Below are 72,089 nucleotides of genomic sequence, written 5' to 3' on the forward strand. Positions count from 1 at the left end.
CAACAGTAATATTTTGTAGTTTTGAAAACAAAATATCTTTGACTATATTATTCTGTTTGTTTAAAATGTGTTTCATGTCGTAAGTATCATGTCCTATAACATAATAATGTAAAACACCAAGGTCAATAAACCAGATCAAATAAATATAGAAATATTTTTTAAAAATTATGTATGTAGATAATATTTTTGTTTTGACAGTGTAATAAAGAGTTAATCAAAAATTGGAGAAAATTTCTTTCCAAATTGGTATAAATGTTGAATTATAGTTTTTTTTAAATATATAGTTTTAGTCTAATGCCATCAAATTTATATTGTATATCTTGGGAAGAATCCTTACTTAGTGGAATCCCTTGGGGCAAGTGTTTTATTGCTTAGCTAAGAACTACTTAAGATTAACGTTTCAATAATTTGACAGCAAATGTGATCTTAAAAAGTGCTTTAAGAGCTCTAAAACACTTATTACCTTAAGTAGTTTGAAATGGTCTTTCGCTTTATGTACACTATTAATTTGATTAACAAATCATTTTCTTATAGAGCTTATAGAGATAAATGTCAGCTTAAAACCAGGCTGAAGTGCTAAAAATTTTGAATTAAACAAATGCAACTTAATGAGACCTTACTGCAGATCTTCACAAAACCCACATAGAAATGCTCAATGTCTTGGCACTTTGAGTTACTATTAGAATGATATGGAGTCAATACAAGATTATTCTTAAATTATACATTTTCAGCTTATTGTTTTAATATTCTGAAGTGTTTGCATAATAAAATAAATGACTTATATATGTTGTAGAGTAGTATCCTACACTTATAAAGTTAGAAAAAAAGGAAAAGTGTTCATTTCTGATAAAATCGACACAGTAGAAAACTCACCCTCTCTTTGGAATACAATTAAAAGAAAAGATTCACATATTTCAAATCAAGCTATCTAATTTTAAGTACTTATCAGAGTTTGAAATTGCAATTAGTATTTTAAATAAAATAAAGTAGAATAGTGACATTACGAGAAAGGATTAATATTCTCCTAGAAATAAGACATATTTATTGACTCTTATGTGTTGTCTGGCATACCCAATTCCCCATGACAATAAAGGTGAAGATGTAACTTTCTACTTGGATTGTTCTGATCTCAGGTGAATTCATGCACCATGTTGGGAGAGGCTTTCTAAAACAATGTTAGACCAAGTAGATGAGAATATTTATACATACTGTGGAAGTTTTTCATGATATCTAAAATAAAATTGAAGACATATCATAAAGTTGTATTGTATTTGACATATTTGAAACAATGCCATGATATTCATAAGTATCAGTGGTATATTCGTGGTGTATCTATTTGATCAATAGATACCAATTTGCATAAAATATACCCTTATGCTTGCAGCATTCTAATTAGAAGAAAAGTGTTAGTACCATCTTAAATAACTTGTTTCAAAAGTTTAAAACAAATAAATTTTAAGAGAAAAAAAATCTCAGCTTTGTTAAATCAGTTTGTCAGCATTTTCTTAAATGAAAGCTTTCAATGATAATAGTTCAAATGAGAGAAACAAATCAAAGCAACAACAACAAAAATTAATTATTCCAGAGTTTTCTCAAACAGCCCTACCAACTAATTTGAACAATGGGCACGGCAATGAGAATAGATCTAAAAGATGTATTAACTACCCAGCAATAACAGAGTCAATGGGAGAAGTATAGCACATCAGTGGAAGTAACAGGCTTTCAGATCTCCAGAAATTCTTTAATCAGTATGTGTAGCTATCCCCAATTTTATATAATCAAACACATTTTCTTTTGTTTTCTCTTTTAACTCCAGTTCCAAAATCTGGAAGAATTACATACCACCCAGCATTGCCACCATAGTGTTGCTTGCTTCAGCACCCAACTAACACCTCAACGCCCACTTCCTTTTATTACCAAAGTCCTTCTTTGGTAAGAAAACCTAACAACATATTTACTAAAGAGCATTTGAACCTGTACATGATAATATATTTTATGGTCAATTTTATTTCTTTTTATTTTTACACTTCACTGGTGTCCATGATTATTGAGTTGTGGGAGGTATCACTGTACTAGCATTTTTTTCTGAATCAGCACATTAATGTTCTCAGTTATAAGCAGATGACACTGTAATTTTTCTCACTCAGAAGAGGATGCTGTTATGTTTAACCTAGACACCAGACAATGTTCCATAGGGCATGGTGTTCTTCTTATGAAATTACTGAAGTCTTTAAACTGTGTGTGGAAAAAATTGAGTGGATTACTTCTGAACTTATAATTAAGGATGTGACAGTTGATTTGTGCTTCTTCTTAGGAGAAGGACTCACAGGTGATACTCCGTGACTTATTCATTTAAGTAGGTATGTTATGGACTAAATGTGATTACACAATTTTTAAAACCATAAATTCCTTTATTAAGTAAAAAGAGCTTTTTTAAAAGATGCTCTTGAGATGCACATAGTAAGATGCTCATGGTGGTAGAACTAATTAGTTTGATAATTATGTAGGAACTTGTAATATGACCCTTTCCAAATCACTACAATTTGTATTTAAAACAATATTAGACCAAGTAGATGAGAATATTTATACAGGCTGTGGAAGTTTTCCATGATATCTAAAATGCAATTGAAGACGTGTCATAAAGTTACATTATATTTGACATATTTGAAACAATGCCATGATGTTATAAATATCAGTGGTATATTTGTGGTATATCTATTTCACCAATAGGTACCAATTTGCATAAAATATACCCTTATGCTTGCAGCATTCCAATTAGAAGGAAAGTATTAGTGCCATCTTAAATAACTTGTTTCAAAAGTTTAAAACAAATAGATTTTAAGACAAAAAAAAAAATCTCAGCCTTGTTAAATCCGTTTGTTAGCATTTTCTTAAATGGAAGTTTTCAATGATAATAGTTCAAATGAGAGAAACAAACCAAAACAACAACAGCAAAAGTCACTTTCAGGCAATATTATGTTCTATCTCCAACAAATGAAGTAATACTTAACATTTTAGTTAAAATGTTGAACGGGACTTATGGCTTAAAATTTTTTAGTTTAATGTCAGATTCAATATCTTTTTTCTTTCCAATTTAGTGTAGTTCTATAAAGAAGCATTCAAAATTTGGATAAAGTGAGCATGGTGGTAAGAAAATCTAGAGTTTAACAATTTACTGCAACAATCTCAAGACATCCATTCTTAGTAGAGCTTAGTAAGAGAAACTGGAGTAGTGCTAGTGTTAGAAACAGCATTCTGAGTGCCTAAAGTGAGCCCCACCCTGTCTCAGGAAGAAATAAGTTAACTTAGCCAGCTTTTTATATGTCTAAATCAGGCATCCGTGAAACTCCAGCTATAGAGGAAGAAACCTAAGGTGAGAGCTAGAAGTTTTTGCTTGAAGTCATATAATCAGTAGGAAAACCAACGCTCACGTGACTTATATTAGCCATTTTCCTTCCTAACTCTATTGAGATTAACTACGATATTATCTCGACAAACCAAAATTGGTTTGGAGAAATATGTATCCCAATATAATACAGGAAATTCAATCAACTGTTATATTTGATGCAGAGAACATAGTGCCCCATGGTATTAGAGATTATCTTAAGAAATATGTCTTTGAACATGCGCAGAAAGGTTGAACTAGAAAAAAGAACAGAAAGAAGTAGCTTCATGTAAGGGGATTTTCAAGTTAATGTTAGTTAATAATTACAGTTGGCCTGTATTCTTAGTCTTTTAAACATCTTGCCCAATCCACAAAAACTATTATTACTTTGTTCATAAATCATATCTAGTTTAACCAAGGGTCAGAGACACTTCCAGAGAAAATGTGCACCTTTTCCAAATGATATTCTGAACCAGAAACCTTTCTCCAATGAAACTGTAAGCACATCTTTCAACCCTCTTGTCTGTGATTTAGAACTCTGCAACAGCTGTTTTTATTCTCCATCACCATCTCAACATTGCCATGGTTCTCTTTGCCTAGACTTGCACACCTATAATTTAGCTTTAGGGGAAACTTAACGGAAATTTATGTTACTCCACACTGGCATAGGTGATATCTGCGCTATATGTGGGTAGATCATATTTTTGTTATTATTAACAAAATTTTACTGTTTATTTTTTAATTTTGTAATTATTTGTAACTATTAATTTTAATTTTGTCATTAGTAACATTTTGTTAAAATTTACATGCAGAGAAATACACACTTTTTAAGTGTAACTTTTTTTTTTTCTTTTTGTTGAGAAGGAGTCTCGCTCTGTCACCCAGGCTGGAGTGAGTGGCGCCATCTTGGCTCACTGCAAGCTCCGCCTCCGGCGAAGCCTCCAAGTAGCTGGGACTACATTCTCTGCCTCAGCCTCCAAGTAGCTGGGACTACAGGCGCCGCCACCACGCCCGGCTAATTTTTGTATTTTTAGTAGAGAGGGAGTTTCACCGTGTTAGCCAGGATGGTCTCGATCTCCTGACCTCATGATCCGCCAACCTCAGCCTCCCAAAGTGCTGGGATTACCAGTGTGAGCCACCGCACCCGGCCTTAAGTGTAACATTTGATGATTTTTTGCCAAGATGACACGAACAAAATCCAAACCCTAATTAAGATGGGTGACTATAGCTAACAAAAATTTATAGAATATTTCAAAACATCTAGAAGATTTAGAATGCTTCTAACACAAAGACATAAAAAATGTTTGAGGTCGGATCAAGAGGTCTGGAGATTGAGACCATCCTGGCTAATACAGTGAAACCCCATCTCTACTAAAAATACAAAAAATTAGCTGGGCGTGGTGGCGGGAGCCTGTAGTCCCAGCTACTGAGGCAGGAGAATGGCGTGAACGTGGGAGGTGGAGGTTGCCGTGAGCCGAGATTGCAACACTGAGCTACAGCCTGGGCGACGGAGCGAGAGTCCGTCTGAAAAAAAAAAAAAAAAAGAAGAAGAAAAAAGAAAAAAAGAAAAATGTTTTAGGTGATGGATATCCCACTTACCCTAATTTCATTATTACACATTGTATCAAAATATCACATGTACCTTAGAAATATGTACAATTACTATGAATCAATGAAAAATAAAAATAAATTATCAGTTAAAAATATTTTCCTTATCTCAGGAAGTTTTTCTCTGCTTCCATTTTAGATACACTCTACCACTTCTGAAGTAAATACTGTTTTGATTTCTGTCATCATAAATTTGTTTATTCATGTAGTATCAGCAATATTTGGTAAAATAAGTATTCTTAAATTTAGCAATTTTAGGGGTACAAAATGTTACTTGATTGTGGGCTAAATATTCAATTTCCTAATAACTAATAATAATGAGCATCTTTTTCTGTGATTATTTTCCATATGTATGTGTCCTTTGTAGCCATTTTTTCTAAATGTTTGCCATTTAAAATATATGTATATTCTTATTAATGAGCTTTTAGTGTTTTTATATATTCAAGTTCTTTCTCAGACATGTGTATTGTGAATATTTTCTCTCATATTGATGTTTACATATGCATTTTCTTATTACTATGTTTGTATATGGTTTAAAACATTCAATGAGATCTAATGTATGAAATTGTTTCATTTCTACTGCAGTTAGTGCTTGCTGTGTCCTCTGATAATATTTTATTAACTTAAGGTGGGCAAAATATTATCTTAGTTTTTTTCCCAGATAATTTGTACTTTCAATTATTATGTTTAGAATTATGATCACGGCTCAAAGTCATTTTTGTGTAGGATAAGCTTATTGTTTCTGTGTGGTTTCCAACGTCTCAACATCTTAACAAAAAGTTTTATTTTTCAAAAATTTTCTCAGGGAATTTGTAGAAATTCAGATAACCATGGACATATGGATACATTTCTAGTCTCTATTCTTGTTCATTGATCTATAAGCCTTAACCAATACAAAAAGGCAAGAAAAGAAAATGAGAGGCACATACATTGGAAAGAAAGAAGTAAAATTATCCTTATTTGAAGAGATTATGATTGCATATCTAAGGATCAACAGAAACTCTATGAGCTAATAAATACGTTCTCAGGTTTGCAGTATATTTCTCAAACTATTAGGAATGATCTGTAGTTTTACTAGTTTAACAAAATGTGAATATAAGCCCAGGGTATGACCAAAGGGAGAATCTAGTAAGTGATCCCAAGGGGCTACACTCGCAGTGTAAATGTAAATAAGAATTAAACCCACCACAACTACTCACCACTTTTTTTTTTTTTTTTTTTTATGTTTTATTTTTTGAGACGGAGTCTCGCTCTGTCGCCCAGGCTGGAATGCAGTGGCCGGATCTCAGCTCACTGCAAGCTCTGCCTCCGGGGTTCACGTCATTCTCCTGCCTCAGCCTCCCGAGTAGCTGGGACTACAGGCGCCTGCCAACTCGCCCGGCTAGTTTTTTGTATTTTTTAGTAGAGACGGGGTTTCACCGTGTTAGCCAGGATGGTCTTGATCTCCTGACCTCGTGATCCGCCCATCTCGGCCTCCCAAAGTGTTGGGATTACAGGCTTGAGCCACCGCGCCCGGCCTTACTCACCACTTTTAAACCCCTGCAAGAAAACCTGTCTTGGTACAGAGCACAGCAAGAAAAACAAGTGTGCCTGAGAAGTTAAATGACTAGCCAGCTCTCAACTGAATTCACAGCCTGGAGTCGTTTTAAATATGTCACCAAACTATTTCATATGTTTCCCTTTAAGAGGTGGATGCTAATTTCCTTTTTCTTGACTGTGGACTGAACTTAGTGCCTTGTAATCAATAGAAAACACGAGTGGAAATGACAGTTTGTGACTTTAAATTCTGTGTTATCAAAGATTCTTCCTCTGTCTCTTTCTTAGATTGCTCATTCTGGGGGACATTGGATCCTATCTTGAGATCTGGTCAATGCAGAGTTACATTTATCAAAGAAATGCAGTTTCCAGACAACAGTCAAGTGAGTGAGCTATCTTGTAAGGCTATTCCCTAGCCCCAGTCAAGCCTTCAGATCATCGTTGCCCAGACAACATCTTGACTGCAACATCATGAGAGAGTGTAAACTGGTACCACTCAGATAAACTGTCCCTAGATTCTTGACTTTCAAAAACACTGTGACGTGCTACACTTTATAGGTATATGTCACACAACAAAAATGTCTATTTCACAACCCAAATTGCTGTTACACAAGTGTTGAGAAAACTCATAAATCTAATATGTCTCTTCCCAATAGACATCTAATTTCCTAGTGGAAATAAGAGAAAGAAATTCTGTCTGGAAAAATATACCTCATGTTCACAGGATTCTCAAAGATTTTTTCATAAGTATTATTTTCAAAAGAAAATAATGAATGTAATACAAACTATTTCTAAGCCACAAGGAAACAATACACTGAATTAAAATACATATAAAAATTATACAAATAAACCTATAATAATCTTACATACTGGAATTAACAGAAGCAGAATATAGAGGTAAGGAAAGAGGCTATTCTTGCTATTAAAAAAAAAAAAACTTAAAAGGAGGAAAAGTTTCATTAGTAAATAACATGAAACCAAAATTGGATGTGCATAACAGGCAAACTTCTGGACATTGCGAAGTCAGAAAGAGGTTTTACCCTTGTATATAGCCAAGCAGGTGCAACCCATCTCATACAGGCTCTGAAGACAAACAACAAACAGTCTTTAATTAAGAGGACTTGACAGCACCATTTGTCATACATAGATCACCTTAAACGTACGTAGTAGTTGTAGTAGCCACCTGTATTTGTTAATTGTCTTAATTCAAATAAAAAATGAAGTACTCATGTCTTTGCAACTTGGAGCTGTGTGCCAGGTGAAGTTAGACTCATAGTCCCATGAAAACTGGGAGATACAGATGCTACCTTTCTTGATTATTACATCTCAAAAGGAATGCTCCCAGTTTCCTTAAGCTGACTTCTAAATAGAACATTAAAGGCCACAAACAGATGGTCACCATGAATATAAAGAAAAGTAAATCCTCACTTAGAATTTTATACGAGTTTTTTAAATAAGGGGGTGAGGGTTGAATTGTATCCCCCAGAAAAATATTTGTTGGAGTCCCAATCCCCAGTAAGTCAGAATGTGTTCTTATTTGGAGATACGGTCTTTACAGAGAGAGAGAGAAACAAATTAAAATGAGGTCATTAGGATTGATCCTAATCCAATTTAAAAAAGAAGAAATTTGAAAACAGAATCAGACACACATAGAAGGAATACAATATGAAGAGACTCAAAAATAAGACAGTCGTCTACAAACTAAGGAGAGAGGCCTGGAACAGATCCTTCCCTCAGGGCCCTCAGAAGCAAACCACACTACAGACACTTTGATTTCAGACTTCTAGCTCCCAGATCTGTAAGACAATGCATTTCTCTTGTTTAAACTGCCCAGCTTGTGGTACTTTGTTACAGAAGATCTAAAAATCCAGCAAAGAGTAAAATAAAGATATTAACAGACAAATCTGCGGGAGTTTCCTACCAGCAATTTTCATTAAAGAAAATATGAACCATGTGGAAGGTAATTCAAGAGAGAAGACATGATATGGAAAAAGGAAAAAGGTCAAAGAAGCAACCAGCAGAAAGCAACATTAGCTTTCTAAACCAATAATGTAGACTTACAAAGAAATAATTAAATTAAATGTCATATAATACAATACAAAATGGGCTAAATATAGTTAATGTGTTCAAAATTTCTTATTACAGAGAAGAAAAAAACAATAATTAACTTTATACTTTAAAAAATTGAGAATGCAAATTTTAATTGCTAAATTAACCATGAAAAGAATAATAAAAGTTTTGGATATACCAAAAAGAGGGTTGGCTACAACAAATAGATTGAAAGATGGAATGATAAACTTAATCAACAAACACAAAAGAGTACAAGAAACGAAACAGGAGTATTAGAAGTAAATCAAATGCACAGAAATGGATGATAGATACACATTCAAACACAGATTGAGCTTCCAAAGTTCAAAAATTCAAAATCCAACATACACTACAATCTGAAACTTTTGTGTCAACATGACACAGTTCAGATTTTGGTTTTTCTTTCTTCTTCTTCTTCTTCTTCTTCTTCTTCTTTTTTTTTTTTCTTGTAAGATGGAGTCATGCTCTGTCACCCAGGTTGGAGTGCAGTGGCGCGATCTCGGCTTATTGCAACCTCGGCCTCCTGGGTTCAAGCAATTCTCCTGCCTCAGCCTCCCAAGTAGCTGAAATTACAGGCATGCACCACCACACCTGGCTCATTTTTGGTTATTTTTAGTAGAGACAGGGTTTCAGATTTAGGATGCTTAACTAATAAGTATAATGTAAATATTCTAAAATTCTAAAGAATCCCAAACCTGAAATACTTCTGGTCCCAAGCATTTCAGATAAGGGGTACCTAACTTGTATATCACTAATTATAGTAAATATAAATAGATAAAATGATCCAATCAAAAGACAATTGTTTTATGATTAGGTTTTTTTTTAAATCCAACAACGTGTTTTGTACATGAGCTATATCTAAAACATGTAGTTACAGAAATGTTGAAAATAAATTTGAAAAGATGAATTTTTTAGAAAAGATGAGTGTCAAAAAGAAACATATATATATTAATATAAGTCTGTTTGGTCTTTTAGCCCATTTTCAGATAAAAAGAAGGCAATTGAATAGTGATTTCACTTTCCTAGATTGAAGTATTTATTTTATGTGTGTAGGCAGTTAATATTATAATAAACTCTCAAAATATATAAAAACAAGTTTACAAAAAACAATTAAAAATATTGATGACAATGACTTTAATTGATGCAAATTATTTTTCCTGTGAATATTATGTAATTGGAACATCCTCTATAATTATATTTTGTAATTATTGCATAGGAACTCTTTTAGTGCGTGGGAACTACATATTTTATTGATAGTTAAATATATCAGTCTTTAATATATTTGACTCAAGCACATTATTTTACAAATGAAGAAATTCAAGTTGACAGATACTAAAGGAGAACTGCTTGGATAACATTAGTGAAAGAGCTAGAGATTAGTCTTGACTTCTGATTAAAAGCTCTTGGCATTATTTTACGATGTCTGCAGTTATAGTCATTTTTGCACTGAAAAGAAAGAGGAACCATAAACATTCTATTCTCTCAGTTATAATTTTATAGCAACTATTTAATTTAGATCCCAACTTTTATGCACTGAAGACCTGGTCTCATGAGGCAGTTCACATTGCCTTCTCCATACACCCCTGCCTTTGCAATTGTGTGCATGTGTGTGACCCAGTAAACATGATGAGAAAGGCTCATAAGGTGCTAATTGCAGGAAAGATAATCTATGACAGAAGAATAGAACTTTGGGCAACAGCAAATGATCACCACCAGAACCATTTTTGCAATGAAGACCTTACTAATGAATCCTAGGTTTTATTAAGGGTGATAATACAAAAAAAAGTTTATTTTTATTCTCAAGATAAACAATAATGCTTCAATTCTAAATATAGAATTAAAAGCTAAAAATTGAGAATTTCTTTTCCAGACAAATATGTTCATTCTCTTCTTCTCTGCTGTCTGCAATCATTTTTTCTTACGTTTAGAGAAATTTCAAATTGTTCACCCCTACATGATAAGCACTCTGATTACTTCTATAGCATCATCTACCAGGAGTCCCCATTACCCTTCCTCATTCCTTTCACAGACCAGTCACCCTGGATTATCTTCAGTACTTCGGAGAAAATTTACCACTAGAATTATCTTTTGCAATGAAGTCCTTACTAATGGATCCTAGATTTAATTAAGGTTGATGATATTTAAAAAATAAGTTTATTTTTCTTCTCAGGATTGATGTCAGGATAGATATCAATCCTTTCCAGTGTAAGGGTTTTGCCCATGCTATTCCTTCTGCCTGAAAGGTTCTATTCCCTAGTCATTAGCTGGTTAACTCCTATTCATCCTTCAGTTATCAACGTGAGCTATTTCTTGAGAAATGTTTTTCCTAATAAAAAGCAATGTATATTAGTACTTTTAATCAATTAGACCTCAGTTACAAAGAGTAGGCACTCAGGTAGACAACGAGTAATGGCTCCACGAACAGGCACAGGTGGCTGCCAACCCAGAGAGCCATTGTCATCATGAGGAAGAGGGAGAATCAGGAGGTCATTACTGGAATGGCAAACTTCAAGAACTTACAATTACAGCAGCATTAGCCTGAACTTCCTGACTGCCACAGCCCCTGAACTTCCACAAAGCAAGTGACTAGGCTGAAATTATAATTAAGAAAAAAAAAAAAATCAACCCTACCACCATGTTTAAAAGCAGCAATAAGCTCAAAAAGTCTCACTTCTGCCTTTAATATCTAATTTTGGATCTTCTTACTTAATTCAATTTGCATCTAAGTCCCTGACTGTAAGTTTTCTAGCCTCTGTAGAACAAAAAGTACACCAGAGGAAGGCTGAAATAGATGCCAAATGACAAACACAATACCCACAATAGCCTCTTTTTACATTATAAGACGGTGCTTGTCCTTTTTTTTTTTCTTCTTTTTTTTTTTTAGAAGCACACTACAATAGTTAATTTTATTTGTTCAAGAGCTCATATTGCAAGCATTAAACCAAGCATAGGCTTTGATTCTGTGAGCCCAAATTCACGTATTGAAGAAGATCAAAGCAAACTGCGATCCATGTACACGGATGAAAACTAAAGGTTCAGAGTTAATAACATTGTAGTTTTAAAATTTCTATAGCCTAGAGCCCACTAGTCACAGGTCTTTTAGGTCCTTCTGGATGTCCCACAGGGTATCTGGACTTTTCTTGAGCTGAACAACTTCATCATCTTTTAGCTTCTGGTTGATAACGCTGGTTAATCCTCGGGCATTGAGGATACACGGAAGGCTCAGGAAGACTTCATTCTCGATGCCATACATCCCCTTTACCATTGTTGACACGGGATGAATCCTGGATAGATTTTTCAACATGGATTCAATAAGATCAGCCACACTTAATCCAATAGCCCAGTTGGTATATCCTTTTAGCTTGATGACTTCATAGGCACTTTCAACCACCATCTTATGCACTTCCTTCCAATTTTCACTATCATTGTCAGTTCCCATTTCTGGATTCAATTCCTGGAGAGAAACACCTGCCACATTCACGCCACTCCACACAGCCACACTTGAGTCGCCATGTTCCCCCCAAATCCATCCATGGCAGCTGCTGGGATGAATGCCAAGTTTTTCAGCCATGAGGTAGCGAAATCTAGCAGAATCCAGATTACATCCACTTCCAATCACGCGGTGTTTGGGTAATCCACTTAGTTTCCAGGTGACATATGTAAGAATGTCCACTGGGTTGGAAACCACAATTTTGATGCCATCAGGACTGTACTTGACGATCTGAGGAATAATGAATTTGAAGACATTAACATTTCTCTGCACCAGACTGAGCCGACTCTCCCCTTCTTGCTGACGGACTCCTGCAGTTACCACTACAATCTTAGAATTGGCAGTCACAGAATAATCTTTATCTGCCACAATTTTAGGCGTCTGAAGAAATAAGCTCCCATGCTGCAGATCCATCATTTCTCCTTTAAGCTTATCTTCCAAAACATCCACAAGAGCAAGTTCATCAGCCAGAGACTTTCCCAGAATGCTGATAGCACACGCCATACCAACTTGTCCAACACCCACTACAGTGATCTTATTGTTTGGGACTGTTGCCTCTTCTTCTGCAACTGGTGCAATGAGTTTTTCCTTAAGAGTTGCCATTTTGCACAGGAGACAGAAGACGCTGGAGACCCCGACGGTGCTTTTCTTACCATGATTTTACTTGCCTCTATATACAATAGGCCTCTTGCTGGTTTATTTTCTTTTGTATTATCTGTCTGCTCCATTAGATTATAAACTTCTGAAAATATAAGCCTGTTTTGTTTACTATTATTTTAGTGCCTGACCTGCAGAGATCCACAGTATGTTTTTGTTGAGAAAATTAACCAGATGTATCAGACCTAATTTCTAAATAGGTTCAAATCTCAGCTCATTTACTAGTTTGTTAAACAAATGTAAAAACTTCTCAATCTATGTTGCTTCAATGACTTATCTGAAAATCAGGCTAATAACTAGACACGAATAGCACCCATCCCTCTGTTTTTCTCCCACATCAGGCAGCTTGTATTATGTGGAAGTCCTAACATTCTTGGCATGGGGCAAGCAGGATATTCCTGAGTGTATAATGCCCACTAGCCTATGATGCCAAGGGTTCCTGTCCAAAATGAGGTTTGGCAAAACATATGTCAATTATGTCTTCTTTGTCACACTCAGGTTGTCACTGCTCGAGTACTCCTGATCCTGAGACACCACAGAGGCTTACGGCTTCAGCCTCATTTCAAGCATAACTTTTCCCGGGACACAACTTCCATAGTACTAGGGATAGATGTGAGTGGGGGAAATTCTGAGTCATGGATTTCCCCTGCCATTCCTAAGCCAATGACAAGTCAAACTCAGTATAGTAGAAGTCATTTCCACCATAACCCGCTATCTAAGCTTTCCTTCTGCTTAAGAAACTCCCTCCTCCCTCGAGTTCTGGTGTGTCCCTCAAGCCCTCGAAAGAATTGCCCACAGTGGAGTGTTTGTGTGGAGTGTTTGTGTGAGTAGTGGGCAGTAGGGGAATAGTTAGCAATTGGTAGCAACAGGTAGATGCATCTCCTTCCTCCTGTAGAAATGGGAACCCAATACAGCATTAGTTACTTTCTGGGCCAAATGTTCTCAGGCTCAGCTCATACTGCTGTCTTAAAACTCCATTAAGGCAAGATTCCCAACTTCCAGGCTTCTGTCTTCTGCTTACCATAGATTTCTAGCTTCTTGATAGCTTCTTATGTGTCTGCAAATGTCTCTGTAAGTAACAGGAAAAACTTAGTCACTACCAAAATGAAGGATGTTGAAGGGAAGGGAGGCGACAGAGCAGTTTCTATGCCCAGAACAAACTGAAGTTTGGAATAAGGATGGAAAGCAGGTCTTTCCTCCTTTGTGAAGAAAATCCTGAAAGAGCTACTTTCTGCTTATAGGGGAGATAGGACCAGGTTTAGCTTAATTTCCCCTCCTCCTAGTAGGAAGCCTGATACTGTCGCCTGTAAAAGTCTCTCTCTCTTTTTTTAAAAATTGTTATCTTCTCCTAATTCAACGCCTGCTCCCTTTCATACCCCAGATGTACTACTGCAGTTCCCTCTGTTAACTCTGGGATACTGGTGGGAATGACCACTTCTGGCAACTTTCCTTTAAGATTTATCCAGCCCGGGTTTGAGAAGGAATAGCCTACTGCCCTGTCCAGAAAAGCACTCTTCAGGCCCATTCGTTCAGGACCCATATCTTATGTGGGCAGAGGGAGGATGCAGGCAAGATAACTCTTGAGCCTGTGAAATAAATGTCTGCCCAAGAAAGATGTCACTACTGGAAGGCTAACTAGATGCAGCAGGGAGAGAACTATTTTCCCATTAGAGAGTGTACTCTGTCCTCTCTCAAATAGGAGCAACTGTCTCTTCAGAATATCTGGGCTACTGTCTTACAGCAAATTGTCTTGCACCTTGCAACTTTAGAGGAAAAAGAAAACAAACTAGAGAGTCATGTATGTTCCATTCTTGGGAGTTATTTGCATTTATATTAAACTTAAAGTTGGTTTATAAATCTTGACATTATCATTTATTATATTTTATTTATTTTCCAATTTGTCTGGCGTTATCATATTTACACACATTGTTTAAACAGTATCGACTTTTTTTTCTCAATTGTACTCTGGACTATAGAACCCCATAGGTAGACTTGATTTATATGAAATTTATAGTCTAGCTTTATTCTGTCCTTTATTATTTTCTTAGTGGACTCCCCAGATAACCCTCTTAAACCTACTTCTATTTCATTGGATTCCAATTACTATAGCTTTCCACCCCGCTACAGTCCACAGACTGCAGAGTAGAACGTCTCTCATTTCTGAGAAGTCCTCTATCATATAAGACACATTTTCCCTCTTTCTAGCTCCATGCAGCTTTTATTTATACCAATGGTCTCATCTTCTTTATAGTCTTATATGAAAACCTTTATTAATATCTATCTTCTAGAGTTAAATGCTCACTAAAATGAATCCCTATGCTTATAGACTTCATCCCTCCCTAAAAGACCTTGCTCTTGTATTTATGCCTTCCTTTCCAGCATCATTAATCTTAATATTTCTTTAGTCCAGCTCCTCTACTGTCTTATATATTACTGCCCATGTTATGCTTTAAACATTATTTTTATCATATCACTCCCTTTTCCAAATCCTTTAAAGATGATTTCTTTCAATAGCTTCCACTTTTTAAAGGCTTCCACTATTTTAATTCCCTTTTTTAATTCAATAGTCTACTCAATATTTTCCCCAAACATAATCTTCACTGTATTCAAGCCAGTATCTACAGTGATTCAAATCTATCATTTTCTTGCTACTTGGCCTATGGTGGGCATTCAGGACATAGTGGAAAATCAGATGTACACAAATTCATTCTTAATGTCATAAATTCAGGTTGTCTCTCACTTCTGAATTCTCATTTTCTTATCTCTTGGGCTATCAGAATCTTAGATGCTTTTAAATCTAACTTTAGCTCCATTTCCTTTATGAAACCTTTCAATATTCAAGTCTTAGTTCATACTCCCTTTGTTTGAATATTCAGTACATATAGCTTATACCAAAGAAGTGTACATTAGTCATGGTTCATTATAGGTTTTAAAAAACACATCATTTCAAGTAGAAAGAGAAAAATCGATTTAGTAAAGGAAAAGTGCTTACTACATTGAAAGAAGGTAAGAAGAACAGACTTTTCATTGACTGGACTTCTGGAAATGACATATAAAAATATACCACTAAACTGTAAGGCTGGAGAAGCTGCTAATTTTGCTACAATCAAGGGGAATCGAGAGGCCACGGCACTTGTTTTTAACCACAGGAACACTTTAGTTGTAAACTGGGCATGATAAAGAACCTACCACATCTATTGACTGCAAATTGTACTATACCTATTAGATTCACACAAAATTGAAGCCTACATCCCAGTACCCAGGGATGGATTCAAAGACATTGCCAGTGGGATCGAAGAAAAATTGAATACTTCCATAATACTGCTTGCAAAAGTGCAGTATTTTCTTTACTTTCAACTTCCAAAACACAGGAGTTCATTTCATGGGCTGAGCTTTAGCAACATATGAAACAAGAGATGCTAAAGATCTGAGGAATTGAATTTTTAGTCTTTAGTTTATGTAGTACAGCTGAAGGCGGGATGAATATCGGGTATGGACTCAATGTATTCTCCACAAGTGGATTATTATATTTTATTACTTCGTTTTTTGATGCATAACGATTATGTCTTCCCAAATATATAATTACTTGATAAATAGCTAACTGAGATGCCATCATATTGTAGAAGGAAAAGAAAACACCAAATTGCACCACAAAATTTAGTACAAGTTTATACCCTAGTCCTCCAACAGGCTTTTGTTTATTTAATCATGGAAATAGACACGTAGTTTCTTTAGGTCACATTTAATTTGAGAAGATTTTACTAGGTAATGTCTTGGTCCCCTCCTGATAGTCTATTATTTCATGGTTGATTGAACTATATCCTGTTCAAGTAGACAACCCATATGCTTGCTGGGAGAAAATTGTGTTTCAGTATTAAATGCTCACTTGCGTGTTTCACCTCAAAAGATACTAGAGGAGAGATTTGGGAGTCACACAACATTGACATTTTACTTTTTTCCTGAGGGTGGTTAAATGGATATACTTTTATTCTTTTTAATGATACGTACTGACTTGAAGTACCTTGTCTAACTGCTGTTTGAATGACTTTAACATGTTGCATGGAGCACTCACAGTAAGAACTGTGTCTCTAAATTCAATTCTATATGACTTAGAGAGAGTCAATATCATTCTGACTTTTCCCCAATACAAAATAACACTCTCTTGACTTTCATTCTCACAGTATGCTCTCAGCCATTGATCCTCCATTTAGAATGATGGATCTTCCCTATCTTTTGCTATCACTGGCAGCAAGTCCTTAAACAGATGGGACTCCAATCACTCCCTGTGGATGGTCTCCCTAAATAACTACCTGTCGACTGAGTTGTAACTAGATTTGGAGACTCATGACTATATTACTGCACAATAAGATAGTTTGGCTTGAGCTCCACAGTGATTCTAAGAATAAACTTGGCCTTGATAAGAATCCACATTTAAAGTGGCAGTCTAATATGCATCATTTCTAATTTCATTTGGAATAGTGTAACTGGCAACATTTTTCCCTTGTATCAGACCTTGATTAATTTCATTGCCAGATCCTCTAAAGAAGGAAGACAAAATTCTCTACTAAAGTTGATAATTTCTTCCTTAAACCCATAGAAAATAGCAAAACTTGTCAGCAAATGATGCTTAAAATAAAATCTTCAAATGAAAAGTTACAAAATTACCCCAAAATTTGTAGATTCTCGTTAACATTCTCATTATGTATATGTGCCAACTTCCTTTTGTGAAACCCTTAATAGGTAAAGATATTTAACAAGGCTCGTATAGAGTCCAAATTAGTTCAGGTATGTTGGTTCATCAAATAATATTACAGGAGAAAAGAGAAATTCATAAATTAGGTAGCTAAATACAGAAAACTTTGAAGACTCTTTGGGACAGGATTTCACCCAAAGTAGTTAACATTCCAGTTTCCAAAGGAGAATATTGAATCTCTGATTCATTGGAACCCCTTTGCAAGGTTTTAATACAAAGGATTAAAAACATAAAAATTTATCGTGAAAAACAGGGGTCAGCAATAACTTATTAAAATAAAGCAATGGCAGACTAACATTAATTTATTTTTGGATAATATGTCAGACTGGTATTTCAGATAAATGAATTCAAAAGACATATTTATTCCAGTAATGTATTTGGCAGTTTGTTAGTTGGATTTATTTTAGTGACCATGTGCAACACATTGAAGTCAAAATGTAGTAAGAACACACAATTATCCTTCATAAAAAGAAACTCATCAGTACAGTTGGTTCATATTTTTTGTTTCTCCATCCTCAGTTTTCATATTTTTAGATACTTATATAGATAGGACCATATTCCGCTAAAGAAGACTGATGTTTCTCTTGTCCATCTCTTCTTTTTAAGAAAGATGTAGTCTTTCCAGGGTTTGTTATTCTAATTTCATATCTCAAGGCTCATTGATCAGAAATGTGCTAAAATCAAAGTATCTACCAGGCTACATTTCTTTCTGGAGGCACTAGGGATAAATATACTTTCTTGACTTTCAAGTTTCTATAGGATGCCCACATGGCTTGGATTGTAAAGGCTTTGCATCGTCAAAGTCATCAATAGCTGATAAATATTTTTCATATCGTGTCACTGTCACTGACTCATTTTTCCTATCTCTTTTATTACAATGGCCCTTCTAATTATATCGGGGATCCCTAGATAATAAAAAAAATCTCCTATCTCAAGGTTAGTTAATTCCATCTGCAACCTCAATCCTCCTTTGCCTAGCATAACATATGCACAAGTTCTGGTAATTAGGATGAGAATGTGTTTGGAAGGCCATTATGCCACCTAACACAGTAAGTCACCAATATTTTATATTAGAGTTTCATAGTATTATAAGAGGCACAATGGTGGTAAAATTGGGGAATATATTTATTGAGCCTTTACTATGTGCCACTTCATGACTTCTGGTTATCTCACTGATCTTTTTTTTTTTTTCAGATTTACTTATTAACTCACATACGGATATATTAGTCCATTTTCTCACTGCTGATAAAGACATACCCAAGACTGGGCAATTTACAAAAGAAAGAGGTTTAACAGACTTATAGCTCCACATGGCTGGAGAGGCTTCACAATCATGGTGGAAGGTAAGGAAGACCAAGTCACATCTTACATGGATGACAGAAGGCAAAAAAAGAGAGAGCTTGGAAGGGAAATTCCCATCTTTAAAACCATCAGATCTCATGAGACTTATTCACCATCATGAGAACAGCATGGGAAAGACTCTCCTGCATGATTCAATTATCCTCCTCTGGGTCCCTCCCATAACAAATAGGAAATATGGGGGCTACAAGATGAGAATTGGATGTGGACACAGAGCCAAACCATATCATTCCACCTCTGGCCCCTCCCAAATCCCATGGGATTCACATTTTGAAACCAATCATTCCTTCCCAACAGTCCCCCAAAGTCTTAACTCATTTCAGTATTACCTAAAAAGTCTACAATCCAAACTCCCATCTAAGACAAGGCAAATTCCTTCCAACTATGAGCCTGTAAAATCAAAAGCAATTTATTTACCTCCTAGATAAAATGGCAGGTACAGGCAATGGGTAAATACAGCCATTCCAAATGAGAGAAAATGGCTAAAAGAAAGGGACCACAGGCCCCATGCAAGTCCAAAATCCAGTGAACCTGTCAAATCTTAAGGTTCCAAAAGGATCTCTTTTGAATCCATGTCTCATATCCAGGTAATGCTGATGCCAGGGATGGGTGAACATGGTCTTGGGCAGCTCCACCGCTGTGGCTTTGCAACGTACAGCCTCCCTCCTGGCTGACGTCATGGGCTGGCATTCAGTGTCTGTGGCTTCTCCAGATGCACAGGTTAAGCTGTCAGTGGATCTACTATCTGGAGGATGGTGGCTGTCTTCTCACAGTTCCACAAGGCAGTGCCCCAGTAGGAACTCTGTGTGGGGGCTCCAACTCCACATTTCCTTTCCACACTGTCCTGGCAGAGGTTCTTCATGAGGGCCCTGCCCCTGTAGCAAACTTCTGCCTGGTCATCCAGGCTTTTCCGTACACCTTCTGAAACCAAGGCAGATGTTCCCAAACCTCAATTCTTGACTACTGTGTACCTAAAGGCTCAACACCATGTGGAAGATGCCAAGGCTTTGAACTTCAACCCTCTGAAGAAACAGCCCAAGTGGTACATTGCCCTCTTTTAGTAATGACTGGAATGACTGAGACACAGGGCACCAAGTTTCTAGACTGCAAACAGCAGAGGCACTCTAGGGCCTGGCCCATGAAACCATTTTATTCCTCCTAGGCCTCTGGGCCTGTTATAGGAGGGGATGCCATGAAGACCTCTGACATGACCTAGAGATATTTTCCCCACTGTCTTGGAGAATAACTTTCAGTTCTTCGTTATTTATGCAAATTTCTGTAGCCAGCTTGAATTTCTCCTCAGAAAATGGGATTTTCTTTTCTATCACAATTGTCAGGCTGCAAATTTTCCGAACTTTTATGCTCTGCTTTCCTTATGAAACAGAATGCCTTTAACAGCACCCAAGTGATTTTTTGAATGCTTTGCTGCTTAGAGATTTATTCTGCCAGATACCCTAAATCATCTCTCTCAAGTTCAAAGTTCTACAAATTTCCTGGGCAGGGATAAAATGTCACCATTTTCTTTGCTAATACATAGCAAGAGTAACCTTTGCTCCAGTTCCCAACAAGTTCTTCACCTCCATCTGAGACCAGTTCAGTCTGAATTTCATTGTCCATATCATTATCAGCATTTTAGTCAAAGCCATTCAACAAATCTCTAGGGAATTCCAAACTTTCCCACATTTTTCTCTCTTCTTCTGAGCCCTCCAAACTCTTCCAACCTCTGCCTGTTATCCAGTTCCAATGTCACTTCCACATTTTTGGGTATCTTCAGCAGCACCAAATTACTGTATTAGTTCATTTTCACACGCTGATAAAGGCAAACTTGTGACTGGACAATTGAGACTTGAGACGTGGCCAAAAGGAAAAAAAAAAGAGGCTTAATGTATTTATGGTTCCACATGGCTGCGGAGACATCAAAATCATGATGGAAGGTGAGGAGGAGCAAGTCACATCTTACATGAATGGCAGCAGGCACAGAGAGAGAGCTTGTGCAGGGAAACTCCTATTTTAAAACCACCAGATCTCGTGAGACTTAATCACTAGCATGAGAACAGCAAGGGAAAGACCCACCCCCATGAATCAGTGATCTCCCACCAGGTTCTTTCCCCAACACATCAGGATTATAGGAGCTACAAGATGAGATTTGGGTAGGGACACAGTGCCAAACCATATAATTATATATTTACATAAATTTGCATACATGTATGTTTGTATGCCTGCATACAGTTAATTTGCACTTCAGTTACATTTTGGGGAGTTACTTATGTAATCTTTGATTGAATTTGATTATAATCCTACTTCAATCCTAAATCTGCAGAATTAGGCTATCTCCCTAAACCCCCATTAATTCCCTACCTCATATTCTAGTCCTTCTCAAACACGGATGTCTATCCAATAATTCACTTGCTGTCCTCAATTTTAGAATTTGTTGATCTTGTCTTCTGTTCCAAGATGGCTGAATAGGAACAGCTCCGGTCTGCAGCTTTCAGTGTGATCAATGCAGAAGATGGGTGATTTCTGCATTTCCAACTGAGGTACCTGGTTCATCTCAAGGGGACTGGTTGGACAGTGGGTGCAGCCCATGGAGAGCAAGCCAAAGCAGGGCGGGGCATTGCCTCACCTGGGAAGCACAAGGGGTTGGGGGATTTCCCTTTCCTAGACAAGGGAATTCGTGACAGACTGTACCAGGAAAATGAGGACACTCTCACCTTAATACTACGCTTTTCCAATGGTCTCAGCAAATGGTACACCAGGAGATTGTATCCCGCACCTAGCTCAGAGGGTCTCATGCCACGGAGTCTTGCTCACTGCTAGCGCAGCAGTCTGAGATCAAACTGTGAAGAGGCAGCCTGACTAGAGGAGGGGCGCCCACCATTGCTGAGGCTTGAGTAGGTAAACAAAGTGGCCAGGAAGCTCGAACTGGGCGGAGCCCACCACAGCTCAATGAGGCCTGCCTGCCTCTGTAGACTGCACCTCTGGGGGCAGGGCATAGCTGAACAAAAGGCAGCAGAAATTTCTGTAGACTTAAACATCCCTGTCTGACAGTTCTGAAGAGAGCAGTGGTTCTCCCAGCACGGTTTGAGCTCTGAGAATGGACAGACTGCCTCCTCAAGTGGGTCACTGACCCCTGTGTAGCCTAACTGTGAGACACCTTCCAGTAGGGACTGACAGACACCTCATTCAGCCGGTGCCCCTCTGAGATAAAGTTTCCAGAGGAAGGATCAGGCAGTAACCTTTGCTGTTCTGCAATATTTGCTGTTCTGCAGCCTCTGCTGGTGATACCCAGGCAAACAGAGTCTGGAGTGGACCTCCAGCAAACTCCAACAGACCTGCAACTGAGAGACCTGACTGTTAGAAGGAAAACGAATAAAGAGAAAGGAATAGCATCAACATCAACAAAAAGGACATCCACACCAAAGCCCCATGTAGAGGTCAGCATCATCAAAGACCAAAGGTAGATAAAATCACAAAAATGGGGAGAAAATAGAGCAGAAAAGGTGAAAATTCTAAAAACCATGGTGCTCCTTCTCTTCTAAAGTATCACAGGTCCTCACCAGCAATGGAACAAAGCTAGATGGAGAATGATTTGAAGAGTTGACAGAAGTAGGCCTCAGAAGGTCGGTAATAACAAACTTCCCCGAGCTAAAGGAGTATATTCTAACCCATCACAAGGAAACTGAAAACCTTGAAAAAAGGTTAGACAAATGGCCAAGTAGAACAAACAGTGTAGAGAAGACCTTAAATTACCTGATGAAGCTGAAAAGCATGGCACAAGGACTACATGATGCATGCACAAGCTTCAGTAGCTGATTCAATCAAGTGGAAGAAAGGACATCAGTGATTGAAGATCAAATGAATGAAATGAAGTGAGAAGAGAAGTTTAGAGAAAAAAGAGTAAAAAGAAACAAACAAAGCCTCCAAGAAATATGGAACTATGTGAAAAGACCAAATCTACGTTTGATTGATGTACCTGAGAGTGACGGGCAGAATGGAACCAAGCTGGAAAACACTCTTCAGAATATTATCCAGGAGAACTTCCCCAACCTAGCAAAGCAGGCCAACATTCAAATTCAGTAAATACAGAGAACACCACAAAGATATCCCTTGAGAAGGGAAACCCCAGCCAAATAATTGTCAGATTCACCAAGGTTGAAATGAAGGAAAAAATGTTAAGGACGGTCAGAGAGAAAGGTCGGGTTACCCACAAAGGAAGCCCATCAGACTAACACTGGACCTCTTGGCAGAAACTCTACAAGCCAGACAAGAGTGGGGGCTAATATTCAACATTGTTAAATAAAAGAATTTTCAACCCAGAATTTCATATCCAGCCAAACTAAGCTTCATAAGTAAAGGAGAAATAAAATCCTTTACAGACAAGCAAATGCTGAGAGATTTTGTCACTACCAGGCCTGCCTTACAAGAGCTTCTGAAAGAAGCACTAAACATGGAAAGGGACAACTGGTACCAGCCACTGCAAAAACTTGCCAAACTGTAAATACCATTGATGCTGTGAAGAAACTGCATCAACTAACTGGCATAATGACAGGATCAAATTCACACATAACAATGTTAACCTTAAATGTAAATGGGCTAAGTGCCCCAATTAAAAGACACAGGTTGGCAAATTGGATGAAGAGTCAAGACACATCAGGATGCTGCATTCAGGAGACCCATCTCACATCCATAGACACACATAGGCTCAAAATAAAGGGATGGAAGATCTACCAAGCAAAAGGAAAGCAAAAAAAAAAAAAAAAAAAAAAAAAAAAAAAGAAAAAAAAAGAAAAGCAGGGGTTGCAATCCTAGTCTCTGATAAAACAGACTTTAAACCAACAAACATCAAAAGAGACAAAGAAGGCCATTACATAATAGTAAAGGGATCAATTCAACAAGAAGAGCTAACTATCCTAAATATATATGCACACAATACAGGAGCACCCAGATTCATAAAGCACGTCCTTCATGACCTAAAAAGAGACTTAGACTCCCACACAATAATACTGGGAGACTTTAACACCCCACAGTCAATATTAGACAGATCAATGAGACAGAAGTTTAACAAGGATAGCTAGGACTTGAACTCAGCTCTGCACCAAGCAGACCTAATAGACATCTACAGAACTTGCCACCCCAAATCAACAGAAAATTCTCAACACCACATCACACATATTCCAAGATTGATCACATAGTTGGAAGTAAAGCACTTCTCTGCAAATGTAAAAGAACAGAAATCACAACAAACTGTCTCTCAGACCACAGTGCAATAAAATTAGAACTTAAGATTAAAACCGCACAACTACATGAAAACTGAACAACCTGATCCTGAATGACTACTAGGTAAATGATGAAGTGAAGGCAGAAATAAAGATGTTCTTTGAAACCAATGAGAACAAACACACAACATACCAGAAACAAATAAATGGAAGAACATTCCATGCTCATGGATACGAAGAGTCAATATCCTGAAAATGGTCATACTGCCCAAGGTAATTTATAGATTCAGTGCCATCCCCATCAAGCTACCAATGAGTTTCTTCACAGAATTGGGAAAAAAAACTGCTTTAAAGTTCATATGAAACCAAAACAGAGCCTGCATTGCCAAGACAATCCTAAGCAAAAAGAACAAAGCTGGAGGCATCATGCTACCTGACTTCAAACTATACTACAAGACTACAGTAACCAAAACAGCATGGTACTGGTACTAAAACAGAGATACAGACCAATGAAACAGAACAGAGGCCTCAGAAATAACACCAAACATCTACAACCATCTGATCTTTGACAAACCTGACAAAAACAAGAAATGGGGTTTTCCCATTTAATATTCCCTATTTAATAAATGGTGCTGGGAAAACTGGCTAGCCATATGTAGAAAGCTGAAACTGGATCCCTTCCTAACATCTTAAACAAAAATCAATTCAAGATGGATTAAAGACTTAAATGTTAGACCTAAAACCATAAAAGCCCTAGAAGAAAACCTAGGCAATACCATTCAGGACAAAGGCATGGGCAAGGACTTCATGACTAAAACACCACAAGCAATGGCAACAAAAGCCAAAATTGACAAATGGGATCCAATTAAACTAAACAGCTTCTGTACAGCAAAAGAAACTACCATCAGAGTGAACAGGCAGCCTATAGAATGGGAGAACATTTTTGCCATCTACCCATCTGACATAGGGCTAATATCCAGAATCTACAAAGAACTTAAACAAATTTGCAAGAAAAAAATCAAACAACCCCACAAAAAGTGAGCAAAGGATATGAACAGACACTTCTCAAAAGAAGACATTTATGCAGCCAACAGGCACATGAAAAAATGCTCAACATCACTGGCCATCAGAGAAATGCAAATCAAAACCACAAGGAGATACCATTTCACAACAATTAGAAAGGCAATCATTAAAATGTCAGGAAACAACAGGTGCTGGAGAGGATGCAGAGAAATAAGAACACTCTTACACTGTTGATGGGACTGTAAACTAGTTCAACCATTGTGGAAGACAGTGTGATGATTCCTCAAGGATCTAGAACTAGAAATACCATTTGACCCAGCCATCCCATTACTGGTATATACGCAAAGGATTATAAATCCTGCTACTATAAAGACACATGCACACATATGTTTATTGCAGCACTATTCACAATGGCAAAGACTTGGAATCAACCCAAATGTCCATCAATGATAGACTAGATTAAGAAAATGTGGCACATATACACCTTGGAATATATGCAGCCTTAAAAAAAGGATGAGTTCATGTCCTTTGTGGGGACATTGATGAAGCTGGAAACCATCATTCTGAGCAAACTATCACAAGGACAGAAAACCAAACACCGCATGTTCTCACTCATAGGTGGAAATTGAACAATGAGAACACTTGGATACAGGAAGGGGAACATCACACACTGGGGCCTGTCATGGGGTGGGGAGATGGGGGAGGGATAACATGATCAGAACTACCTAATGCAAATGACGAATTAATGGGTGCAGCAAACCAACGTGGGACATGTATACATACGTAACAAACTTGCACGTTGTGCACATGTACCCTATAACTTAAAGTATAATAATAAAAATAAGAATTTGTTGATCTTTCCACAAATACTGAATTCTGTGCCTTATACTAATCATCTAAGTTTCTGGAGCATAATTTCAGCTTTTAGTTTAGCTTAAGGCAAGGGATATGCATGATTCTAAGTCACTTGCATTCCTAGTTCCATGTTATTGAAATTCTGTACTTGTCAAATTACTATGTTCTGCCTACTAGTTTTCATATTACAAAGTGATATGGGGACATACATGTTCATATATACATACACGCTCACAAGCCTTGTGGGTGAAGGAGTGAGCATGTATCTCTCCTTGTACCTCAATTGATAAACCTATTTCCAAAAGCTCTTCTTATAGTTAATAAAGTAAATATTGACATTAATATGTAACTAAAATTGATCATGGTCTATTTCCTTCCTATTGCAAAAAATGTTAATTTATTATTATGAACAGAATGAAATGAATTACATTTAGTACAAAAATAACTTAACTCTGTATTATTACTACTGAAACTACCCTGAAGAAGATATAATAAATAAATAAATTTAGAGTTTTTAATATTATATTTATTTTAGATTCCTTAAAATAGTCTTTCATATTCAATAATGCCGCCAAGGAATTATATGGCTTTTGATGTCAAAATATTCATTTTCAGTCATTTAAAAATATCACCACGGATGAAAATAAGTACAGTTTAATGCTTTTGATAAGCAAAGTTTTAAAAGGTTACAAAAACTGATATTCTTCCCTTTACAAAAATGTTAACAAAGGATGTAAGAAAACTTAAATCGATTCTCACTTTGAAGGTGTTAATCTAAACTGAAATCTTTAAACCCTTTTCAACAATGCTTCAGCCTTTGTCAGTTTTAATGTTAATTTTTATGTCAAATTAATCTTCTGTCCTTTAAAAAAATTATCCAAGTACTTTTGTTGTATCCTAGGTTTAGATTTCTACATTTTGTTAATTATTATTTTCCTTTGATATAAAAAGATACTATAAGCTTAAAACTTATTTTATGTTACTTTTTAAAAAATATAATTATTTGACATAAGACTCATAGATTAAAATTTTAGAGAGACATTCAGACTGTGTTTAATGAGCATCTATATTCCCTAAAAGGAATTTATGTGTTATGTTGACCGCGGTGGGAATATAGTGATTCCTAGAAATACTAGAAGGTAGAAGGAATAATTGTATCATGTGTTGGTGAATTTCATTTAGGTAATAACATTTTCTGTTAAGATTTCATATAGAAGTAGCAAATAAGTGAGCTACTTGATTTACTGTTCTTACATAGGTTAAAGTTTATTGTTTTTTTCTGTAGCCCTAATTCTGTATTTCTTCTCACATGTAGTAAACTATGAGGGTTTTTTTCCTTTTTCTTTTTCTTTTTACATGTTTCCATGTAGTAAATATTAAAAATAACAGAATAAAAATTAAAACACATAAATTGTTATGAAGCAATTTTATTTAGAAAACACAAACTTTCAAACGAACTATTAAAATGTTATTCAAATAAAGCAAAAAAGGGAAAAATGTACATACATATTTACTATTTGAATGGAATCATAACTGAAATTTACCAAGAAATGCTTTCAGTAATTAGCCTATTATCCATGGCCATTGTTAAGTTCTTCAAAAAGAAAAAAAGATAATGATTACTGTGCCAAACATTACTTCTTCTATTCTTGGCTTAGAAATATGGTTCTGGTAACATATTGATAACCAGTCTTCTTCATTAAAATAGTGAAGAAAATGAGTAAATGAGCATGACTCATCATTTGCCTTTCTTTTGACTAAACTAAACAAGTTCATCTTTTATATTCATATAGATTTTTAGAGATTTTTAGTTTAAATTCTATGTAGTCTTCACATATACATGATTATGGAGCCAAGGAATTATAAAATAAAAAACAAACGCTGTGTCACAGCATATTTCTGGATTCCTAGTGTCCTGGGAATCATGTTCAAGTCAAAAAGTCTAAGAAAACCATTGGAATACTTTATATAGGCATTTATCTCACCCTCATAATCATGCTTGATCAGAGCATTTTCCAATAGAAGTGTAACCTGAGCCATATATATAATTTTTAAAATCAACTTTAATACTATTTTGTGTTTAGTCTAATATGTTATATTTTATCTCAAAACATAAAGCAAGATGATTTTTAAAATACTAATTCTTTGAAATCTACTTTATATTTTACATGTACAGCTTATTTTAATATAGATACTACATTTTCATTGAAGGCATTTTATGTGTATTTAGATTTTATAAATTTATGTTTGAAAAATTTCACATACACCAGTTGTTGCAAAATACTTAAAAGTTTTCCAATCAATGAATCAATATGAAGAAAAAGATTTTGCTTTAGCATTTGTAGCCACATGGACAAAATGAGTTCCTGTTTTAAAATGAAATTTAACTTGTTTCTTGTTTGTTTGTTTGTTTTATTAAAAAAGAAAAAGATAACATTCAGAGGATGTGATTAAATTTAATATTAACTCAGACTCTTAAAAATCTTCTGGGCTAGGTGGCTCACGCCTATAAGTCTGCAATCCCAGTACTTTGGGAGGCCGAGGCGGGCGGATCATGAAGTCAAGAGATCGAGACAATCCTGGCCAACATGGTGAAAATCCATCTCTACTAAAAATACAAAAATTAGCTGAACATGGTGGTGCACACCTGTAGTCCCAGCTATTCGGGAGGCTGAGGCAGGAGAATTGCTTGAACCCAGGAGGCAGAGGTTGCAGTGAGCCAAGATCACACCACTGCACTCCAGCCGGGCGACAGAGCAAGACTCCTTCTCAGAAAAGAAAAAAAAATTTCTGAAAAAATCAACAGGATACATCTCAGAAAAGCTGGCAATTCTTTGGTGGAAAGTAGGTTTCATACTTATCCATGCTGCCCAAATGGTTATCAAGTCAAGTTTGTTTTTCAAAATTAGGTTTTAAGATATGTTAAATAAACTATACAGATATTCCCTAACAGTATAAAACTTTAACAATGAAGTTAAAGTATATAGCAAAACCAAATATGACAATACACAAGACTAATATATCAAGTAAGCCTTTCAACCCTAGAAATCTAAAATAGGGAGAACTTGCTGAAGGATAGCATACATAAAATGAGGACTAATATCAAGGAACAATCCTAAACATTTTCCCAATGACTAAGCCTCAAAGACAGCTTAGGAAAATGATTAATAGGTACTTTTTCTTTTTTCCTAGGCAATCCAGTTCTACTTAGATAAATCTGGTTACCAATCAATGCACATATAAGTTAGAGGATTTTTTTTCTACTCAATTACTACCATTTTTTCCTTTTTCACCTTTTCCCTAATTTTCTCTAGCACCACTTTTCCTTTGGTTCAATCAGTTGAACCCAGAAGTTTTTGTACCTAAAATGAATATCAACTCTTATTGGAATAGAATTTGGGAAATGCAGTCCTAGTGAAGTCAAATATTTAACCAAGGTGGTTTGACAGAGTTAAGTATCCATCTCAATATGACAAATGTCTCCCAAGTTCATCACTGGGTTAATGGCTTCTCTTGGCTAGATACATGCCCCTGCATACTGGAATGACACAACAGTTCATTAGTGGCTACTCCAAGCTCTTTAGACATCAGCACTTCCTGTTCTTCAAGCCTCAGCACTTTGTTGCAGCAATAATGGTATTCTTCATTAGCATCGCCACCGTTATGGGTCAACACCTCCAGGAGGTGGCATGATGTAACAGGCTTTTTATCCGACTCCTTCAAAATTCACATCTCCAACCAAATTGGCGTTAGCAGTTACGGGATCTTGAACTCTAGTTATTCCCACATCAAAAACTGCTGCTCTTTCCTTGATTATATCTATTGTGAACAGGTTTGGAATGCCTGCAGCGGATATTACACTATCTGTTAAAAATTTATGTTTCTTCAACTGCTCATTGGGACAGTATCCAGGAGATATTATAACAGTGGCATCATCTCTGGGACGTTCATGTGCCATCTATGTGCAGTGACATTACAATGGGCATTCTAACAATTTTTGAGCTTCCAGCCACAACCACATTCTTCTCTAGGATTGGAATGTCAGTTCGCTTAATTGTTTCCCGCACATCCCATAGAGTAGCCAGTAACATGGAATTCTGGTCCAAACACTTTCGTCCTACATTCATTACAGGAAAGTCATCAACATCCTTGTCTGGAGAAAAAGCATTGCAGATCTTTCTCTCATCAGTGTGCCCTGCAAGAGGCAGCTGAACAAGGTGACCATCTAATTATCAACATTACTCAGTTTATTTATTAAATTCAACAATTCTTCCTTAGAAATTGGAGCTGGTTTCACAATTGTCTCACTGGTGATTCCAAAAGTGCCGCGCGGTGGAAGGTGTGAGAGCGCAGGCGGCAGCTCTGCGGGGGCCAGAGCAGTTGGGCAGCCAACCCAGACATGAGGGAAGCCACAGCCATAGCCTGTGCCTGGAAGGAGGAAATTTAACTTAGAAGCAAACGTATAACAGTTCCAAAAATACCGCTTCCCAAATTAAATCAATCTACTAACTGTCAACTCAGTAGCATTAGCATTAAATTAAATAGGCATTTGATAAGTTAAAATAAACTCCATTTATTAATATAAGCAAAGCATTCCTCAAAATTTTCTCAGAAAAAGAGTAGCTTTGCAGCCAATTTACATGACACTGTCAATTACAATAAACACCTTCTGCATATTTATCCTGTTAGAGAAATGTTATTATCATAGATTTGTATTATGAAAAATTTCAATTTCTGCATATATTTCGGTACAGAAATGTACTAAATTTAGTTTTATATTAGTTAATATATATTGTGATATTGGTGAGAAAGCATAAATCACTTGAATTTCAGGGGGGTCTTAACTATCGAATATTGGCATGCATTTCTCTTGTTTCAAGAAAATATTTAATTGGAATTTACAGTACAGAAAATCTGTATGGAATTTACAGTACAGTACAGAAAAAATTTACAGTACCATACAGTACTCTTTTTTTTTCAGAAAAAAGAGTACTGTGAAACTCTTTTTTGCCATTCAAACAACAACCATTGGTAGAGAACACAGTATCATTAAGTTAATTGGCTGGGCACGATGGCGCAAGAGTGTAATCCCAGTACTTTGAGAGGCCAAGAAGGACGGATCACTTGAGGCCAGGGGTTCGAGGTCAGCCTGGCCAATATGGCAAAACCCCATCTCTACAAATACAAACACAAAAATTAGCCAGGCATAGTGGCGCATGCCTGTAGTCCTAACTACTATGGTGGCTGAGGCAAGAGAATCGCTTAAACTGGGAGGCAGAGTTTGCAGTGAGTTGAGATCACCCCACTGCACTCCAACCTGAGTGACAGAGGGAGACTCTATCTGAAAAAGAACCCAAAAAATGTTAGTTGACTACCTTCTTTTTCTTTCAAGATTTGCAAAACCTGGTGATGATTTACACATTTGCATGCACATATTAAATGGTTTTAACAACTAAACATCAATAAAACTTTTCATTAAGTATGCTTCAGAAAATGTACAGATACTTTCAATGTGTTTCTAACAGTAGAACAAAATGTGAAGAGGAATGCAGTCTGTTTTAGAATTCTGATTAATCTAAAATTTTGTCTAGTTGAAGCTGAGGCACCACCCACTGTGATAGAAAATAACATCTTTATGTTTAGCAGATTCTCTTCTTTGACATATATTAATGGCATATAATTTATGACAAAAGTTGAAAAATTTAATTTATATAATTTATGACAAAAGTTGAATATAATTTATGATGAAAGTTGAATAATTTAAGCCACAAATTGACAGCATTTCCTTGCAAAAATTGAGATAAAACATAACCAATGTATTAATTGAAAAGTGCTTTTTATTTCCTGTTTATTTTAGGCTACAGAAAAATACTTACATTATTTCAATATTTGAATGAATTGATTTTTGATATTAATAGAAAGATCTTGTATACTATAGACAATTGTTTGATAGCTTATTGAGATCTTTTGCTTTGTAAAATATTCCTAAGTTTTTGAAAAGTTTGAAAAGTTTTCCATACCTGAAATAACAACTTGTTTCAGGTATAATAATTTATTTAACCACCACTTCACCTAAAACCTTACACACAGACCCTGGTTGTAATTTTATTTAAACAGTATTTAAAAATAAATTAAAAATAGTTTTGTGTATGAAACAAAGTTGCCTACATTAAAACATCAGAAAGCAAAAGTGTCTATCTCAGCTACCAGTCTGGATCACCTGTGGTTATTTGACAACCCCGTCATTCCTGACAGAATTTTTATGCTATGGATAAGCAATTATTTTCTTATGCATATTCAGACATAAGTACTTAACAGTAAGAAATATGACATGCCATTAATACAGTGAAAAGATAATGTGTCCAATGTGGAATTTTCCACTTGTGGTGTTATGTTGGCACTCAGAAACTTCAGATTTTGGAGAATTTCCGATTTCACATTTTTTGATTAAGGATGCTCAATCTGTACTAGCTTCTGTATCCCCACTCAATTCCATAGGAGAAGTAAAGTTTGTTTTACATTTATAAATATGATCATACTTTTTTACTTCAAAGAGAAAAATAATTTAATTTGAAGGAAAATAAGTACAAAAACACTTTAAAATAATTAGTACTTACAATTACATTATCAAAATCTGAGAGTTTACATAGGTATCACTCTAATTCGCTATGTGAAATGTTCAAATAAATGCACTACAACATGAAATCATTGTGTTGAAAAGATTCATTTAAACTGAAATGATACAATGACATTTTCTAGAAGAAAATTTATGTGTAATACTAGAAACTACTTATGCATCTGCCACATGAACTACAACTATAAAATCTGGTAAACTGCAGTGATCTAAGTGAAATGTACCTATACCAAACCAATAAACTTGTGTTTAATCAAAAACTTAGTTTACACAGCTGTTTTCAAATTTAAATAGTCAATTCAAATAATATAAATTGAAAATTCCATTTTTCCATTGAACTGGCTACATTTCATGTGCTCAATATCAACATACACCTAGTGACTACTGAATTGAACAACACAGCTTTAGAGTAATGGATACACATAAGTAGACATGCAAAATATCACTTTATGAATTGAATAAAGATGATTGCCAAGTTATGTTGCCCTACTCACTAGAATCACATTTTACATTTTTTTCCTTTGTTTTATACTCAAATTCAATTATTTTCACATGTTTGGTATCAGACTAAGTCTTTGCTTAGTCACCTTTGGAGATGATAAAGTATATATACTGGTACATGTTCTAAAACTCCATTGACACAAAGCACATCAAAATACACAGAAAAATTCTTTGGAGACCTTTGCACCAAAAGATGGGTTTATTATTTTGGAAAATCCAGTCAAAGCTTGGATTTGGAATTGATCTGGAAAGTAAATCCAAAGCTAGGTATGTGAGTCATGTAAGATGACACTATAGTCATTATACTGGCTAAAGAGATCACATTCATTTCTTTCCAAAGTGTAATATTTTATATATAAAACCAACTGTAAATATTGAGAGTTAGTACCTAGAAAATACGAATGTAGTTGCTAAAGCCAGGTGGCTTATTCTAGGAAATCAGCTTAATAAAGTGATAATTATATTATTAAAACCTTAAGAGCTTTCCAAGAGAACAAGTCACTAACAAAGAGTGAAAATGCAAAAACAGTTCCCTGATCATTTTTGTAGAAGTGAAATACTGAGAAACTTCATATTTCAATACAAATAATATGTGGACATCTTAATTATTTTATGTAGTCTATGTGTTCTCAATACTAAATATCAGTTCAAATTTTAAGACACAAACAGAGGATTTTAATAGAACAGTTAGGTGCCTTCCCATTGACTAGCTTCTCTGTATTTATAGATTTTAAATAAACTGATGGCAGTGAGGCTGAGAAAAGTGTTCTGCTTGCCTAACTTTATGACAAAAACAGTTCATAAAATTTACTTTTTTAAACTAATAAAACCAAGTAGTTTGGATAGTTGCAAGAAGCAAAGTCCTCTCTCAGTAAAAACTTGAACGGTAGTCTTCAACTTCATCTACTTTGTATGTTTTCACTTCTATTCAAACAATGATTACCTGATAAGGCTGTATTTAGGAAATATACTGCACTCTTTAAGGGAAAATTCACATTTATTAAAAGTATCCATTCGATTAAAGATCTTATATGCTATGTATCAGGCGTAATTTTGCATTTGCAACACAGAATTTCCACTCTAACGATGTTCCAAAACTATTCCACCACGGCCACCCTGCAACCATTCCCTCAGTCTACACTCCTTTCCATTCCTGGAGTTTCAATCTTTTCTTTATAAAACGAATTGTTTAAAAATTGCCTGGAAAATTTGATAGAAATGACTTTGTGGTACTGGTAAGTTCTATATATAAGAGCTCATGAAAGGCCTTGGATATAAAAATATCCAAATGAGTATGAAAGTACAGCGGGACTGCAGCATCTCATACTTTTGTATAAAACAAACTTTTTGAAAGAGAGTTTAACTTTTATATGTCTCACAAACTGTGGATAGGTGTTAACAAGAATATATTATTTTCAAAATCTGCAATAGTATAAAAGAGATGAATTTAAAAAGTCAAGGATGCCACTAGGTAGATAAGCAACCCAGATACAATAGGAAAGAATGAGACAAAATGTGAAAACAAGAACACTTACTAAGCTATTCAGTTATGTAATGAAAAAAGGAATGTGTAAGACTCCCATTTTTCTGATATAGATGAGAGGCAGTAAAACTAAAAACATACAGAAGAAGAACTTTAATTGTATTGTACAACTTGTTCGTTTTAGTTACTTCCAATAAAATATTGGTTAGAAAAAAGCATCATTTCTAAATAAAAATCATGTGTGCCACATAAAACTCTTTAAAACAATAATATACATTTAATCAAAATTATGAAAATGCACAGCCTTAGTCTAATATACATAGTATAAGTGTACAATATAAATATTGGTGAGGCTTCACTACTTAACGAGTGTACGTAAATATATGAATTCTACAAAGTATCTTAGTAAGTATATATATTTGAAATATGTTGTTAATATCAAGTTTCTAGAAATGAATTGCCTAAAAGGGACAATGCATTTAGAGACCATTAAAAGAATATATAGCAAACTATATATGGTAACTAAACTTATTTTAATTATGAGGTATGATTTTTACAAAGACTAAAAATTCCATAGCTGGACTAGAAGAGGTAAAGATAAAATTGGAAGAAAAATATTAGTGTTGGCAGATGTCAAATAACTGCATTTATTCAACCAGAACTGATCATAATTTAGAGTGAAATGATCAATTATTGGAGTAAAATGCATTTTGTTTGCAAGAGGAATAGAGATTATTCCACAAATTTGTCAAAATGTCAAAGTGTTTTTGAGAAAGTAACTGTAGCATTAAAAAAACTTCATGGAATGTAGAAATTAATGTATTTAACGTAATTTTCTGCTTTCTATCCATTGACTGCTGCTTGGCATGAGTGATGGCTAATGGATTAATCATAACCATGAATTTAGGACAAAATCAAGTTTAATTGGGAAGATGACTTTCCTGGGTGTTTAAATCCCAAAACTGCATGCTTTGAAAAAAACAAAGTGGAACTTATTAACGAAATAATTGTGTTGCACAATTTGAAGAGGGTGTATATTTGGTATCATTTTTCCATAGATTACAATAAGCATAAGTAGACTACAACAAGGAATATACTATATATATGATACATATACACAAATGCACAGACATACATATGGGGGAGCTTATAAAAGAAGATACACTTTTACGCTTTCTCTATTTTTCACAGCAGATATTCTACTCTTAGTATTTCTAATCCTTTTTCCACACTGTTAACCGAGAGGTATGACTCATACAAGCCTGATCTTATCTGTTCTACAAATGATATCACACTGCTTTTGTGATAGAATCAAAATGCCTCTGTACCATTTGCTCAGTTTATAATTTTAGGCTAAACAGATTATTTTTCACTTTACACTTATTACACATAAATATAAACAGTTATGCTGTTTATATTTGTCATACTGTTTCAGTTTATCTGATATTTTCTCTTTATCATAGGCATTTACTAGCTCTTTCTTCTTGAAAGAGAGAAGGTAAAGCCATTTTCTCTCCTGTCCTTCAACATTCCTGATCAATACCTAAACTTGTTCTACTTCTTATTTCCCTGTAGGGAGGTTCCTGATCACCACCTTAGATGTGGTTTCTCTCCCATACGGGATGGTAACAATGTTTGCTTCTTCCATTAAATATATTTATTCTGTTTAATCTTCTACATTTTATGCTTTATGATTTGATAGCCATTGTATTTCCAAAAGAAGCACAGTGCTTATTTTCAATAAATGCTTATATAACAAATAATGAATTAAAACATCACAATCCTAGAAGTCTCAGAAACGTCTACTTAGTTCTGGGGATTTACTATCAAACTATGGGTAAGTAAAATAAAGCACAGCTATATATTTTGAGTGGTAAGGAAATGAATTTAGATATATAAAACCACATTGTTTTAGGGATAACAGTAAAATCTTTGTGGTCTATGAATCTTATGTTTTCCCAGTGATGATACCACTCAATTTTGAACACGTGACCTTTACTATGTGTTTTTATTCTGCCGACATCTTTTATTTCTTTTTATGTGCAATTGTAGCAGAAGGTATTTAAAGAAATACCGAAAAAGGAGAAGATACATAAATTAGTAAATGCAACATATCTGAAACAAAGCTAATAATATGAAAAGAGACCATTTGAGACACAGCAGGCTAATATTTCTTCATTAATTCAAATTCTATGTTATCACCATTATTAGGTGTCTTTAAAAGTGAAAGTGTGGATAGATAGGTAGATCAATTAACAAATTTACATTTATATGGACTGTAGGTCCATTGACTCTTAAACATTTCAATGTGTAAAAATAAAAATTTAGATGGTAATTTAAGTATAGTTCAATTGAAAACTATTAATGCTAAAAATGTAAATCTAGAATAAAATTAAAAGAATAGTAGAAGTTCATGCTACATCTTTTTCTCAACTTTTATTTGTTATTGTACTAAATTATACAATTAAAATAGAAATTATTTCCATAGGACTGTTAACTTTATGTACAATCTGTTCAAGTAGTTTTTCAGCCAGTAATATGAAGCTGACAAATCTATTTGCTTAAGAAAATCCAGAAAATCAAAACCAAAGATATAACACACACAAAAAACATCATTTTATTGTGAGGGGTAAATAAGAGTTGCATAAAGATTTAAGTATATTAATAACTCATTTAACAATGACTGATTAAATTAGTTAAAGATGTATACATATGTTGCTAGCTAGAAATGTTGAATCCAGTGAAGAAAACTAATTGAAATTGTTAATTTTATTCTAGTAAGAACTTAAGTTTTTCATCAGAAGCTGGAGTTGAATTTCCTTCTTTTTTGTTTTGTTGAGACAGAGTCTCAGTCTATTGCCAGGATGGAGTGCAGTGGTGCGATCTCGGCTCACTGCAACCTCTGCCTCACTGCAACCTCAGCCTCACCAGTTCAAGCTATTCTCCTGCCTCAGCCTCCTGAGTAGCTGTGACTACAGGCGTGTGCCACCAAGCCCAGCTAATTTTTGTATTTTTAGTAAAGATGGGGTTTTACCATGTTGGCCAGGATTGTCTCGATCTCTTGACCTCATGATCCGCCTGCCTTGGCCTTCCAAAGTGCTGGGATGTCAGGCGTGAGCCACTGCGCCACGCCTGGAGTTAAATTTCTAAGGAAAATAATTCAAAGAGCATTTAGATAAGTATGGATATTTTATAAGGGTTTAGTGGTTTAAGTTAGTTAGCTAATAGAAATGTTTACCACTGGAAAATTCTTAAGTTTAGGAAAAACTGTAAATACATTCATTGTAGAATATTCCTTATGTTCCAGGATCTATAAAAATGTAATGTAATTATTACTAGAATGCCAACATAGGATTGTTTGGAAAGTCAAACATGAAGTAATCTGAAATTATCTTAAATTTCATATGAATAAATGAATACTAGGTAGACAAGGAATCTTTTGCAAAGATAAATAATAATGGGTGATGAGATTTCCTAGTATCAGAAAAATGTATAATGCCATAGTTATTTAATAAATGTCATGTTGGTACAGATATAGAAAAAAAAAATCCATGGAACCAAATAAAGAGTTTGTACTTAGATCCCAGTTTATATTTATATTTATCAGAATAGAGCTATGACTAAAGTAGTTACCTTCTATGAGAAAAGTAAAGATTGGGTACTAAAGAGTACTTTATATAAGAGGGTATTTATCTGTAAGAAAATAAAGAAATTTATATCATTTTATATCTTATAAAACAAATAGACACAAAACTTAATATTAAAAATAATAAAACACTCTGAAGAAAAATGTGAACTCTATATGCAGCATTTTCACTCAGTGTGCTTCAGAATTTATAATGCTAATAAAACATTTACTTAGCAAAGAATATCAAATAATAAGCAAAGTAAATATATGATAGATCTGAAATGTATTAATAAGGCAGAGGAAAGATTGAAGAGTCAATTTCTATAGCAATACGGATATCTCTTACAAATTGAGAAAAAATAAAACAGGTAGGATTTTAATTGATAATTCACAAAAGAGCAACCCAAATTATCAAGAAATGAGATGATAAAATATATTATGAAAATATAAATTAAATACAACAAGGTAGACTCTCTTCCTTTCAGATTCATCGGAAAATTTAAAATATACAAGAGTTACAAAATCTTCTGGTGGTTGGGATGTAGAGAAAATGACACATTGGTCTTAAAAATATGAACTATTACATCCTTTTGTTCATTTATTCAAAAAATACAAATTGAGCTTAATAAAATGTAGGCACACATCTAGGCATTCTGAATACATTGTTGAACCATAAAAAATTCTATGCACTCTTCTAGATACTTGGGACATATTATTGGATGGCAACAAAGCTCTCTGCAGAACTTGTGTTCTAGTACAGTCTCTAAACTCAAATAAACACGTGTATTGCAACACAGTAATTCAAAACCTGATATTATAACCCATAAAAACAAAGGCATAACTTACTGACATTTAAACATTTTAGTATATAATTTTGTAATGGGGAAATCACCTTAAAACCAAGCGAATGCTCAGTCTTCAATAAAGGACTAATTATGTATATTCTAGAAAATACTATGCAGTCATTAAAAAAGGTGTAAGAGCTACCTCAGAGGACTTGGAATAATTTGTAGAAATTATCTTCGAAAAAAATAGCATAATGCAAATAACAGTTTGTTTTTGTAAAACTTAAAATCGTGATGTATATATGGGTGTACATCAATATAAACCTCTACAGATATATGTCAATAAGATATTATGGTGGATTCTACTGTTGTCCTATATTGCCTGGGGAAACAGGGAAGCAGAGCAGCCAGAAGTAAATACACAAAATCAAAACAAAAATAATAAGCTAAACAAGTAAGTTTGCGCTTATGTAATATATACATGCTTTTTCCACATAAAAGAAGCTCTTTGTGACAGACATTCTTTACAAATTTTTATCATTTCATGGGATCATGCTACCAGATTCCATTCAATCTTCACCCATGTTCTACCAGAGTCATACCATGATTATCCTCATTTGGCAAATGAGGACGTGAAGGTTAGAACACTCCCTTCATTTGTCCAAGTTCACATAGCTAGTAAGTGGTGGGACTGAAAATTAGAGCAGCCTACTGTAGTCTACTGCCTTCCCAATGCATTAATATTTCAAAATATAGCATACCTTGGTAAATGCTAAGGGTAAAATGACTTTACAACAATACTGAATAGGAGCTTTATTTTTTTCTTAAAGAAAATGCAATTCCGTCTTTGAAATAAGTTAAATGTCTGCTTTGCAATTTTATCTCAATTTCATTAAAAAGTCATAGCTGAGTGATACATTCTGTAGTAAGAGTATGCCAAAAAATTGCTTGTGATTATTTATGCAGAATCAGTGGACTTTGTATAACTGGTGAAAACACTAATTTTATTGTTTTTACTGTTGTCTCTGTGTTATTAATTTTATTCCTAGTGACGCCATTTTACAGGAGCCATGTGTGCTCACAGCTATTATTGATTATGACAGCAAGTCTTTTACCTTTGAGAAACCTAAAGGTGTTGATCTTTACAACACTGTTACTGTCTTTTAACTATGATTTTTTTTCTAGTCCTATTTGTTACCATGAAACACTAGTGTGTTTAACATTTCATCGGGCATTGCATTACCCAAGGGAGAGCAAGTCACGCAATGACTTCAGATTGAATGTGTGCTTTTCTTAGAAGGTAAGTCGCCTTGAATTGTGATGACAGAAGATTTAAAGCTGCTTAATTTACTAACAAATAATTTGTGTGATGTTTAACTTGTGACTGAGATATCACATTAGATGTAATAAGTCCCATCTTTATGTAATTTGATTAAACATAAAAATCTTCAGAAATACGTATCTATTATTTAGAAGAGTAATATATGATTCTCATATCATAAAGACTTTTAAGAATAGAAGAAGTTTCTGTTTGCTTTTTATAGGAGGCAGGTACCTAACAATATGATTTCAAAAAGCCAGTATCATATATTTGCTAATATTTCACTAGAAAGTAAGATCTATCAGAATAAGTAAAATAAATAAATTAATTAGTTAAACTGTTTCCATGAGATACTGGAACATACAAAAGTGTCATAGCCATAATGTTCAAGCACAACTAACAATATTTTTTGTATATGTCAGTAAGTTAAATACAAATTTAAAGTTATCAGTTATATTTTAAGAAAACTTGCAGTAATAGTTTTCAATATATTTTTAATATCTTTGCATTTCATTTTGTTACCCTAATAGAATTTTGAGAACATATATAATTCATTGAAGTTTTATCTCTACGGTACGTTTGGCAACTTATAAAAATTATTGTAATTTGTATGTGCTTTCCCCATGGAGCATCTGGTTAATTATCTGTCACTAATTGACATTTAAGTGATATTTACTCTTACTTCAGTTGCTGCTCTTCTAAAAGTCATCTGTCAAAACTAACCTTAAAAATTACTAAACATCTGAAAACCAACTTCAAGTTTTTCCATTTGTAAAGAATAATTGTATTCATTTCTCCATGTTACAATATTCAGAGAAGACTAAATATGAAACACTTTCTGACCTATAGATAACAGATAACAAAATGTTTAGCAAAGTATTCTTACAGGTCCATTTTTATACAAATGTATACATTTTAAGGCAATGCTATTAGGAGTCCAGAAAATACCTGGGTTAATGAGTTTGTTTTGTGAACACTTTTTGTGGTGTTTCTGAACAGAATACCGTAGACTGAGTAATTTATTAAGAAAGGAAACTTATTGCTCATGGTTCTAAAAGATAGGCAGCCCGGTATCCAGGTGCCAGGATCTGGCAGGAATCTTTATGCCACATCATCCCATGTTAAGAGTTAAGAGGGTAAAATAATGAGAGAAACAGACAAAAGGGGAACCAAACTCATTTTTAAAAATCAGGAACACATTGCCACAACAATGGCATTATTACATTCATGAAGGCAGAGCCCTTATGACCAAATTACTTCATAAAAGGTCTCTCCTGTCAACATACTTGCACTGTAGATTAAGTTTCCACCACATAAACTTTGGGGGACTTATTCGAACCACAGCATTCCACCCTTGGCCCTGAAAATTTATGTCCTTCTCCCATTCAAAATACATTCATTCCAGTCCAATAACCCCAAATTCTTAATTTATTAAAGCATTAACTCAAAACACTCCAAGTCCAGAGTCTCATCTAAATCAGATGTGGGTGAGTCTCAAGGCACAATTCATCCTGAGGCAAATTTTCCTCCAGAGGTGAGCCTGTGAAATCAAAGTAAGCTATCTACTCCCAAAATACAATGGTGTAACAGGCATAGGATAGACATTCCTATTCCAAAAAGGAGAAATAATTCAGTAGAAAGGAGTAACAGATTCCATGTAAGTACAAAACACAACAATGCACACAACATTAAATTGTAAAGTTCCAGAATAATATTTCCTGACTCCGTGTTCCTCCTCCTGGACATGCTGGACTGGGGGTGGGCCTTCTCAGGCAGCCACACTTGTACGTCTTTGTTGGACATAGGTTACACCACAACTCTCACAAGTTGGAATCTCATGCTTGCAACTCTCCCAGGCTGGAGTTTTATGCTGATAGTTCTACAGTTCTAGAGTTTATGTAGTATCCCTGACCCCACAGTTCTTCTGAGCATTGCCCTAGTGAGGGCTCTCTGTGGTGGCTCTGTTCCTGCATCAAGTTTCTGCCCTGCCTGGGCCCCAAGGCTGTCCAATACATCCTTTGAAATCCAGGTGGAGTCCACCACAGCCCTACAGCTTGTGCACTCTGTGTGTCTGCAGAGTTAGCACCATATGGATGCTGCCAAGGCTTACTGTTTGTGCCCTCCAGTGTGGTGAGCCAAGCTGCAATAGGCCCACTTGAGCTATGGTCATGGCAGGGGCTGAGATGTGCTCCACCACAATGTGGTAAGCAGATGTTTGAAGCAGCACAGGACGGTGAATACTGAGGTTCCACAGAGTCCTCTCTGAAAACTGCCTTCAAGGTTCTGCTCTGGACCAGCGATGGAAGGGGCAGCCTAATATCTCTGAAATGCCTTGAGCATTTTACCTCCTTGTCCTGATTAATACTACCTGGCTCCCTTCTTCCCAATCATAATCTTTTTAGCAAAGGTTAGTCACTTGGCCACACCCTTAGTTTCCTCTCCTAAACCTGCCTTTTCATTCTTTACATGACTAGCCTAAATATTTTCAAAATTTTTACTTTCTGCTTCCCGTTTAATTATAAATTCCATCTTTAGATCATTCCTGTTCTCTTCTTTTATGGTAAATGGCCTAAAGAAGCCATGTGCCACCTTCTACCCTTTGCTGCTTAGATATTTCTTCTTCTACAAGATAATTTAGCTCATCACTCCTAAGTTCTGCCTTGCATAAGACCCTAGGTCAGAAACACAATTCCGACAAGTTCTTTGTAACTGTGTAACAAGGATGGCCTCTACTCTAGCTTCCAGTATCTTGTTTCTCAATTTCATTTGAGACCTCCTCAGACTGGCCTTTAGCGTCCATATTTCTACCAACACTCTCATTTCAACCATTTAAGTAACTTCTAGGAAAGTTCAGTTTCCCTGCAGTTCTTCTCTCCTTCTGGGTCCTCACCAGAAATGCCTTTAACTCTCAATTTACAGCAATTTAAGTTTTTTAAGGCTGCTTATCCAAATTCTTCCAGTCTGTACCCAATACCCCGTTCCAAAGGTGCTTCGACATTTTTGGGTATTTGTTATAGCGATAAATCCACTTCTGGTACTAATTTTCTGCCTTAGTCCATTTTGTATTGCTAAAACAGAATACCATAGACTGGGTAATTTATAGAAAAAATTATTTTTCACAATTCTGGAGGCTCGGCAGTCTAATATCACACTACCAGCATCTGTTGAGGCCTTCTTGCTGCTTTATCCTATGGTGGAAGTTGAGAGTGTGAGAGAGGGCAAGAAAGAGAGAGACAAATGGGGCTGAACTTAGCTTTTTATCAGGAATCCACTCCCACAATAGCTAAATCACACTTGCAATAATGGTCTTAATCCCTTCATGAGGGCAGAACTCTCATGACCTAATCACCTCTTAAACATGCATTGGGCATACATTTCTAACACATGAGCTTGGAGGGACACATTTAAACCATATAAATGTGTTGAGTCAAAAACATGCTCTTTTGTTTCTAAAAGGATCCATTTAGCCGTGACTTAGCAACTAGCAGAAATACTGTGTAAGGGAATTCATTTCATTATGTGAACTCATGACCTCAATTTTCACAGGTAAATAGTAGAACAGTTTGACTAACCTTCTAAAGCCAATCCACTTATATTTGACGTGGCAATGCTTATTAGGAAATATTTCATGGGCAAAACAGGATAACAGAACTATTTGTGTTTTCCCCTCCAGTGAAATGTGAAATGAATGACATTAAATAGCCCAAGACTGATTTTAGATAGAGGAAAAAATGTATGAATTTAATAACAGTATTATGAAAAATTAGTCACATAATTGTTAGAGGACAGGATATATTATTATATGTACCTGAAAGATCACCAAGAACTACAGAAATAAATGCCATTTCTGTTTGAACACCCTTCCATTTGTAGCAGTACAAGCAAATATTAAACCTGTACAAAATTATCATATGCAACTATAGTTAAATTTTTTTCAGGAATTATTACTTCAAAACACTTTCTAAGGTGGAATAATTTTAACTCAAAAACAGAATAATTTTGTACTTTGCCTTTTGTTTATTGTATATCATAGCATACTTGGCAAAATCTCTGCTAATTCTGTCATGTATATGTTGACATTATGTGAAGCAAATGGTTTGGATTAAAGAGAAAATTCTTCTTTCATGCTGTGCTTAAAATAACTCAATTGGCTTGAAAACCATGTGGATCAAAACCAGCATGACTGAATGATTCAACCTGATACATCATAGTACTAAAAGCAGATTGAAACAAAAATATGTAGCTTATAAAATGCAAACCTTATTTTAAAGTATGCAAAAATGCCAGTTCTTGTAAACATCAGTTGGATACCAAAGATGTTTAAACATTTACCTTCAATATTGGTGTCTAGTCTGTGCTTTTGAAGCCTGTGCTTTTATAGTGGCTAATAGATACCTTTAGAAAATCGGTGATTCAATTCAGTTTTCCATTAAAAGAAATAAAAAATACACCTTCATACAAATATATACCAAAATATTTTCAAATTTAATAACATTCTATTAGAGTTCTGTAGTTCAAGCTACTTTTATAATGATTTATGTACAGAGTTTTCAATAAAAGCTTGTCAATGAAAAATCTTTTCACTTACTAAATCAAGAGATACTCTACACCTTGCTAAATATAGAAATGCAAATTGACATGTAGCCTAATCAAAATTTTAAAGAGGAAAGTATAGTACTTTATTTTCAGATTTTGTAGCATTTCCAATAACATTACTTGACAAACCATGCTACTCTTATAATATCTTTGTTTTTTATAGCACGTTTGTTAAGACTGGCATACTCAAATGTCTCCAGTTGGATCTGTAAACAAAAGGGAGTTTCATGATGAGACAGTTTCTTTGAGACAGTTTCTTGGTCTAAGCTAAATGCTAAGTCAAAACAACATAAAGGGAATATTCACTCTTTTTATTATTATTACTATGTGTTGTTACTTTTACCTAGAGCAGTTGTGGAATTGAGAGACAGAACACAAAAGCTGTTAGAAAGAAATGGCTACGATTATTTCATGTAAAACGAGGAATGGAAGGAATCGTTAGCTAGAAATATCAGGTATACAGTGGGGGCTGAGAAGTGCAGCCCCACCACGCAGGGAGCAGATGTTTGAAGCAACACAGACTGGTGAATTGAATACTCACCATCGTTTTAAGGCAGAAGTAAGAGCTGATAAATAAATCAAAAAGGAGACAATCACATGTTTAATCAGATTGCCCCAAAGACAGAAATAAGTTATAGCTAAATATAAACTCAATTGCTCCTCATTAAAATAAATTATCGGGGAAAATGTTATTCCTAGTAACAGATTGCTTTGACAATTGAAGTTTACTTTTTCAGAAACTTTTTTGCCATTAGTACTTAAAACAAATTTAAAACAACCCTTGTTTCTAAAACATTGCATACATCTAACAGAATTGACCATTTCTTACCTTATCAGCTTGGAGTGCTCTAATTTGTTGTTGTTGTTGTTTTCAATTCCAAAGTACCTTCTCCCCAAATGCGGTATGCCTAAGGATCCTTTGCTTTTGTCATTGTTCTGAAGGTGAACACACAGACTTCAGATACTTCTTGGTAACTAGATGTTGGGGGTGGACAATGGCAGCTTCCACCCACATAGTAACTTAGGTCAAATGGTGAGGTCCTTGGTGAAATTTCCACCCACATGAAGTGGGGATATTTAGCAGACAAGGACTCTCAGCAACAGAAACACTCATAGTTTACTGTCTCAGTTTTATCCTTCTCACCAGATATATCAATATCTGAATATTGGAACAAATAACTCCATCTAATATAAAAGAAAAAGACAAAATCTAACCTGACTTTTTCTTTTTTTTTTTTTGACACTGAGTCTCGCTCTATCACCCAGACTGGAGTGCAGTGGCCTGATCTCGGCTCACTGCAAGCTCCGCCTCCCGGGTTCAGCCATTCTCCTGTCTCAGCCTCCTGAGTAGCTGGAACTACAGGTGCCCGCCACCATGCCTGGCTAATTTTTTTGTATTTTTAGTAGAGACAGGGTTTTATTGTGTTAGCCAGGATGGTCTCAATCTCCTGACCTGGTGATCCACCCGCCTTGGCCTCCCAAGGTGCTGGGATTACAGGTGTGAGCCACCGCGCCCAGCCTACCCTAACTTTTAATATACAAAGTATGTTGAGGGGTCATATTCTATTAGACATCTTTACTTTTCTTTGTTTTTAAATATACAATTAGTATATTTCAGAATGTTAAATATAATTTAACTTTTCCTTAACCCTAGGTCATATTATTGATAGGTTTTATTTCCTTTTTCTTGCTTTATTTTGTCAAATTCCTTTTATTTTCTTTTTATTAAACCAATATCTGGCATCACCCTTAAGAAGAAAACATTATGAGTAACATATTAGGTAATTAAAACATTAAAAATATGAAGGGTGTATATTAATACACTTACCAGTTTCCTGGAAGTAGTGATTTACTTAATAAAGCTGGAAATAGTTATAAATATTTGGTAGTTTTTAAAAAGTGGTGAACATTAAAAAAAAATAGAAGAAATCACATTAAAATAAGTTAAAGCGTAAAAATATTTTACAAACAGAATTTACTTAATATTAATATGTTGTTTATATATTTAATTTATAACAAATTAAAAGAGTTCCAATTTTTTTCTTATCCTAGAATCTCATATCAGACTTGAATAAGATATGCAATTACATGTATTGGTTTTTGCCAATCTTTAAAAAGTTATTGAAAAATTACTCTATGCATGACAATGCTAGGTACTGTAAATAGAGGGTTTATTAATTGTTTATTTATAATATTTATTAAGCTGTTCACAAATTTAATTAACATCATCATTGAAAGGATAATTGTGTCCTTACAGGTAATAGACCTGTATTCATTCTTGGAAAATGCTTCCAATATTATTTCAGATACCTAACTTTAAAATTGGAGTCTGTCAATTTAAAGTATTTATTTCCCTTATCCAACAACATCTTATGAGAAAACTATATATGATGCAGACCTACTCTGGATAACCTTGGCAGATGTAGAATAAAACAGAATGTTTCCATGTGGCTAACATGATTGCCAGGAAGGTGAGAGGGTCAAGTTAGAATAAAAGCAAAAATCAATGAAGGGTAGGTACTGAGGAAACCTACAAAGTCATGTCATTCCTAGCATGGCTATTCAGATGGCCACAGGATTTTACTGGAGTAGGGTTAGCACTGCTTCGGTGTAACCCTTGCTGCTATACAGCTGGACTCTCAAATTTGATATTATCATCATGGATAATTTTTAACGATTTCATGTCAGGATGACTTCCTTTCCTCTGGGCTCCACATCTTCATTCCTGGCATCAATGAGGGCTGAAGATATATTTTCCATTGCCTCCCAATGTTGAATCAGTGATGTAAGCTCTTTCCATCAAAACATGAAATCAATTTCTCTATCCTTGATTTTGGTCTGTTTTGGGAATACATCATGAGAAGGAGGTGAGTCACCATAAATATTCCTAAGAATAAGTTATATAGGCTGATGTTCATTTAGTACATACTTTTCATGGATTGAAAATACAGAAAAAAAAAAAAAAAAGAAAAAAGAAAGGGTGCAATGGATAAGGGGAAAAAAGATAAAGTAGAAGGAAGGCAGGAAAGAAATATCAATAATATGGCTGGGCGTGGTGGCTCAAGCCTGTCATTCCAGCACTTTGGGAGGCCAAGGCGGGCGGATCACCTGAGGTCGGGAGTTCGAGACCAGCCTGGCCAATGCGGAGAAACCCTGTCTCTACTAAAATTCCAAAATTAGCCAGGTGTGGTGGTGCATGCCTGCAATCCCAGCTACTCAGGAGACTGAGGCAGGAGAATCACTTGAACCTGGGAGGCAGAGGTTGCAGTGCAAGATCATACCATTGCACTCCAGCCTGGACAACAAGAGCAAAACTCCATCAAAACAAAGAAAGAACGAGAGAGAGGGAGGGAGGCAGGAAGGGCCCTAATTTTTGCAGCTTGGTATAATTAAAATTGTGAAATAGTTTAGAGAACGGATCTTTTAGATTTGAAATTGGCTTTTTAACATTTTTTCAACTTTTTTTTTAAATTTAAACTCCGTTTTTCTTCTTAAAACCTGAGGGAAATTCAACCAAAAATGTCATACACCTTTTGGATAAAAGCATACTAGAGTATTGATTGAGAATAGTAAAATTATGTGACAAGAATCAAAGTGTCATGGGCAGAAGTTACTCATCAGCTTCACCAGGGAAAGGATATTGTGTCAACCTGTTTCTTAATCTGATTAATAGCTTTTCTATAGATTGTAATTTATTATCCTCACACCTAATCATTATGCTCCAGTTGAAGTCAGCTGGGAAACACTAAGAGAATTTTAATATTTGTTTTCTAATTAGGATGATCATTTTCAATTAGCCTCCACTTAAAACTCTTAAATAAAATATAGTTGCTGAAACCCTCAGACCTATCATTAAACAGAAACCTGTGGGCCTTTTATTGCGTCCCCTGTATTTAGCTTTCCAAATTACTCATAATGCTTTCTTCTCTTCTGCTGGACATTTTATAAATTCTATTCACATACCCAAAGCTGTCAGCTGGGAATAAAAAAACAGACTTTATCACTTGTTAGGGAGATCCCTTTCCAGTTAAACTTCCTTGTAGCCAATCAATTTGTCAGATCAGAGGACTATCTTTTGTGAGAGTTCCTCTGAACTAAAGCTGACAGGGTTAGGCCAGGGTCAGCTGTCTGATAAATCAAAGTGAAAGACAACTTAAAGCATTACAGTAGAAAGAGTTAGGGATTAGCACAGATGGTATTATCTGGGAATTGACATTGATAAAAATCATATATGTAAGAGTCAGCCTGCAAGACTTTTTTTCCCAACTCTTCTATTCCCTGCCCTCTCAAATGACATTCAGATTAATTAGAAAAGTTAGAAAAGAACAGGACTCATAAGCCATTTATCTACCAAGTGGTAAGATTTTTAAAAATTAAATCTTGATGGTCTTCAATAAAGCAGCTTAATAAAGAATAAGGGTTATCAATCTTTGCTGTAAGCTATCAAAACTAAGTGACCTTAAATTATATTGAAATGATATACAGTAACACAGTGATAGATACTTTATTGAAGGTATATGTTCCAATTCTGAGAACATTCAGATATTTATTTACTAAAAGTTTATGAATTTTATGAAGAAAAAATAACTTTTTCAAAATATATGTATCAGAAATAATCTTTTACCTCTAAGGTAGAGTTCATAATTATATTCTTAACTTACAATTTAATTTCAGTAGAAAATCTTGCTATGTTTGAGTCTAAGAATTCTAAATGATGAAGCCAATAAATTAAAACAACTTATGTTTCTAAGTTTTAAAGTCAATCATAAAAATCTTCCTAATTTATAGGTAATTTATATGCACGAGATAATACACAATGTATCTAATTGTTGTGCCAAGTTGTCTTAAAATAAAAGCATGATGCATGGGTGATACCAAGTGTTTTTTCTCCAGTACAATATCACCGTCATTCTGTGGGGCTCACATGGAGAGGTAAAGGTATGCAGATCATCAATCATCTAAAATGTCACCACACACTTTACAAAAAAGAAGAATATATTACTAGCTGGGGATCTGAAAAATGTTAAAGTGAAGTGCTTTCCAAAAATATACCAAAAGAAATTCTGTCTCTACCTCTTCTGCCTTCATAAGAAGTCACCAAACCAAACAGGTTTTTTTTTTTTTTTTTTTTTTTTTTTTTTTTTTTTTCTCGTACTGCAAAAAAGTTTCCAAGGAAGGGAACTAATTTAGCAAATTACAAAACTTTACCTCTGTAAATAAAAATAAATAAAAATGTTTATTCCCATAGGCTCTTGGACTTTTAATTTAGTGACCCTTGATTTTTATGTAAAATTGCAATAAAATATTTCAGTATAATATAAACTTATACTTACTCTATAAGAAGAAAAGGCAATTTACTGAAACAGGACAAAAAGAGAAAAAATAAATTAAAAAATTGAGAATGTATAAGATATTTTACAGTATTCTGTGAATCACAAGGAGTTTTACCTATATAAATTATCTCCAGAATTAAATATAAGAATTTTACAAGTGCTATAGATTTATGAGACTATAAGTGCTACAGGGTTTTTGAGATTCAATTTGTTACAAATGATTTTTTGATGAAATATTAGAAGAAATATTAATTCAGATAAATTTAAGAAAATGTGGAAAGTAAACATTCATTGCATAAACTTTCTTATAATAGTTTTACAAAGTTACATTTTGAACAAAATTCCACATCTAAAGTAATATATTAAATAAAACATATTAAATACTTAGAGTTAAAATAAAATTTAACCATGAATACTCATTCTTAAATAATTTATATTCTAAGATATTTGCTGTGTTCATATATTTCATATGTCCAAGGAATCCAGAGGCAAAGTAGTTTCTTGCTTTCCCACGGATTGAAAAAATAAATCTGATAACACAGAGGAGCTTCTTTAAGGTAATTACGATAAATCAAAATTGAAATTTAAAGTAGGAAAGACTGATATCAACATTTGGATACTTTTTGTAAATAATCCTGTTACTCAACCTTTAGTTCCTCTTTCTCCTCCTCCTTTTTCTCCTTTGCTTGGCACAACTTTTTAATTTTTGAATTAGAGAAAAAATTTACACTTTTTATGACAATGTAAACAATTTAATCTCCATAATTGGTAAATTAGCTGAAAATAAAACCAAAATATATTTTTAGATGCTACAGTAAATACAGACATCTACTGTTTAAAAGGTGTTCTGCATTGTAACCAAAACATTTATTTTTGTTTTCAGAACTTTACAGTTTATTTGGCTCAAATTAAATATCTCCAGAATTTAGTTTGGAAAATAACGCACAATTTTGGGGTAAAAAGGAAAAGTAAGTTGAAAACAAATGACAGTGTCGCTAATCAAAGTAAAATATATTTAAAATCTGGAAGTACACACAATTTTTTATAAAAATGTAATTCCTCAAAGGGTTTGATATGTATTCAGGCTTATTCATCAGCAGGTACCTGTGAGAAAAAGTCTTTTAGGGTAGTGATGACAAACAGGTATTCACTTATGTACTTACATAATATCCAGGAACTTGGAGTTGTTCTACCACAATGAAGAAAAGAAGTTTCAGAAGTTTTCTTGCATGAGAAGGAAGAGAGCAAGCAATTCCATCCAAGTGAGCTTGCTTCATCCACGACTGGGAGAGGGGAGAGGGAAAAGCCTATTTGTAGTTTGAGAATAGATTAGAATAAAGACTTTTCTTGAATGTCACCAAACGCTAACTGATACGGTTTTCCAGGTTCCAAAACTATAAAATGTAGACACCAATCCATGGTAAAATATGGCTCTTGAACTCAGGGGAAAAGAGAAACATGACATATCTGACCATAATTACTGAAAGGAAAGATACTCTAACATCAGATGAGGTAAATAAAAGAGGACAGCAAGACTGCTATTCCTCAATGAAATATTTCCAAATGTTTCTTAAGACCCAATGAATCTTTCAGAGATAGCATTTCTGGACACATGAAGCTCCTTAAAAGCAGAAGACAGAAACATGATAGCTGTAACTTTTATCGCTGGTTTAGTCTATGGGTTGAGCCAAAAGCATCACCATGAAAACTATCATTAAAGATGTACTATCACGGCTTATATTAAAGACTATTTTTTTTCCCAAACAAATCAAGTATCCCCACATGAATGGGGGGAGAGTTCTTACAAAATAACTCGGTCACTCCTTGGCATTTTTCTTCGATTATGGGTAAAATTGCACCTTAGAGTCAATTGCATTAATGCTATGAAATTGAATGTTTTAGGATCTATAACAAAACAAAACAAAAAATAATGGTAATTTCTCATTACTGAGGCTTCCCCAAATGTAGAAAAGTTGCGGAGCTCTTTTTCAAGATATGTTAAATCCCCTCCCACACTTAGAATAAAGGGAAGCACTTATCCAACATCCAGATCTCTTCTTGGCACATACATTGGAATAAAACATCCGGGTTGAATTGGGCTTTGATGAAAAATGGCATGGTTCTTCAAAGGGAGTAAAACAAAAAAGACATTTGACATCATTCATCAAAGAAGCCCAAAATGGCACAGATCAAAAGCAACTGTGGTTCTAAACATCTCTAGACAGTTCTTCAGAAATGGGAGAAGCCTCCTGGATTTCCTTGATGAGTTCTTCATTTAGCATTCCAATTAAAATTAAAAGTGTCAAGTCACAATTATGTTCATTTCCGTGTGTGTTCCCATTCAAGATGTAAATGATGCAAAGAAACTCAAGTCGGAATCAAAGTTTTTGCAGACACTTCAGACCACATTGAGTTAGATGAAGGTCCTTTTTCTCAAAGAAGATCATGGAGATTTTTTTGACAGCAGGAGTGACAGAAACACTACTCTAAAGAATCTTCACCCTGTTCTTCAAGAGAAAAGGAAAATTTTTTGAGATTTCAGTGTCAGCGTTTTCATTATTCATAAATTATTCACTAAACACTACTTTTGAACGTTTCTTTCAGAGAGAAATCTCTTATATGATCTGGATGCTTTTTCATCACCAGCAAGATTTTGTTCTGATTTAATTGGAACCTTACTCTTTTAAAATAAATTATCACAATTAACTAGATGTCATTACTTATGACATAATGATATTCCACACACTGTGCATGTCAACAATGTTTTTTAATCAAATATACATATTTCATTATTACATTAATAGAACTTTTTCATTCTGTTCTTATAACTGAGAATAGAAAATTATACTTTTGAATGTATAGAACTGTAGATCACTACATCCTCTGGTACTTCAAACTATCCAATTAAGTAAGGCATGTTGGCACACACCTGTAGTTCCAGCTACTCCAGAGGCTGAGGTGGGAGGATTACTTGAACCCAGGAGTTTGAGACCAATCTGGGAAATATAGCAAGACCTAGTCTCTAAAGTAATAATGAAAAAGAAATAAGAAAAATGCCCAGATCACAGACCTTTGGTCTTCACACAATGTATAAACAGATAGACTAGCATATCGCTTCATAGATTTTGGCTAAAGAAAATACCATTTGCTATGCCATTTGGTAAGGCTTACTGGCTTTTATCAGCATTTTACAGTATACCTTCTGAATTTCCTGGCTCCTTTCTTCACATGCATTCAATGACCAGCCTCTGCCAACCATGAGGAATATTGAGCACGCTAGTGTTTTGAACGTTTCCATTCTCTAGCAGACTTGCTTCTTCCTCAGATGTGAAATGGTCTATATTCTTTTCAGTTACTGCTACATTAAATTTCTGGCACCTTTTGGGTTTTGTTTGTTTTATGTCCATAAAGGTAATTGTCATTGCAAATAATTTTTTAACTGCATCCATGATGGTAACCTCTTGTCTACTTTATTTAGCCTGGTGGGAATATAGTGTATTTTGTCCATAACAATTATTATTGTGATTTGAAGAGAACAACAAAAAGACCTACATTTTTCTCACATTATTGATCATGCTGGTCTTTCACCCTAGTCTCAGTTTTGAGGACTGGTATGCATCGTGGCAGAATCATGCTAAGAATGAGACATAGACTCACCCGCTCTGCATTCCGCTCATCATCAAAGAAGCTCTTCATGACTATCACCACCTGCACAGGTCCAGGTCCATATGAGTGTGTGTGTGTGTGTGTATCTTGATTCATAAACATACTTCTAGTATTTACTTATATTTAATTTATACAAATATTATATATTCATATTTTTATTTTTATGTATTCTATTTATAGAGAATAACCACAATTATAAAACAGTAAAACCACGGCTGGGGGCGGTGGCTCACGCCTGTAATCCCTGCACTTTGGGAGGCCGAGGAGGTGGGTGAATCTCGAGGTCAGGAGCTTGAGACCAGCCTGGCCAACATAGTGAAACCCTGTCTTTACTAAAAATACAAAAAATCAGCTGAACGTGGTGGCGGGCGCCTGTAATTCCAGCTATTTGGGAGAGTGAGCCGAGATCGCACCACTGCACTCCAGCCCAGTTGACAGTGTGAGACTCCGTCTCAAAAAACAAACAAACAAGCAAAACAAACAAACAAACAAACAAAAAAACACATTGTCAGAGCATACAGCACTTATATTCTCTCTCTCTCTCTCTCTCTCTCTCCATATACATATATATATGTATCCAACTTTGCTTCAGTCTGCAAGTGACTGTATCTTTAAGAGTTATCAATGTTTCTTAGGTCTCTAGTCACTTTGGTTTTGTGAAGCACATCCTTTAGTAGATTTCTAAAGACCTAAGGAAAGCAATGTTCTCTGTTTATTCTGCACTGAGAATAACAGACTGTCTATGCACTTTTTCATTTTGGGAATAGACACTGTGAACTACTGGAGAGAGGAGGAGGTGTTTGGTTAAAAAAAAACAAAAAACAAAAAAACAAAAACAAAACAAACAAACAAACAAAAAAAACAAAAAAAACTACCTATCAGGTGTTTTGTTTACTGCCTGGGTAACAAGATCTGGATTGACAAACAATGTTCTCAACTGGAATCCAGCTTACCGTCTGTTTAGGCAGACTGCCTAAAATATTCACTATCTGACCCTGCATGAAGAAAGTTTGGCAATTCCTGGTCTAGAGTCCCAAGAGACTTTATTTTCTTTGTGATTAAATATCAATAATTTTATGATAATATACATTATTAGCCATTCTTTTCAAGAATATTATAAGCTACTTTAATAAGTAATTTCATATATTTTTAATCCAGGAAAGTTTGCTTAAAATATAGTTTTTAGTATTTATTCTGTTACCTAATATTTTCATCTTCAGTGTTTCTTTACATTGAAATGTTGCATATTCTTTATTAATCTTCATTGTTCATTTTACTTAAATCCCTTTATGTTTTCTCTTATAGTTTGAAAATTTAAAAAATGTTCCTGTTTTTTCTTCCGTTTCTGATATGAAATTACCTGTTGCATATAAACACTCTTGTGTTAGTTGTAGTTTAATCTTCAAATCTCATTTTATTTTGTTCTTTTACTCCTATTTTCCAAATATCTGTATGTGTGTGTGTGTGTGTATATATATATATATATATATAGCTCATTTGAGTAGTAGATTATGGTTTCATAATCTGATCGCTTTTGTATACTTATCTCACTGGTAAGTTTGTTTTCAGTCTGTGGAAATACCATTCTGCTATTGTTTCTCCTGCAACTCTTGTTACTCTGTTTCCTAATAAAAATGCTGTATTGGCCGGGTGCAGTGGCTCGCGCCTGTAATCCCAGCACTTTGGGAGCTTGAGGCGGGCAGGTCACGAGGTCAGCACATCGAGACCATCCCGGCTAACACGGTGAAACCCCGTCTCTACTAAAAATACAAAAAAATCAGCCAGGCGCGGTGGCGGGCGCCTGTAGTCCCAGCTACCGGGGAGGCTGAGGCAGGAGAATGGTGTGAACCCGGGAGGCGGAGCTTGCAGTGAGCTGAGATCCGGCCACTGCACTCCAGCCTGGGCTACAGAGCAAGACTCTGTCTCAAAAAAAAAAAAAAAATATTGCATGAAACTTGACCGTGATTATTTTTGGTAGCTCACTTTTATATGAAACCCGGTTCCCTAAAAATTTAGAAGTTTCATTTCAAGATAATTTTCTGATTTCACAGATCTTCAACTTCTATTGTTATCTATAGCTTGAAAAATTATGGAGATTTTCTATGAGATTTCCTGGCTCCGTTCCTGTCTCTTATATTTAGCTGGATCGTCTTTTTCTTTGCTGTCCTTTCAGTACAATTTTTATTTAATTCTCAGGAATTTATCTTAAATGTGTAGCACTTACTTCTTATTGCTCTTTGGTTCGTCAGTTTTGAGTGTAAATTTGAACTAAACTATTCAAATTTCTTCTAACCTTATAGCCACCCATTACTCTCATGCAATTAGTCTGGATGAAACCCTTCCAAGATTCAGGTGCTATTCTCAAATTAGCCTTCAGTGTTTTCTAGAAATATCTGTTGCTTATGCATACATTTTTCCTGTTCTTAGATCCATCAGACACCTCATCGCTTTCAACCTGTTTCTCCCCAAGAGAAGGTGATATTATAAATATCATGGAATTGTTTGTTAGTGATTTTTGCCACTCATTTGTTTTTTTAGGGTTGTTGAAAATACCTTCTTGGCTAGGATTTTTACAAATGTTGCCCATGTTACTTTTGGTTTTGATATCCAGCTATTCCTGTCTTATCTTCATAAGAAGTTTTGGATTCAAAAACCGTATTACCACCATGAAGGTCTCAGTTTTTTTTTTTTTTTTTTTTTGGTCGTTGTTGTTGTTTTGAAACATCGTCTTGTTTGTCAGACAAGCTGGAGTTCAGTGGTGTGATCAGGACTTACTTCAGCTTGATCTCCTGAGTTCAATTGATTCTTCAGGCTCAAGTGTCCCTCCCATCTCAGCTTCCTAAGTAACTGGGACTACAGGTGTGTGTCATGATGCCTAACTAATTTTTTTTTTTTTTTTTTTTTTGAGATAGAGTCTCGCTCTGTCGCCCAGGCTGGAGTGCGGTGGCGCGGTCTCGGCTCACTGCAAGCTCCACCTTCCGGGTTTACGTCATTCTCCTGCCTCAGCCTCCCGAGTAGCTGGGACTACAGGCGCCTGCCACCGCGCCTGGCTAACTTTTTTTTATTTTTTTATTTTATTTTTTTTTTATTAGAGACGGGGTTTCACCGTGTCAGCCAGGATGGTCTCGATCTCCTGATCTCGTGATCTGCCTGCCTCGGCCTCCCAAAGTGCTGGGATTACAGGCCTGAGCCACAGCACCCGGCGATGCCTAACTAATTTTAAAGTATTTCTGTATAAACAGGGTCTCACTCTGTTGCCCAGGCTTGTCTTGACCTCCTGAGCTGAAGCAGTCCTCTGGACTCAGAGGATTAGAGGCACAAGGCACTGTGCCTGGCCCTAGTATTCTTATAAATATCTTTTGTTCTTTTTTTTTAAATCAGTATTTGTTCCTGCCTTCTTTTTCTGTGGCTACAGAACACTAAACTGAAGGCAATCTTTTAATGTCGATCCAACCTACACATTCACTAGACAAAATTAAAATCCTTCACTGTGTCTTTTATAGACATAATCAAAAATATCAATTGATCTTTTCAAAAACATTTAGATAATTAAGAGCATCATCTATTTTAATATAAATAAAGAAATATACAAATCTAAATGAATACAGAATAATTATTGTAAAAAATCTGAGGTACCTGGATACTGGTTTTTAACACAAAGTAGAACATAAAAATATCATAACTTTTCTGTTACATATTTCATTTATCTTCTTTGGGCTTAGTAGAAGACCTTGCACTGGGTAGTTACGCAATTACTGCTATTCTATTTTGATTTTGGAAGAGTTTTGGATCTTGTGATCTTTTATTTATATTAAGCTTATTTTTCATTCAGTAGATACATGTGTGTGTTTTTTTTGTTGTTGTTGTTGTTTTTTTTTTTTTTTTTTTTGCAGTTTGTGTGAAATATCTGCTTCTAAACAGGACAAATGTTTGTGACTTTTATTATAATTTCTGCTGTGTTATGATATCATTTTGCCATAAAAGACGAAGTTTGTTTTTAAACAATTTACTTCTTTCAAAACAAGTTTTAAGTTTCCTCTAAAATAATCAAATCAATGAATATTCAAATATATATATATATATATCTATTATGCTCGTCATAGACATATTTGCTTCCTAATTTAATGAGAATTTCCAGAGGTGGACTGTATTTATAAAATAATGCTTCTTTTCTTTTATCCTCTATCTCCAAAATGATACCTATTTCTTACCCATATAAACATTGTGCAAATAACGAATTTACAATTTTATGGATTATATTATAAAGACAGAGACATAATTTTCACTTATTCATGAAGTATTCATAATTTCATTTTTGTAACATTTTCTAGTTGGATCTGAACACCATTCTTATAAATAAGAATGATTAATAAGAATGTATAAACATGATGTCCCTGCTTAAATTTACAAATATTGTCACTGATGGAATTGATAGAATACATACAACTTACATAAATGTGCTCATACCTCATATTTTATCTTTTTTAGACAGCAAATCAGTCTTCCAAAGGCTTCTTAGTTGCATTACAAATGTTTCTTATTTTAAATTATTTTTGACAAATAATAAAGCAGCAAGTGTTAATATTGTGCAATTGTCCCTTTCAATAATGTTTTTGTTTGTCTCCTTTCTTTGTGCTATTCTTTAATGTAAGGTTCAGCAAACTATGACCTATGGGCCAAGGCTGTCAACTACATACTGTTGTACAGCTCACAAGCTAAAAATAGTTTTTACATTGTATTAATAACTTAAAAATCAAAAGAAAGATAATATTTTACTACATATGAATATGAAATTCAAATTTTCAGTGTGCATAGCATATTTTATGGAATAAAGTTTTATTGGAAGACAGCCACAGTTAATTATTTACATATTGGCTGTGTTTTCTGTTCCATAACACTAGAGTGTAGTAGGTGTGAAAGAAACTGTGTAGTCCTCTAAGCCAGAAAATATTTACTCTCTGACCCTTTACTGAAAGAGTTTCATGAAAGAGTTTCATGAAAGAGTTTTAAATTATTCTGCCTTGTTCAGGTGAAGACAGTATAGGGCTGACTAGTCTCATAAATAGCAATGACAAAAGAACTCATGGCTTTTAAATTGGAGCAATAAAAAGCCAATCAAATGAAATGTTTCCAATAGATTAATTGTTTAATGTTATTGAACACAAAAATGAAATGTTTCCAATAGATTAATTGTTTAATGTTATTGAACACAAATTGTTCTGCTGTGTTGAATTACTATGAGGTGATTGTGGTTTTGCTCATAGTTAATTGAGTAACCCAGACCATTGAGTTGGAACTGGACAAAACGAGTATCAACTTCTTTTTAACTTGTAGATTTTTGTCACTTCTTAATTTGAAAAAAAAAATCAGAAAAAATCAGCATTTTATATATAATGGTCAACGTAGCATTATAATAAACCATGATGTCAGAAAATAAACTGTATTTCTCAATCAGAGCCATGTCTATTGTCCTGGCTCTTCTTGAGATCATACGCTAGGTACTCCCTTTGGCTCATGGCCACAAGATTTGGAAACGTGCTGAGGACTATCAAGGAGAATTCTGAAAAGGAAAATGAAGCAGAATAAGTTGCACTGTAATTAGAGGTTATAGATTTGTGATAGGGTAGAATTACTCTCCTAATATGGATTTGATATTGGAACTTGGTAGCTCCTGCTTCATGCTCACTGTCCTGCTGGATGGTTGCCCATCTTGCTGTGCTGTCATTCTACTCCTTAAAGCATGGTGGCAAAAGGTAGTGCATGGAATAGCTACACCTAGTATAGAATCTCCTCATATTGCCAGAGTGATAAAAGATAAAGCAAGTGGGACACTTTTCTTTTCTGTTGTAATTCTGGGCAATTTACTTTTTGAGTTTTGTGTTCCATACCTTAAAAGGTGGAAAATACTCATCATGATTGAATAAAGAGAGTTATATCTAATATGCTTAGCACATAATATTGAAGTTACTTTCATGACATAACTGATGTGCTGGAAATGTAACATAATAAAAACCTATACATTATACAAAAATAATGTTTTATCACATTGCAGTAAAAAAATGTTTAATTGATTTTGCTGTAAATATGTATCTATGCAACATGTAAGTCAGCACCAACCTTGGGTCATATTTCTTGTGTTGACATCCAACTGTAATATCTCCTAGCTGTTGGAATTTGGAAAGGTCCCTTCACAGAGCTGAGCCTCCTTTTTTTTTTTCAATATAAAGCTGGGAAAATATTACCAACACTTGCATTTGTTAAGAGAATTAAATAAAATACTACATGAAAAGTGTATTAAGTGCTCTATAAATGTGAACTACATTAATACAAACGTAATGAATCATTTAACAACATTTGTTAAAGTATGATACAAATATTTGCTAAGTGTGTTGGCAACTCTCTGTGCTAACATAACAAATTATTCTGAAAATGTCTGCCGTACTGCAAGCATGCAAGTATTCATCAAGTACCTGCTCATTCAATCTAGCATTAATACTATGGATGTCTGCAAGCCTCAACAGAGAACACCATGATCCTTTTCAGAATCTGAAAGGTAACTTCCAAGAAGCATTGCCTTTGCAGTTCTGAGACTCACAGTTTAAAATGTGACAGGCCCATCGTGGTAGTTCATGCCTGTACTCCTGGCATTTTGGGAGGCAAAGGTGGGCTGATCGCTTGAGCCCAGGAGTTCAAGACCAGTCTGGAAAACATAGCAAAACTTCATTTCTACAAAATAATTAAAGAAAAATATAGCTGGATGTAGTGGCATGCACCTACGATTCTATCTACTTGTGAGGCTGAGATGGGAGGATCACTTGAACCCAGGAGGTCAAAGCTCCATTGAGCTATGATCACACCATTGCACTCCAGCCTGAGTGAAACAGTGAGATGATGCCTCAAAAAACAAAAAAACAAAACCCGAAACACCAAATGTGACACTTCCTTCCTTCCCCCATTTGTATTCCCCAGTATCTGTGTTCACATTGTATACATTTGTAACAAACCTTCACATGTATACCCTGATTCTAAAATAAAAGTTGAAAAAAATTAAAAAACTTTTTAAAAGAAAGAATGGTTATTTTAAAAAGTGACACATACAAAAAGCTTGTCTATAGAACTGCTCTATTAATCTAGCTGTAACATCCAGTTTGTGATTTATCTCCATACTCTAGCATTCCATTAGATTTGTACGTATATTTGGCAATGTTTTTGTAAGTAAATTTCTTGTTATAAAATCAATAAAGTTTCAACAAAAACTAAAGACCAGATATCATACCACATACATACAGACATACAAACTAATTAAAATAAGAAGCATTTTAAAAATTAGCAATTAAAATTATCCTTATTAAGAAGACACATATATATTATATATAGTTATATATATATAAAATAGTTGGAACAGAGGAAGTATAATGGTTTCAAAGTATAAATACACCTTTGATTTAAAAATAACAAATTTGAAAATACAGCTAAAACAATAATTCAGATAATATTGACTAGATTGCATACATTAAAAGTAGCTATAATTTGTTCCATTGGTTCTCTGAATTATATCTTCCATAGAGTTTATTGCTCTCCCCACAGTGAAGACCTGGTGATGGATTTAATTGAATTGAGGTAGGTGGTGATGGTAGATTCGAGGTAGAAGCAGACCTGAGTACTGCAAAGGAGTGGACGCTAATGGACACCTCTGTATTACTTCACATCGCCTTGGCCTCATCTGACTGAGACCTTATCTGATTTCAGCCTCAGGTTTTAACAATAGCTCTACCTAGGCTTTGCCCCTTTTGGGGTTTACATTGACTTACTTTAAACATGTGACATGCACCTTCCTTCTATCCTTGGGGATTTTGTGATCCCAAACGTGTGGATGTCTGCTGGAGCCCACTTGGTTACACTACACTTAACACAGAACTAAGATGGATTGATATCTTTCCAATCCTGCCACCCCAAGACCATCCTCAACCAATAGAAGTTAAGACAAATACACTAAAGCTTCTTCCTTGCATTACTCAGATAAACAATTGTAAAATATGTTTTATAAGTCTACTTAGACATTATCAGTAGGCTTGATCTCCCCTTACCCACAGTGATAGCCAAGTTTATTTTAATCCTTTATTAGCTTTTCCTAATTCCCTTTTCCCCCTTTACCATTTCACACACTTCCCACTTATTCATGTATGCTAATAAATGAACTGTCATTTATTTCCAAATAAATTCCCTTTAGATAAACCCTTTTCTCATACTCTGATTTTGTGGAATCCAGACATGGCACATGGTATATGACTATTTGATCCAGTGCTGTCCTAGAACTGGGGATGAAATTTTACTTGGAAACACTTCTGTCTTTATCTTTATGTGTTATCCAGTTTTCATAGCTTTTTGACATTATTCAAATTGTATAAAGTACAAAAAAAAGCCACAGTAATTATTTCAGTTAACATATGATCCAGCTGTGTTTCATATATAATCTATATTTCTTCCAAGTAAAAGTAATTCTCCTTTTTAAGAAATGCTTTATATCCTGCTTCATTGCTACACATTGTTTTGTTTTTAACTTTTGTCTTCTTTAACTATATGGTACCTACTCTACTTCAAATCAGAGGGAAAAAATAATAATTCATATTCATCTGTTCTTAAGGCTTTTGATTGTTGTTCCCCACACACAACATTCTCCTAATCCCCTTAGTTTTTCTTCTTTTTTGAATCTTTACAATTTTCCTTGATGTGTTTTCTCATAGGCAAGACTCCACACTAATAAGATTGGCTATATCCATGGGAAATAAAATATTAGGAAAATTAAACTGTAGTTTCTTTTGGGAAATGTCAAGCTAAACTTTACATTTACAAATATTTTTTACTTACAGATATAAAACAAATTAAAATTGATTTTCTCTTTCAGGCAATAGTTGGAAATGTTTTGCAGTTACAGTTCCAATGCAGAATGCTTCTTCATACATATTTTGCCAAGACTTTTATAGATATAACAGCAAGGATATATTTTAAAAATCAGTCTTTCAAATATTCAGAAAAGTAAAATGGCACTTTTTTAAATCCAGATGTTAATATTGTATTCAATAGCCTCCTAAGAATGTGCCAAATTCAGTAAAGCAAGCTGGAAACATATTTCAACGTAAATGTTTACTTGTTTAACAGTGCAAGTAAGCTACATTAACACATAGTTTTCACTCATATATGGAACTCCACACACAGTCTTAGTGTATCAGAATTTACTCTTGTTGGACAGACATTGAAGATGATTTCTGTGTAGAATGATATCACTCTACTCACTCACTTGACAAATACCTATGCATCACTCTGTCTTAAATATGGGTTGAAAAATATTCTTTAACATTCTAAGAAGTCTTAGCGTATTGTTCTGCTTTTCTTTTTCATATATTTCCATTGAAATTTGTAAATAGTTCCATTATAGCAATTTTCATAAATTGTGTATCATAAAATATCAAAGTGTCTTCTCCATGCCCTATATGCTGTCCAGCCTTGGTTCACATGATCAACATCTCTTGCTTGAAATATCTCAAGTTATTTTCTTTTTCCATATGGCCAGATCAATTTATATAACACAAATATATTTATATCAGTACCTGCACCATATGCTAGTTTAAAGTTCTTAATTTGGAGGTAGGAAGACCTCTGAAACAATCAGAACTAGATTAAATTATTTTCTCTGCATTTAGTAGCTTCAAAGCTTTTTTTCCCCTGAACATTCTTTTTTGAACAAATCTCCAAATGGAGATATTTACCTTGCATGATCTTTGTAAAGATTAAATGTTGAGCTTTCTCTTTCATATGCTTGGTGGATACATATATATCTCCTTTTGAAAAGTGCCTATTCAAGTTCTTTTCCAGTTTTTAATGGAGCTATTTGTTTTTTTTCTTTTAAATTTGTTTTTCAGTTTCTTGTAGCTGCTGGATATGAGACCTTTGTCAGATAAATAGTTACCAAAAATTTGCTACCATTCTGTAGGTTGTCTGTTTATTGATAGTTTCCATTGCTGTGCAGAAGTTTTTTAGTTTAATTAGATATCATTTGTCAATCTTTTTCTTTTGTTGCAATTGCTTTTGGCATCTTTGTCATGGAATCTTTGCCCATACCTATGTCCAGAATGGTATCGCCTAGGTTGTTGTCCAGGGTTTTCATAGTTTTAGGTTTTACACTTAAGTCTTTAAATTCATCTTGAGTTGACCTTTGTAAACTGTTCTATCATAAAGGCACATGCACACACATGTATGCTTGTTACAGCACTATTCACAATAGCAAAGATGTGGAATCAAGAAATGCCCATTAATGGTAGAATGGATTAAAAATGTGGTACATATATACCACAGAATACTATGTAGGAACAACAACAAAAAAATAATGAGATCAAGTCCTTTTCAGGGACATGGATGGAGCTGGAGGCCATTATCCTTAGCAAACTGATGTAGGAACAGAAAGCCCAATACTGCATGTTCTCACTTATAAGTGGGAGTGAAATGATGAGAACACATGGAAACAAAGGGGAACAACAGATATTGGGGCCTGACTGAAGGTGGAAAGTGGGAAGAAGGAGAGAATCAGGAAAAATAACTAATGGATACTAGGCTTAAGATCTGAGTGATGAAATAATCTGTAAAACAAACCCTTGTGTCACAAGTTTACCGATATAACAAAACTGTACATGTGCCCATGAGCTTAGAATAACAGTTAAAAAAAAAGAGATTAAATGAAATGAAATTATTAATTGGGTAGCATACTATTTAACACATTTTAGGCAATAAAACATGATAGGTGTTATTGTGATTTACTATCATCTTCTGTTTATGAAGTCCAAACTCCTTATCATGCATAGCAGGCCCAGGCAGTTTTGTCATTGTCTGCTTGCTCAGGTTCATTGTCCACCACTCATCTTTTACTTCCTAAAGGCTGGCAATTGTGAATTATACATAGCTTCCTAACAAGTCATGCTGTCAGATGTTTCCTTTTTTTTTTTTTTTTTTTTTTTTTTTTGGTCTAAATATGCTCACATACATTGAAGGGGATGGACTTACTGAGCTCAATTTAAATATGAATTCTTTACTTCAGCCTTCCTTTGAACATTTCCAGTATTCTCCCATTATGTTATATATCACTTTTTTTCTTTTTGCTATCACTACATTCTCTGAAACCTTTTACACATACATTTATAACAGTTTATTGAAACTATTTTGCATAAATATTTCTTCTCTTAATATGAGAACTCCTTTATGGTTTAGGCAGTTCTTTAAGCTTCTTTTAATCCATAAGGCCTAGCACAATGCTTAGGATATTAGGAATACCTATTAAACTGGATCTTGGTAAGTAGATTTACATGCATGAGATTGAGAATATATTTCCCACCAGGCAGCTCTCAGGTTTCTCTAATGTGTTAATTCTCAAAATTGGTAAGACCAGCTATGAATGTCAGAGATGGCATCAAAGTCAATGTTACAGAAAAGGGTTTCCTCATTTGATGGAGATACGAGCTAAAACAAGTCAACTACAGAAACAGTAGCATGTGTTTATTTGATGCGGGGCAGGTTGGGTGATGAAGATGAAGAGTCATGGGGTTGTATGCCATAATGATAGTTAGGAACACAAAAGACAACTTTGGGTCTATTCTTAATGAGCCTGTGGATCATAGGAAGAAAATATTTGTGGCATGAAGGATAGCTGAGGTTGGAGATACCTACTGATACAATATGCTTATTTGATAAGGAAACATGTATTATGTCTATTGATTGGCTCTTTGGAACTGCAGCTGGAGGTCGAGACCATCCTGGCTAACACGGTGAAACCCCGTCTCTACTAAAAAATACAAAAAAACTAGCCGGGCGAGGTGGCGGACGCCTGTAGTCCCAGCTACTCGGGAGGCTGAGGCAGGAGAACGGCATAAACCCGGGAGGCGGAGCTTGCAGTGAGCTGAGATCCGGCCACTGCACTCCAGCCTGGATGACAGAGCGAGACTCCATCTCAGAAAAAAAAAAAAAAAAGTAAAAGAGACCTCTTGAAAAAATGTTCAGCACATTTATTACTGATGGTAGAGAACAAAAAAGATTTTTGTAAACCTTACTTTCAGGAAAAGAAAAACAAAGGAACTGTTATGGTAACATTTAAGTATCAAAATGGAAAAAAATCTAGAACTTTATATCACTTATGTCTGAAAGGTGAAATTTCCCATGAAACTCTCATGGCTTCATACTTTCATGGCCCTTTTCAATATTTTAAGGTAGTTTTATGAAAGTTGACTCTTCAATTATATATATGACCTCTAGGCCCCACAAATATGGAATCTACCCCTGTACCTATATAAAATGTACTGAGAAGCTAGAGATTAGTGTTATTTAAGGAGTCAAAGAAGGTCATCTAAAGAAGTTTTTATCTGAGATACATTTTTACACATGGAACTATGGGGAAGGCACATTGTAGGTATATGAATTTCATCCACATAATGAATATGCAGAGCTCTTACTATGTAATAGGTGCAAAGCTTGACCTTGAAGACATAAACATGAGTAAGACAAAACCCATCCCACAAAATCTTACAGTGGGAAGAAAGAAAGACATACTTCTATGTTACAGTTCTGATGAAGATATACATGCATGCGTGTTATAAGAGCTAGGCATCTAAAAATCACACTTTGTCTTAAGCAAAAGCATCTAAGTGGCAGCAACTTTGTCCAAGCCCTGAAGGACAAACAGAATTAACCAGACAAAATGGTGGAAGGATGACTTCTTAGCAGGGTAAACAGAATAAAAAACTCTAGGAAAAAATATTCTATGTGGAAGTGTTTAATATGTGTCCTACCAAATTAGTTGATTATAGGAATTATTTGCCATTTATTTAACATCTATCATGAGGCATTAATTTTGCTACAGGTTTAAAGCAAAATGATCAGAAATATAAAGTCTTTTTCTAAGAGTTTGGATACTTTATGGAGAGAGAATTATATCAAGTTAAGTTACATAATAAGTAATAAAAAGCATATTCAAAACTCTTGAGTGATACTAAAGAAAAAATAGCGTACTGCTCTAAAGGAAACAATACAGTTTTTTTTTTTTTCTTTTTTTTTTTTTTTTTTTTTTGAGACAGAGTCTCGCTCTGTCGCCCGGGCTGGAGTGCAGTGGCCAGATCTCAGCTCACTGCAAGCTCCGCCTCCCGGGTTCACGCCATTCTCCTGCCTCAGCCTCCCAAGCAGCTGGGACTACAGGCGCCCGCCACCTCGCCCGGCTAGATTTTTGTATTTTTTTAGTGGAGATGGGGTTTCACCGTGTTAGCTAGGATGGTCTCGATCTCCTGACCTCGTGATCCGCCCGTCTCGGCCTCCCAAAGTGCTGGGATTACAGGCTTGAGCCACCGCGCCCAGCCATACACTTTTCACAGAGTAATAAAATTTAACAGAAATTTAAACAAAAGGAATTGTATGTCTCTCTTTGAAATAAGAACACTAGAAGTAGAAAGTGTAATAACGTGAAGTTCTGAAACAAGGTAAAATGCTTCAGGAAACGAACTAAGATGAAAGCAATGTGAGGTGAATACTGGAGAAGTATGAAGACTGAGCTGGATGTTTATATAAGATCCAGACTATTGGCTATAAGGAAGTATTAATGGATTCTGCGTACAGAATCACATTGCCAAATATACCTTTTAGAAAAATAACTATGGGAAGCCGGTATGAATTGAAATTAATCATTTTACAAACTTATTCAACAATTATTAGACTAGAAAAACTTTAGAGAAAAAGTAACATTTGGCACTTAGTCACTTATGAGGATTTTTACTGTGTTTTAGGAAGATGATTAAAAGTGACAGGGAGCCAGGGCGCAGTGGCTCATGCCTGTAATTCCAGAACTTCGGGAGGTTGAGGTAGGTGAATCACTTGAAGTCAGGAGTTGGAGATCAGCCTGGCCAACATGGCAAAACCCTGTCTCCATTAAAAATACAAAAAAATTAGCTAGACATGGTGGCAGGCACCCATAAACCCAGCTACTCAGGAGGCTGAAGCAGGAGAATAGCTTGAACCCGAGAGGCAGAGGCTGCAGTGAACTGAGATCAAGCCCTTGCACTCCAGCCTGGGCTACAAGAGTGAAACTCCATCTCAAAAAAGAAAAAAAAAGTGACAAGGCGAATGATATTTTGAGACAGAGAGAAACAAAAAGAAAGGAAATAAAGTAGATAATAGTAATTGTTCACACAACACTATTATTTGGTTTAAGGGTGTGGTGAAAATATTAATACGTAAAATAGTCAAGCTTTTGTAAATTATTACATGTTTATGTTAAGGTTAGACTGGAGTTGAAGAATACTTCACAATTTTAACTTGTATAATTATAGTTCACTATACTGTTACTCAGTTTAGAAGGCAAATTTGTGGAGTGTCACATAAGTAAGACATTGTGTTGAAGAAAAAGTTCAATGACTTCTCTGCTCTCAAAACGAACTCTTGCCAGTCAAAAACAAGATATATATATTTTTTTACTCTCAGAGTCAATTGCTTCCAAATTTTGGCTGTAATTTACTTTCTATTAATCATTCCTCCCACATGAACGTGACCCTATCCATACAGGCGACCTGAACTATATTTGCCAATCTCTCCTTGCTTTTCATTCTGTTTGTGTTATTTTACTAGAAGATTCGCTCTCATTCTGCTATCCCTGAGTCCAGAAATTACACTTCAAAAACCATCTCAATTGTCTCATCCTCTTGGGTTTCCTTTTTTGTTATTCTAATTCTATTTCCAAGAACAAATACCAAATATGATCTTCTCTCTCCTTTAGGTCCTATCTTGACTATAAACAATTGTTGGTGACTTTTCTTGTCTGTGTATGCAAATTTTTACTGCCCTCCCACCATCTCCATAAATTTAAATGTGAACTTTGTAAAGCCAAAGGTAATTTTATGCACCATTTTATTGTATTAATTTCTTAATGCCTTCCAAACAGTATTACTTAGTATTAATACAAGAATAAGAATTGCTACTTTATTGAAGTTGTTTAATAATAACATACTGGATCCTCAAGGCCAAATTTTCAAACAAACGTCTAAAAACATTTTGTCACATATCAGCTATTTTTTATATCTTTCAATAGCTTTAGGGGTTCAAGTAGTTTTTGGTTACATGGATGAATTGTATAGTGGGATACAATATATCCCACTGGGAATTCTATTAGTATAGCCACTACCACAGTAGTGCACACATTGTTCCCCAATAGGTAGCTTTTTATCCCTCACTCCCATCCCAACCTCCCACTCCAAAGTCAGTTATACCACACTATATGCCTTTGTGTACCCATAGCTTAGCTCCTACTTAACAAGTGAGAGCATGCAGCATTTGGTTTTCCATTCCTGAATTATTTCACTTAGATAATGGCCTCCAGTTCTATAAAAATTGCTGCAAATGATATTATTTTATTATGTTTTATGACTGAATATTATTCCATGGTGTACATCTACCACATTTTCTTTATCCACACATCAGTCGATGGGCACTTAGATAGATTCCATATCTTGGCCATTGTGAAATGCTCTGTGATGAACATATGTATGCAGATATCTTTTTAATATAATGATTTCTTTCTTTTGGGTAGATAGCAAGTAATGGAATTGCTAGAACAAATAGCAGATCTACTTTTAGCTCTTCATGAAATCTTCATACTATTTTCCATATGGAAAATATTAGGTCTTGCTGATTTACATGCCCACCAGCAGTCACACCTGACTTCAAATTATACTACAGAGCTGCAGTAACCAAAACAGCATGGTACTGACATAAAAACAGACACAAAGACCAATGGAACAGAATAGAGAACACAGAAACAAACACACACACCTAGAGTTAACTCTTTTCTGCCAAAGGAATCAAGAATATACACTGGGTAAAGGAAAGTCTCTTCAATAAATGGTGCTGGGAAAACTGTATATTCAAATGCAGAAGATTAAAATGAGGTTCCTATCTCTTACCATATACAAAAATCAAATCAAAATGGATTAAAGACTTAAATTTAAGACCCCACACCATGAAACTACTACCAGAAAACTTTGGGAATACTCTGCACATTGATCTGGGCAAAGTTTTTTGAGTAATACCCAACAAGCACAGGCATTCCAAAAAAAATTTAAAAATGGAGAAATAGGATCACGTCAAGTTAGAAAGTTTCTTTACATGGCCAGGCGCAGTGCTCACACTTGTAACCCCAACACTTTGGGAAGCCCAGAGGGGTGGATCACATGAGGTCAAGAGTTTGAGATCAGCCTAGCCAACATGGCAAAACCCTGTCTCTACTAAAAATACAAAAATTAACCAGGCACACACCTGTAACTCCAGCTACTACAGAGGCTGAGGCACGAGAATAGCTTGAACCTGAGAGGCAGAGGTTGTAGTGTGCCTAGATTGCATCACTGAATTCTAGCCTGGGTGATGAGTGAAACTCTGTCTCAGAAGAAAAAAAAGCAGGGCGCGGTGGCTCAAGCCTGTAATCCCAGCACTTTGGGAGGCCGAGACGGGCGGATCACGAGGTCAGGAGATCGAGACCATCCTGGCTAACACGGTGAAACCCCATCTCTACTAAAAATACAAAAAAATAGCCGGGCGAGGTGGCGGCGCCTGTAGTCCCAGCTACTCGGGAGGCTGAGGCAGGAGAATGGCGTGAACCCGGGAGGCGGAGCTTGCAGTGAGCTGAGATCTGGCCACTGCACTCCAGCCTGGGTGACAGAGCGAGACTCCGTCTCAAAAAAAAAAAAAAAAAAAAAAAAAAAAAAAAAAAAAAAAAAAAAAAAAAAAGAAGAAAAAAAAAAGAAAGAAAGAAAAAAGAAAGCTCTTTCATAGCAAAGGAAACAATGGAAACAATTAATGAAGTAAAGAGAGAGACAACCCACAGAAAGGGAGAAAATACTTGCAAACTACTCATCTGACAAGGGATTAAAGCAAGAATATATAAGGGGCTCAAATAACTCTATATAAAATTATCTAATAACTTGATTAAAAAGTGGTCAAAATATTTGAATAGACAATTCTTAAAAAGGAGACATACAGGTGACAAACAGCATGTGAAATAGTGCTTGACATCATTGATCATCAGAGAAATGCAAATCAAAACTACAATGAGATATCATCTCACCCCAGTTAAAATGGCTTATATCCAAAACGCAATAACAAATACTAAAGACAATATGTAGAAAGGGAGTATTCATACACTGTTTGTGAGAATGTACATTAGTAAAACCACTATAGAAAATGGTTTGCAGGTTCCTCTGAAAACTAAAAGTTGAACTACCATAGGATCCAGCCATCCCACTGCTGGGTATATACTCCAAAGAAAGGAAATTGTATTAAAGAGATATCTTCACTTCCATGTTTGTTGTAGCATGTTTCATAATAGTGAAGCTTTGGAAGCATCCTAAGTGTCCATCAGCAGATAAATGGATTTTAAAAAGCAATACTTACACCCAATGGAGTACTGTTCAGCTGTCAAAAAAAAAGCAAGAATCTTGTCATTTGCAACAGCATGGATGGAACTGGAGGTCATTACATTAAATAAAATAAGCCGGGCACAGAAAGACAAACATCGCATGTTCTCACTTATTTGAGGGAGCTAAAAATCAAAACAATTAAATTCATGGACACAGAGAGTAGAAGGATGGTTACCAGAGGCTGAAGGGTTGGGGATGGTTAATGGATTAAAAAAAAGTTACAAAAGATTAATAAGACCTAGTATTTGCTAGCACAACAGAGTGACTACACAAAATAACCAAATTGCACATTTAACATAACTAAAAGAGTGTAACTGGATTGTTTGTAACACAATGGATAAATGCTTAAGAGGATGAATACCTCATTTTCCATGATGTAATTATTATGTATTGCATGCCTGTATTAGAATATCTCATATACCCTCTAAATATATACACCCATCCTGCACCCACAAAAACTAAAAGTTAAAAAAAAAAAAAAAAGTTGATGGCTCACTCTTCTCACTGACGATAGCCAGTTAGCCATAACTAAGCAAGCCCCAGTGAAGGACTCCTCTAAACAGGCAGCCTTTTCTCTAAAGCTCTGCATTAGTTGTTAGAGACTTTTGTCATATCTACAATGCAGCAAGATTGCTCCCCTACACAATCTTGATTTGCTTCATGCTCTCTTCTCCAATTGT

The 72,089-nt window shown here is 35.0% G+C and overlaps 1 protein-coding gene and 1 pseudogene across 2 annotated transcripts; both read right to left on the bottom strand.

The window, feature by feature from the left end:
• Nucleotides 1–11,701: 11,701 nt before the first annotated feature.
• LOC104657497 (L-lactate dehydrogenase B chain-like) lies at nucleotides 11,702–12,723 on the bottom strand. 2 transcript variants are annotated; one of them, XM_030919960.1, is made up of 2 exons: nucleotides 12,466–12,710; nucleotides 11,702–12,291 (listed from the first exon to the last, which is right to left on the bottom strand). In XM_030919960.1, exons 1-2 carry the CDS (start codon nucleotides 12,708–12,710, stop codon nucleotides 11,706–11,708), a joined length of 831 nt encoding a protein of 276 aa, XP_030775820.1. In that variant the 3' UTR covers nucleotides 11,702–11,705. The 2 variants fall into 2 exon arrangements, with proteins under 2 accessions (XP_030775820.1, XP_030775783.1); XM_030919923.1 differs by having other exon boundaries at nucleotides 11,702–12,723.
• A 16,739-nt stretch (nucleotides 12,724–29,462) lies between these two features.
• LOC104657500 lies at nucleotides 29,463–53,700 on the bottom strand (annotated as a pseudogene).
• Nucleotides 53,701–72,089: the final 18,389 nt, after the last annotated feature.

Source organism: Rhinopithecus roxellana, chromosome 1 (assembly GCF_007565055.1).
Source record: "Rhinopithecus roxellana isolate Shanxi Qingling chromosome 1, ASM756505v1, whole genome shotgun sequence".
In the NCBI taxonomy this organism is placed as follows: domain Eukaryota; kingdom Metazoa; phylum Chordata; class Mammalia; order Primates; family Cercopithecidae; genus Rhinopithecus; species Rhinopithecus roxellana.

What these genes read in the sequence shown, in the direction of transcription:
- LOC104657497 (XM_030919923.1), bottom strand. Translation starts at nt 12,710, where the DNA reads ATGGCAACTCTTAAGGAAAAACTCATTGCACCAGTTGCAGAAGAAGAG.